At 37.0% G+C, this 72,089-nt stretch overlaps 4 protein-coding genes and 1 non-coding gene across 7 annotated transcripts; 3 read left to right on the forward strand and 2 right to left on the reverse strand.

The window, feature by feature from the left end:
- Positions 1-1,965: 1,965 nt before the first annotated feature.
- Positions 1,966-15,325, reverse strand: LOC105049277 (DExH-box ATP-dependent RNA helicase DExH10). Its single transcript, XM_010928877.4, is given in 18 exon segments — positions 1,966-2,228; positions 2,478-2,570; positions 3,293-3,388; positions 3,476-3,624; positions 3,703-3,856; positions 4,280-4,375; positions 4,474-4,523; positions 4,526-4,562; positions 7,363-7,521; positions 7,660-7,884; positions 8,716-8,832; positions 8,909-8,980; positions 9,073-9,240; positions 10,065-10,133; positions 10,375-10,479; positions 10,760-11,074; positions 13,311-14,440; positions 15,158-15,325. Coding segments are annotated over 17 exon segments (3,006 nt in total). The 5' UTR covers positions 14,301-14,440; positions 15,158-15,325; the 3' UTR covers positions 1,966-2,117.
- A 13,786-nt stretch (positions 15,326-29,111) lies between these two features.
- LOC105049278 (proteasome subunit beta type-6) lies at positions 29,112-38,690 on the forward strand. Its single transcript, XM_073260293.1, has 9 exons — positions 29,112-29,230; positions 29,331-30,323; positions 30,672-30,748; positions 33,015-33,070; positions 33,323-33,395; positions 33,803-33,914; positions 36,797-36,870; positions 37,820-37,894; positions 38,188-38,690. The coding sequence occupies exons 2-9, from the start codon at positions 30,086-30,088 to the stop codon at positions 38,317-38,319; spliced, it is 837 nt and encodes a 278-aa protein (XP_073116394.1). The 5' UTR covers positions 29,112-29,230; positions 29,331-30,085; the 3' UTR covers positions 38,320-38,690.
- LOC114914415 (small nucleolar RNA snoR103) lies at positions 31,166-31,267 on the forward strand. The gene has a single exon (XR_003801464.2). It is a non-coding gene; the product is annotated as a small nucleolar RNA snoR103 (small nucleolar RNA).
- A 2,417-nt stretch (positions 38,691-41,107) lies between the features above and the next one.
- LOC105049279 (AIG2-like protein D) lies at positions 41,108-47,846 on the forward strand. 2 transcript variants are annotated; one of them, XM_073260295.1, is made up of 5 exons: positions 41,119-41,358; positions 42,261-42,333; positions 44,687-44,779; positions 45,718-45,801; positions 47,568-47,846. In XM_073260295.1, the coding sequence occupies exons 1-5, from the start codon at positions 41,195-41,197 to the stop codon at positions 47,688-47,690; spliced, it is 537 nt and encodes a 178-aa protein (XP_073116396.1). In that variant the 5' UTR covers positions 41,119-41,194; the 3' UTR covers positions 47,691-47,846. The 2 variants fall into 2 exon arrangements, with proteins under 2 accessions (XP_073116395.1, XP_073116396.1); XM_073260294.1 differs by lacking the exons at positions 45,718-45,801; positions 47,568-47,846 and adding an exon at positions 45,108-45,683 and having other exon boundaries at positions 41,108-41,358.
- Positions 47,847-48,249: 403 nt separating this feature from the next.
- On the reverse strand, positions 48,250-58,229 carry LOC105049281 (auxin response factor 19). Of its 2 annotated transcripts, XM_010928881.4 has the most exons (14): positions 57,745-58,229; positions 57,528-57,640; positions 55,471-55,569; positions 55,313-55,369; positions 54,876-55,031; positions 54,687-54,771; positions 54,275-54,365; positions 53,571-53,735; positions 53,305-53,427; positions 52,947-53,022; positions 52,696-52,834; positions 50,415-52,264; positions 49,497-49,687; positions 48,250-48,891 (listed from the first exon to the last, which is right to left on the reverse strand). In XM_010928881.4, exons 1-14 carry the CDS (start codon positions 57,788-57,790, stop codon positions 48,693-48,695), a joined length of 3,390 nt encoding a protein of 1,129 aa, XP_010927183.1. In that variant the 5' UTR covers positions 57,791-58,229; the 3' UTR covers positions 48,250-48,692. The 2 variants fall into 2 exon arrangements, with proteins under 2 accessions (XP_010927183.1, XP_073116393.1); XM_073260292.1 differs by lacking the exons at positions 54,275-54,365; positions 55,313-55,369; positions 55,471-55,569; positions 57,528-57,640; positions 57,745-58,229 and having other exon boundaries at positions 54,876-55,029.
- Between the last annotated feature and the right edge of the window lie 13,860 nt (positions 58,230-72,089).

Genomic DNA, 72,089 nt, shown 5'->3' on the forward strand with positions numbered 1-72,089 from the left:
TGAATTCTCTCTCCTCTGATTTTCTCTCTCTACTTGATTTTATGAAATCGATGAAGAAACCTCGGTCCTATCACTTCGAATCCGATTTGATCTGATAGTCAAACTTTGAATCGTTTAGGTCCTAATTAGATTTTGATTAGATGAAATTAGATGATCGGACCCAATCTAAACCGTTGAAATATGATATTCGTATTCTTTCTAATTATTGAAATTGATTCTGTATAGGATTGTGGATGTTTGATCATGGGATATCGCGATATGATTTACGAATAGAATTTTTGGAAGAAAATTTATAGAATTATGTAGATTTATTGGAATGCGTTCGAGGTAAGTAATGTTTTACTTTTTCTAGATTTATCGGCAAATTATAATGTATTCTTCTGACATGATTTGTGAAATGATGCATGAATTGGATGAATGGTATTTTGTTATGAAAATATCTTATTTGAAATGTTATGATGAAGCATGATTGAATATATTGATTTCATGATGCATTATATTGATTGATTTCGATACTACATGATTATATATTTTATTATCGAAATTAGAATATGAAACATGATTTATGAAGAATTATGATATAAGAAACAATAAGAATTGACAACCTGACTATGTAAAGGACCCTGCCAATGGGGACATATACGTTGGTAATTGATTGTCCTGAGGGTTTATGTCGCCAGCGAGACCAGCGACATGTCGCCAGAGAGACCAGCGACAAACCGCCAGCGAGACTAGCGGTTCCAAAGGACATGGCTGCCAGATGATTCGCAGCCTACCGCAAGCAGATACGCGGTATTATGATCTTGCCACAGGAAAAATTGGTCATAGCTCATGATTGACGAAAAGAAATTGAAGAACAAAAGAAATTAAATTTGGAAAGAAACTTGAATTTTCGAAAAAGAAATGAATTTGGCATGAATTATGTTGCATAATTGAAATTGATTTCGAATTGATGAACTTTATATGCTTATTTTTTATAAATGATGATTTACTTAAATACTGATGGAATCTATTGAAAAGTGATCATTGCTTACTGGGCTGTCTAGCTCATTACTTTCTATTTTATTTTTTTACAGATGTTGAGGAATTAAGATGATACAAGATATGAATGGAAGAGTGATTAGAAGCAGAATCTTCATACTTTTATTTTGATTGAAAGGCTTATTGAATTTGATGCAAAGTCTTTGAATTGTTGTTGAATTTATTGAGATATTAAAGAAAAAATTTAGATCGTTATATTTTAGATTTAAATTGTTGACTAATTATTCTGCTGTTGTTTTAAGATAGTATGATAAGATGCCTTGCATGCTTATGGAAAGAATTTTTTATGAGTATGCAGCGATTGCCATGATCCTCGATTCAAAATCTCGGATCGAAGGCGTGACATATCCAATCTCGCAAGTGTCCTTGTTAAATATGTTGATACGTCATACCTTTGTTAATAATATGTTGATATTAAAGGAGAAACGGTGTCCAAGAAACTCCACCGTGCTGGTCCAAAAGATAAAATAAGGCATTCGAGAAACAGCCTAACCCAAATTGATGTTCACCTCTCTCTCGTATACTGCGTCAGTCTCGTGTCCGCGGCAGTTTGCCCTCAACACGAACCCCCTCGCGCTCCGTTATTTCCACCGTATCCCACTTCCTTGCTTTTCCGTTCAATCACACAGCACGGACGGACTGCTGGAACAACCTTATCCAATACACACCCACAGCAACAGCGTGTTCACCCGGCAGCCGGGAGCAGCACGGTAAGCGAAACGCTAGAAGAAACAACCATGAAGAAGTCGTTGGGTAGAAAGTTAAATATGTTAACGACGTAACAAGACGATGCTCTCTAGTCCTTTTGAATGTCGATTTCATAACCATCTGGAACATCAGGCTACATTGCGTGTTCCGCGGTCCATCAAAATATACGCAAAAACAAGTACACAAAAAAAAAAAAAATCTTTAACTCCGTCGATCTGCAAAAATGTTTTTCTTTTTGCAACAGCAAAACCTCTTTCCAGGAATCTCATACACAACATGGATATTAGTAACAACGAATGATCAGCTAAATGGAGCGAGCCTAGCATGAGAAACTAAAGCTATTCGATGACACACACATACATGGTTTCTCACAAGTACAGGGAATTGGCGAACATTATACCTCGTCGAAGGCTCTCACTACCGGCTTCAAACTTCTTCTCCAGATCAACCTCTCCAACAGCATGAGCAGCAGCACGCAACTGGACAATGACATCACGAAATCAATCGGTAGAGTGAGAATTAGGATTGCAGAAAAAATATGGAACATTGACTGCTCCACGAAACCACATGGAACATCAAACTAACCAATAAATCTCTAATGCACCGACACCCTACATCTCATTAAAGAAGACTAAGTCTGAATTTTAAACATTAGGGCTAAAAAGGAAAAACAAAAGATACTAGAAGAAAGATGCAAACTGCATGACTGACACTCAGATGATCATTACCTGATTCAAAAATTCATCCAGCCTCCTTGCAAGGCGTATGATGCTACCTTCAAAAATATCAGTCATTTCGATTACCTCAGCAAATGATGCCCCCTAATTGCAAAATCACATAGCTAGTCAATTGAAATGCCAAAAATATAGCTTAACCACAATGCAGGCATCGTAATGCAGTTTCATCAAAGAAAAGGCATGCACAACATATGCCTCTATTCCAAATGCTTTCTACTAATCAATTATAGACAAGTAAAATTTTCATATAGATTCTGAGCCGAAAGAATGAAGATAAAACAAGTGTAACACAACTATTTAATATTAAACAACATTTTGTAAAAGGTGTACAACAGAAAAGGTACTTTGAAACAAGAAACAGGACAACAAATAAATAATATTGAAGGAAAGGAGCAATGAAACACGCCATCCCCATATCATCTACTGTCCCTCATTGCAAACATAGCTAGTCAATTGAAATAACATGGAATATAGCTACAAATAATGCATATACCTCTATTCCAAAAGCTTTCTATTAATCAATTATAAGTACATATTTTTTTTAAAAAAAGGAGACAAAATAAAAGACATTTTGCAAAAGGCATAAAAAAAGATTATTCGCAAGAAGAAACAAAACAGCAATTTTTTTCTTTTTTGGAGAATGTGGGGTGGGGGGGGGGGGTGATGGGACCCAACAAACATTTAATGACTTTGTTTTTGATTTATTGATTTATGCAGGCATGAATGCAAGCATGTACATTTATTGATTTATTAAATTATGCAGGAATGCATGCATGTACACTCACAAAAAAAAAAAAAAAAACTACCTTTGACCAACAATAAATCACATCCATCAGGTATGGTCTAACAGTTGATTCCACATATTCATCCACATTTATGTCCAATTTGCATTCACGTTGTATCTGCATTTACATCCCAGATTTCATCAGTGCAAAACATGTAGACGACTTTCATCAATGAAAATGGACACAGATGGAAAACTATCAAACCTCGGCAATCCTTCTTGCACTGTCCTGAAGCTGCTGTAAAGGCTTCGCAAGCTCATTTCTCAGATGTATTTGTTCATTTGATTTGTCACAAGGGATAAAGCAGCTCGCAAGAGCAGCAACTTGATGATGATCAAGATCATTAAATGTACCTGATCAACCACTCAATAAGATCTTGTATGCATAACAAGGTATCAGGGGAAAAAAAAACTATCAGCTTGAAGATGCACCATTAAACATCAGCTCAGTGACAAGAAGTTCGTCCCCTGTATCTATTAAACAGGCTGCACGTCCTTTTAATTGCAATACCCCATCAGCATCAATATGACCGAGCATCTTCAGAACACGCGAACGATTTTTCAGTTCATCACGAAATTTTTGCAACTGCACAGAAGAAAAAGGTAAGCAATCTTATAATAAGAATTGATCAGAGATCTCAATAAACTCCAACAACTGCATTTATCATCAACAGATACATACAATACTTTTATAATGCATTATTAATATAAATCCTTACAAATTATGCATGCTTCAGCTTCATAAAGTACAGACTACTCTATCCAGTTGCTGGTTGCTTATAATACAAAACTAGGGAATAATTAAAATCGTAGCATATAAGAACATGAAGACAAAAGAATATCAAGAAGATGCATCAGGTTGATGTAAAACTCAAGAAAGGCAGGAAAAACAAACAACACACTAACCGCACCGTGTGTGCACAAAAGGAAACAAGAGATGTCACTTAGAAAAAAGGAGGGAAAAATTGCATCGAGAAAGATAAACATCAAGAAGAAGTTAGTTTATTACCTGTGACTCCCGCATCTTCGACTTCAACTGTTGGATTTCATGATTCACTTCTGCTTTTCTCTGATACCATTGGAACTGCTGCTCACTTTGACCAGACTGTGGGACACAGTGTGCAACATGCATTATATCGGTCAATAACATCCAAGAGGTCCATCAGTTTTCAGATGTTTAAGAAAGACTCAGTTAACACAAACCTTATGCAATGGATGAGAATATAATTTTTGCTCGACTTCTTCAACTTGACAACCAAGTCAACAAGCTCTGGGTCTTTAATACCCATATCCTAAAGAAATACCAAAATGATCAAAACAAACACTAATACAAAATTTAAAAATATTGAATATCATGATAAATATCCTAAAGGAATAATTGATAATTGAGGAGGGAAAAAAAAAGAAACACTGTAGGTAATGCTGCATTTGAACATCAAATTTACAACACGATGGACAAAAACAGGAAATCGAACACCTAAGAACCATACCCAAAATCCACCCATAAACTGGGCGATATCTACCTATTACCCACTGCCCTAAAACATTGTTTTTGCTGAGATCTAGGCTTCATATCGTTGCTTGCAGATCAAAGCGATACCATTATAAATATATCTTTGCTTCCAATTTGTGATATTTCCATACTTCCACATCAACACAAGATGGAAACAGAAGACCAAGTTCCAAAGTATTCCCATTCTTCAAATCACTCTAAAGGGGCCCACTATTGCCTTCCTAAATTTGAGAACTTTGTAAATTACCCCTCACTCAGTAGAGGGAAAGGGGGAGAGTGACCAAACCACTGGACTCTCCAAAACCTCTCCCTCTGATTGGTTAAACTCGATACCAACCATTAAAGATCCTGTTCTCCAATTGCATACTGTGGGCCATGCATTTTTATGCTTAAGCACTTCAACTCTCCCCCTACCAACATCTGCAAAATTTTGAGTCTCATTGCCTCAATTTCAAAGACTGGCACCTCCAAGTCAACATACCATAACCTCAGTGAGAGAAAAGCTGGTTTTACACTATCTTTCATTTAGAATAAAATTAAATAAGGGTGTGAAAAGATAAAATAAGAAGGAAAAAAGACACGACAGGATGCAGCTTAAGATTCAACCTACCCATCTGCTCTCAAAACTCAGTCATCACGGGAAACATATTTTAGGCACTCCCATGTTAACACAGGCCCTCCCAGTATCCAACTTACAGGCAAAGAACAGTGTAACCGAACTGTATTTGGCTTTGAGGCAGTCATGATTTTGAGCTTATTCTTAATGCAGATTATCCGCAGTATGTCGTATAATTTTCCTATGTATTTTGAATCTAACAAGAACGATGTAACAATATCAAAGTGCATACATGAAGTGAAATCTAATAAATCTAGCATTGGAAACCTCATAATTGGACCACAATATATAAATTTGGAGCCTACTTAACAATATTGTTTCCCATGAGCAGCCTGCAGATTCTAACTTTCAATATTCTTTTTTTCTTCACAGCAAGACCACTAACATAGTTTCATAACCGATTGCAACAAAAATTTTAAGTTTTCAATATCCAAACTCAAACTTGTGAAATTGTAAATTCTAATTGTCAAAAGAAAGATAATAAGACAATCACAGCCTTAAAAAAAATAGATTAACTTAAAGCCCAGCATAAGATCATATGATTTAACTTACAGCAAGGCATATTTATGGCAAGGCATTATTGTGCCATCTGATTTAACTTACAGCTCAGGAATTCAGAGTCATATGACAACCCACATCATGGATCAAAAGTGCTTACCAATTAGAGTCATAAGTGAAGCCTCTCTAGAAGGATCAGGCAATTCTAAAAGTTGAATGTGACTCCTAACAAACATGAATGCAGGGGGGAAAAAAACTTGTTCTAGAGCTACTAAAGTGCAAATTATGATCTTTATCTTTTATAGTATCACCAAAAAAAAAAAGAAAGAGAACAAAATATATAAATAAATAGTGTTATCACTGTTCCTTTACTTCCTACCACAAAAGCAAGCCTGGCTCCTACAGCAAAGATAAAGGCCTTCGAGACTCCACCCAGAAGCACTCTTAGGTCACAATGTGATTCCCTCCATGAATTTGCTATAAGACTCATTTTTAATTTTAAAGTTTGAACCATGTCATCCTATCACAAAATGCTTCCACCATATGCCACTGCAGCTAGGGGCATAAGACACATGGAACTAAAGGAAAGAGAACCTATATTGACTAAACCGTTATATCTTTGACTTTCGAAAAGGGATTGACACCATATAATGAAAAGCTGGAGGATTCTTAAATACTATTCTTGTGCCATTTACACATTATAAAATAGAGATCAATAGATCAAACGATTAAGCTTTGATATGAGTATGAGAAAAAACAGAGCTTTGAAAGCAAAAATTTTGAACTACTAAACTGCAATATATTCAAATCATATCATGCAATATTCTCAATATACATTCTATCATCATTTATACTCTAATTGTTTCGATATTCGCTTAACATTTCTCATCATGTAAGAGTATGCTTTTAGGTTCAATACCTACTGCTGAATAATAGATTTAGCAGCAGATAGCTAACCAGGTGGTAGATATATTGAACCATTTATAACCACCTCCCTAACCAGCTAACCAGTGAATAAAGTAATTCGCTGTTCGGTTGACATTCCCATGGTTAGTGGGACAAGTTGGGGAAAAGTTGAAAAAGTAAAGAGAGAAAAGAAAAAAACCTCTGATGGTTAACTTTGTTTAATCCTCTCCCTTGAAGTAAAGTTATCCAACTACCTTTTCAAGCCTTTGATCAAATAATTTTATCCACCACTTTTTGGGTGGTGTTTGGCTGCTTAGAAAACTGACTTCCTCTCTCTCTCTCTCTCCCCCCCCCCCCAACTCAACCAGCATCCATAAATGGCCTTAGTTAATTTAGGAATTTCATCCAGACCACACATGTAGACTAGAAAACATGCAGAGAAGTGAAGGAGAAATTAAATCAATAAAGTATGTGGTATTAATTTTCATACACCTATTGCACAAATAACAACAAAAGCAATGGACACTTAAAATATAAAAGGAAACAGTTCGAAGAATACTTTAACCGGATGAAGTTTTGGAAGTCCTTGGGGATAACGCTTTCCCAACTCTTGCACTGCAAGGAGTACAGTTTGTCTTGCTTCTGGTGGTCGGAGATCAGAAGGTATTGCAATTCTTATACTGCTGAGACCAGAAATTAGGGGCAATGGTACAGGAACCTGAAAATAATTCATAATATAATCAGTTTGTCCATACATGCGAAACATCTTCAACTTATCTTTTAACTTCAGCTGCCAAGCTAAAAAGTAATATGAACTGACCCTGATAAAATTGTTCTTCCATGAGCTTCAACTCACCACATGCATTTCGCCCTTTTCTCCGGGACGAGGTGGGCACGGCTTGGGACGTGAACCATTTTCACTTAAACCAGGCGAGCAGTGCAGCAGAGTATCCACAATGTAACTGCTACCGCGAGAAGAGGCCAATGAAGAAGGCAATGTACTTGATGCTGCTGGAGGCTTTTTTACCACATTTACCACCACTCCCCAACCCCAATCTGTTCCACCATCTCGCACTTTAACCTGCAGCACTGAACCATATCAGTTGAAGTAAATTGTTTAAAACCAACAGCAAATGGTTCAATGAAAGCAGCACTTCTGCAACATATGAGAAATTCATCAGCAACAAAACAAAGGAAGCCAATACAGACATTTCAAGCATCATTTCTGGAAAAAGGAAACTGAAAAGTCTTCACCAAGGACTCGTCTGGTTCGTGGGAAGAATTTTTCCTCACTAGAATGTTTCTCCTAGGAAGCTAATGCCTGAGAAAATGATTTTTGCACGTTTGGTTGACCATTGTGAAAGTGGCACATTCCAAAGTGGCTTATATTTGGTTAAGCATTCGCTTTCTTAGAAAGATTTTATAAAATACCTATTATGCCCCCACTAAAGAGAAAGATCTTATCCCATTCTATCTAAAAACTTCAGGGCACATTTGGAAAAAAAAAAGAAATATATATATATATATATCCCAATTCCCAGCCAATGGGAATTGGATTTTCTCATGTCCCACATGGGTTTTTCTTACCCATAAAATGTGAGAAATTGATTCCCATAGAAATGCTGCTTTCTCACTCTCACCTTTGAAAATTCCAACCAAACACGAGACCTTTCTCCATTTTCCTGTTGACCATACTTCCCCCTCCTCTTCCCGCAAACCAAATGAGTCCTAAGATCACAATCATTTGTCTGTACAAAGATGACAAGCACAAGAACGTACAAACAATCTAATAAAATAGTGCCCAGCTTGAGGACAGTGTTTGCTGTACGTAGATAACTTAGAATCAACAGGGAGAAAAAGTAAATGCTACTAACAATACATAAAGCAATATGATAGTATGCTGAAAACATACCAGCCTACCAGGGACCAAATATAGCAGAACTCGTTCAGGTCTGGTGATCTCAGACATAATCCTCTTTTCTAATTGAGCTATATCAAGTCCCAGCTTGTGATATTCAGCAAGTTCCGCCTGCAGCGTGAAACAAATTAAGTTCAATCTACATATTATGCAAGAACAAATCATTTTTTACCGATACGAGACATACCTCTCCAGAAGAATCGAGCATAGCAGCCTCTTTCTCCAACTTTGAGATCCTTAGCCCCATATCTGGTAGTGCCTGAATTGAAATGTCAAATTATCTTTTGAACAGTGAAACGAAATGTTTGATAAATTACAAAAGTCACAAAATATGAAGGTTCAAAAGGCAACCTTCTCATACTGAAATTGGTGGAATGAATTTTTGATCACATGTTCAGCAGTAAACTGGCCCTCAGCACGGCTCATCAGATTCAAAATTGAATAATAGCTTAGTCTGAAAGTACTGACCAATGGAGCAGGTTTACCTAAAACCATGTCCTTAAGAACATTCATTTCCATCTGAAGAGAAAAAATAACAAGAATTGTGAACCATTATTTTTGAAATATGAATAGAAACTCAAAAGAATATTTAGATATTTTTTTTAAAAAAAAATCATGGAGCCTTTCCAAGTTTCTGCTTAGATCACTGGCTTTACATATTTACCACTGACACAGGCATTCTAAGCTTAATCTTAACAAACACTAACAGAAAGTAATAATAAAAACAATAATGATGATGATGATGATAAAAGTTTAAAAAAATAATAGTAATAACAAAAGCAACAGCCCTAATGTAAAAAGACTTGACATGCGGTATAATGCTCTCCAATTCCTATTAGACAACTGCATCCTATTACTGTATATTTAAGAATGCTTTTCCATTATTAATTTACTTATAGCAATATTTACAAGAAGTTTTGTCTGCACCAATAGACACTTCTAGGTAATGAGAACCACTGAACCAGTGTTGTTGTGAATTGCCTCAACTTTGACATTTAGGAAGTTAATAGTCTAATCACATGGGGATCAGCCACTCCTGGAAGTACAACAGCACAAGCAGATAGTGCAATACCTATAAGACTGCTCATTTAGATATACATTGCAACCACTTTTTTGTTTGTTGCATGATTTTATGATAACTTAGAAGTCCTTGTCATAAACAAAAATTTTTATACTAACAATCAGGTCTTCATATTTGCTATTCTTCAACAATCTAGCAAGGACATCTTCAAACATTAAGAACAATCATAGTACCTTTCATGATAAAAATATCAAGAAAAGGGAACATGCCAACAAAAAAAACTGTGGAACACTGTAAGGTGGGTAATTATGAGACACCATACCTTCTCATCAATCATTATAATACAGATGCCACGTTCATCTTTGCCACGACGTCCAGCTCTTCCACTCATCTATCCATGAAACAGGTAGCAGAAGATAATGCATGACAGTGAGCATTCACAGTGAAAACACTGTCAAAAATATCCACAAAAAAATGGTGCAATATATGATCTAATTTATTTGTTATTTCATTGCACAACCTCCCGTCCCTCTCTCACATTCCCTTTTCTTCTTGCTCTCTCTCACTTCTGCTACACTTTCCTTTTCTTATTACTTTGATTTCATGTGATGCAGTAACATGGTGCTATTTACCTGGATATATTCTCCAGAGCCAATATACCGATGGCTATCACCATCCCATTTCTTAACAGATGTGAAAACAACTGTTTTTGCTGGCATGTTCAAACCCATCGCAAACTGCATATGCAAAAGAACACAGTTAAAGATTTAAAAGTCATTTCTGAAACTGAGATGTGGACGGATATCATGTTCGTCCAAAGTACAACTATTAATCAGATTAGAAAAAAGAAAGCTTCTTGTGCAAATAAACAATCCAGAAAATGCCAACTAACAACTTTTATTTTGGTTAGCTTTTTCAGATTAGCATACACCAATACCAAGCACCCTGAAGACATGCATTTAGTAGAACAGATTGTTATGGAAACTGACAGGTCAGAAGAAAAGAAAAAAAACATACTGTTTCAGTAGCAAAAAGTGCTTTTACGAGGCCTTCCTGGAACAGAAGCTCCACCAATTCCTTGATCATCGGAAGTAGTCCAGAATGGTGCACTGCAATGCCTCTTTGAAGAAGAGGCAACATCAACTCTATAGCAGGCAATGTTCTATCTTCTTCATTCAAGCACAGCACAGCATTTCGGAAAACCTGTTCAACAGCATCTTTTTCTTCCTGGGAATTGAAGTCAAGCTTTGACATGGACATGGCATGTTGCTCACACTCTCTTCTACTAAAGCTGAAAACAATCACTGGTTGAAATTTTCGTTCCATAATCATCTGTGAAAAATGCTTCCAGATTAAGCACCAAATGGATCAAGAAGTTATAGTGAAACCATGAAGACAAACTACCCAGCTTCAGAGTTGTACATCCAGTAGTTTATGAAAAAAGAAGATTGATAAGAGATAGTGTAAATATCACACATTTACAAAAAATTATGTGTTTTGAAAAACTGTCTGTTTGAATTGGTATGGTGAATTTCTCACAGAATCTTTTATACATTATCTTACTGGTACATGCAGGATTATCACATTTTCTAAACAAGCAATAAAATGTCAAGCCAATAAAATAGGTAGCATTTGCTTATATCTAAGATGATGACTAAAATGTCCTTATTTTGTGGTGATATTCTAAGTCTATATTGTACTGAATACCATTACTTCGTAACTAATTTCAAAGCAACTCATAAGTATAACAGAACTCATTACTGCAATCACTTTCCAGATTCTACGATGGCTGTTATAATAGCTGTACAAATTAAAGACCAATGTAAGGTCACTTGGCTGGTTGCTCAATCCATGTAAATATATCACAACCAATTTATGTGGTGCCATTCCATATTAAGAAGAAAAGGAATATTCACTCCATCGCCCAAAGAAAATAGAGAGAGAGAAGAAAAGGAAGCAGAGAAGAAAAAGAGGAAGATGAACATGGGACTTGCCGCATGGTAGAAGAAGCCTGGTCCAATCCCTAGATATGTGCACCTCTTTCTCTCCTTTGGTCTGTGTCTCTACTCTTTTCTCTCTGTTTTTGCAAAATCTCAACCAAAAGAATATGATGGGCAATTGGGACTAAATATAGCAGAACATTTTTCTTGCACCTGTCTCCTTTGCGAGGGACAGAAGAGATGCACTTTTTAAGTGCCTAAGTCACCTCACCTTGTGATGTGCAAGGTGTGAAGGTGGTGCTTTGCACCTTAGTCACACCTTTGACAACACTGCATAGACAGGCCACTTAAAGCCCACATGAGCTGGAATCTTCCTGTTATGTTGTATAAAAATCTAGTAATTGTATATGCAATCCCTGATTTCCTCTCCTAGCTCATATTCTAATACATGGCCAGCAAATTTCTGTTAACAGATCAGTTTGCCCATCCATCGATATGCAAGCCCCTTGTTGCAACCAGCATAAGTCAAAAAAGTCTGGGGTCGGACTTGGATTTTGGAGAATCAAGCACGCCATTGGCCCAAATGCAACACAAAATGCTTTGCAAAAGCACCTAATCTCAACTATATTTGAACAAAAAGGATCCAAATTTTAACTATACTCAGGGTATCAAGTTCATCAACCTTTCTTTCCAGACTAACCTTCCTCCTCTTTCTTTTCCTCTTAATTGAGGAGAATATTTGAAGAAAATAATATAAGTAACATGCCCTTTTTCTTTAAGAAACACTACTTGGTTTCTCACCCACTGTAGACACATGTCTATCCCTAATCCTCCTTTTTCTGGTATAACCGCAGTATGGCCAATAGTTTTCTTGATGAGACCACAGTGGCAAACATGTTTAAATATAAGTAATAGCATGACTTAGACATCCTTATAGCTTAAATAGTCGCCTCCTTCCTAATTTAATTATCTAAAATATCATATAATCTTGCCCCCTTCCCTCTCCTAATTATCCAATTTCACCAACCTTTGCTATCCTAACTTAATTTCTAAAAACCGTGCCTCTCTTTCTCTCTCTCACTCACTCTCACACACAATCACATTTCTAGTTAAAAAATCATGACATAATCCACATCCCTTCAAAGTCTCACATTTAAGGAAGTAAAAACTTAATCAAAATGTGCCCTATCTCAACTTGTTCCCTCCTCTTTCTCTTTCTACACACCCTCCAAACATCTGTCTCCTCAAAAACCCAATCCCATCCTGCCCTCAGCACGCCCTTTATTATATCAGAAAAACTACCCATGACTATCAACAGCATCGCAATAACAAAAGAACAATGATATGATATCAATTTTCTTAGATGGATAATGTCGTATATGCCTGTGATCATATTGCAATTATATCATCCGATGGTTAGGTACAATAGAAGGTTGTTTAAATTAAAAAATTGTAGATTTTTCAAATGCATCAGGAACTTGAGAATTGCAAAACACATGAAAAATTACCTTAAATTTGGTGGCATCAGAATACAACCTTAAATATGGTTGCATTATGGGTATGAGTTGCCATGAACAAATATTCAAGAAATCTAAGACTTAAAAAATAACATGTTAAAAAAAGTGTACCTTTACAATTTTGTAGATGTCAGAACCTGTGGAAGCAGTCCCACCCTTTGCAATCCTAACACTAGCTTTGGCACCACCACTCCTATTCCCATCTGCCTGACTCTTTTGCTTTGTGAATGTTTCCTGCATCTTCATAAAATTCTCCTCTTTAAACTGTTCGTTCTCATTCACAACAAGGTACAAACCCAACCCACCCATGGGAAACACATAATGTTGCAATGGTGTGGGTCTGTAGTCTGTATACACCACATGACAGGGCTGCTTGTGTAGATTACATATCCACTCAGCAAACTCTGTGGCATTTGACATGGTAGCAGAGAGAAAAACCATCTTAATTGCAGGGGGCAAGAATATTATACTCTCTTCCCATACAACTCCCCTCTCCCGATCCTTCATATAGTGAATTTCATCAAAGATAACCCAAGCCACTTCTTTTATCACCTCAGAACCCCTGTAAAGCATTCCTCTGAGGATTTCTGTCGTCATGACTAAGCAGCTGGCATTTGGTGCAAGTGTGACATCACCAGTCATCAGGCCAACATCAGAGAACTCCTGACTGAGCTCTCTGTACTTCTGATTGCTCAGAGCCTTCAAAGGTGAGGTGTAAATGACTCTCTGCTTGTCTCTAAATGACATTGCAATAGCATACTCAGCAACTGCAGTCTTCCCCGCTGAAGTGTGTGCTGATACTAAGACAGATTCATTCCTTTCCAAGCATGCCACCGATACACGCTGGAAGGGGTCTAATTCAAACGGGTAGGTTTTGGCCATCTTGCCATTATATTCTGGATTGGACAGGGTTCCATGGATTGATTCATCTTTGGAAGAAGCATATCCATTAGGAACAGCAACCTCATGGATGCATGAGCGGGAAAGATTTCTTCTTTTTGGAACAGATTCAGGCTCTGCAGCCTCATTGGTGAATACAGCTTTGTCCTCTGAATCTTGCTCAGGCACTTTCCGCTTGCCAGGAATCAAAGTTTCCTCCATCTTACAAACAGGGCTTACCAGCTAACGTGGAGGAAGCAGAACCAAATCTCTTAAACAGTAAACTTGATCTAGTTGTCCTCTTATGGATACTTATTCTTTTGACATTAACTATAGTAAGCATAGCCCTTTCGCTGGTCTCTCTAAATAAAAAAATTAAAAAAAAATCAAGCATTGCATTGCAATTAATGGAGAATTTCTAATGTTATAAATGGAGATTATAAACATTCAAACCCCCCAATAATTTTGAATATTTATAATCTTCAGATATAATGCATAGATAGATATATTACATATGAACTGCTTCAATCATTATAGCCTTCAAATAAATAAGCAAGACGCTTTCAAAAAAGGTCATGCGAATGAAAACAATACGTCGCACAAACTAGTTTCTTGAATTCAACGGGCAACCGAATACCGGGATCAGCACGCTGATTCAACTAAACTTGCTGCTGTGTAAGAAGAGACTCCAAGAGACCAACAACCACAAGAAAAGAAAAGAAAACTAGGGTTCTCTCGATAGCTTAGACACTCCGAGGAGGATAGAAAACAAAAGAAAACATAAGCCAATAAAAATGATTTTCTCACAGAAATCCTATCTGAAAAAACGGAGGAACTCCGATTGGTTACTAATCTCAGTTAGATTTTCAGAAGTAAGATTCCTTCTCCAAGCTAGAGTTTTCACCAAATCCCCGACCGACATAGTCTCGCAGACGCAGAAATCTGCAGCGAACGAACCGGAATCCGGCGCTGGACCCAAGCTCCGGGCTAGAGTTTTCATTTTCCAATCGATGGAGTCATGGAGGAAAGAAAGGATTAGGGTTCGGGAGGGAGACACGAAAGAGAAAGGGTTGGCTTACCGGGAGACACGAAGGAGGCGCGGCGGACGAGGCGGTGGCGATTCGAAAACCCTAGATCACTGAATCGCCGCGCTTCAATTCGGGGAAGGGATCCGAATGGGAGCCCGCCAAAGGGGTTATAAGGTCGGATACTTCCAAACATAATGACCAGCGTTTCCCTTCTGGGATTCGGTCTGTGCACCGAAGCAGCCATGGGCTGACGGGCACCGACTTGAGTTGGGAGGATGAGGACTCCTCACGAGGGCGTTTTGGTCATTTTCTACGTTGACACATCTAGATCAACTTTTCTTTTCCAACGCTTGCCTAGTTTCAAACAAATTACCTAGTTTTACCCAAAAAAAAAAAAAAAAAATTACTTCATTTTTAAATGCTATCTCCGTTACCAACATCGATAAAGAAAAATGAAAATAAGATTTCAAGTTGCATTATGTTATATGATAAAAATACTACTTAAACAGAAATGATGTTCCAAAAATAACTATTGGTGATGAAATTTGATTTAGGATAAATATTTTTTATTTTAATCTTTTTTAAGGATAAATCTAATATTTTTCTATATTTTTTGTCAATGTTTTAAATTGATTTCACAAATTAGTTATACTATACTATTATTTAGTTTAGAAAAAAAATTATTAGGTTTGACCCAAAAATGCTTCAAAATCTTCCTATATCTATAGTTAAACAGTTAGAATGAAAACAAAATATAAATTATACAGAAAGTAATGATATTTTTGAAATAAACTACATAAATAAAATCAAAAGGAAATATTTTTTAATTTAGAAAATATGGGGGTGTTTGGTTCGTAACCGAAATCAGAATGAAAATGAGAATCGGAATAGCTTGAAATAAATGGACAAATCCTTCGAAGCATTTGCTTCGTGATTGAAATCAGAATCGAAATTGGAATTGGAATGAAAAATTGAATCCATAGAAAAGAGTAGGAATTGAGTTCTATATAGACTGATACATTTCCATTCCACCCATCGAAATCGGAATCGAAATGGGACTCCTCTCAACAAAATGGTTAGAATGGGAGTCATTCATTCAATTCCGATTCCATACCTCCACTCTCCCAATCAAACATCCCCTATATTTCTTTCGTGTATATTTAGGGAGTGTTTAGTTTGCAACCAGTATCAGAATGGGAATGAAAATCGAAATTGCTTGGAATCAGAATCGGAATGGCTAAATCCTCGAATATTTGGTTCGTGATCATAATCGGAATCGAAATCGAAATTAGAATGAAAATTGAATCTATAGAAGAAATTAGGGATTTAGTTCTATACAGATTGAGCCATTCCCATTCCACTCCGGAATCAAATCAAAATCAAAATGAAACTCCTCCCAACCAAATGGTTGGAATGGAATCGCCAATTTTGATTCCGATTCTGATTCCTAACCCTAACTCCTCCCAATCAAACACCCCCTTAATCTCAACTTCGATGTGACACTAGCAAGGCTATAAGCATGGCCATGTCTATCACAACTCCTATCTTAAATAATTTCATCTCGATTAATCTTCCACAAGAAACAAAAGTACAAAAAGAAACAAAGAGAAAAAAATTCATGTCCATAGACTAAATTTATAAGAATGCACGGATAATATTTTTTTAAAAAAAAGTCACAGTGCCATACATCAAAATAACAATAAAACTTATTGTAAATTAATAGACTTTATACTAATGTATTCTTAAGAAGGGATATGTATAAAATTTTTGTCTTATAATTATTTCTAAGATGTAAAACTATAGTAAATTCCTAATATAACTTTGAATCATGTTGTAATTTGCTCTTCTTATCTTTTGTGGTTATTATATGAAAATTATGACTAAAAGTAGTTCGAATTAAATCGGACTAGATCATATTTCATATTTGAATTAGATTTTTTTTTTAAAAAAAAAAGACTCCTATATGACGTATCTCAATATGGAATTTTATAATGGAGTTCCTTTTTTTCGATTTAAAATGAATCCAAATAAATGATATTAAAAAATAAATAAATCTCATATTCATGTTTGCTGCATCAAGGTCTATTGCCATTTCCAATCTTGTCTTCAACTTATTTCTCCCTTTTTCAATCTCATGTCCATATTTGTTTCCCCTTGCACAAACACAATTTCACTCTCATACTACCTTTGCTCCCATCACCGTGGTGCGATAATCTTATTATCCATGCCACGTTGATCCCATTGCAGTGCTACCATACTCTCACCGCTGTCCTACCTTATTCCAATACTCTAACAGCCTAATATTGCATTTATGCAATTCCTATATCACTATAATACAATTTTAGTATTGTGTTAATTTGATCCCACCACACTCCAATGCCACCATCATCAAACCCAATGTCACCATACTACCACCAAAGCCAACCTCCTACTCATCCTTTCTCATTCTTAACTAATCTCACTCGAACACTCTGATGCCCTTTTTGGTTGTTGAATGATCTTATTTAATACAAGATCTCCTGTAACCAAAATACACCCGGCAAAAAACAAAGATGCAAATGGAGAAGTTTAATAATCGGGGGGGTCACAAAATCATTACCTTAAATCCTAGGGATAAGAAAAATTCTAAAAAGCGACATAATTTAATATCCAAACAAGACCTTAATTTTGAGACTTATCAGAGCCATTATTGTTCTCTCAAATGGCTCTCTTTTTGATATATAAGTATATGAATATTGAGAAATTAAGGAGAAGAGGAAGAAATAAGTAAATCTATAGATTATACTATGGTTAGTGTTCTCCTTGATGAAAGGTGAGAAAAATTGATGGTTGGGCTGGATTAGTGCTAAACATGTCGCCCGTGTCCAAACTGCAAAGAATGGATGATATTAGGCCATTTAGCTTGGACTTTCGAGGACCTTCATTGTTGAGTATTGTCTTTTTAGGAAGCAATAATTATGGCACAACACTACTCAGATTAAAAACTGCAAACTAAGAGATAGACAAATATAACAAAAGATAACTTGAAAATAAAACAAGAATATTGATCATTGATCCCTGAATAGTTGTTTTTGTTGGGATATACGGGCTGACCCCTATATGCCGATTTATCCTTGGAACGGTCCGACCGACGTCCGACTCTACCCATCGGACGGACAGACGACTCCGACAACGACTACCGACGATATCCGACTAAAGATATACCGGTCGAACAGACCAATACTGTTTCCAACCAGCCGATCGGCCGAACCCATATCACCGACTCACTGTCGGGGGTGGCGGCCAACGTCCGACTTTCACAAGGCACCAGATCAGCCGACGGTATTTTCGAGTCATCACCCGACGTCCCAGCAGCCGAATACTGACATATAGTCGGCCAGTCCGTCCAAACGCCGTACAACCGCTATGGGCTGTTGTCCTGTCAAAGACATGCTGTGCGACCGCCCTGGGACATTGTCCTGCGAAGGACATGGGTTAATTCTGATGACCTGACAATCCACGCCGATTTGATAGTCCCCGACGATTTGACAACTCTCCAGTTGTCTGTACCATTAATGGCGGGACCATACCGTATTCTATTATAAAACAGGATAAGGCAACAGTTTTGGTAAGCTCTTAAGCTCTCGAAAGGCTCTTAAGCTCTCTCTCTCTCTCCCGCTGAGCCTCTGAGATTTTTCACTGTTGCCTAGTCTCCTTTCTGACTTGACCGTCGGAGGGTCCCGCCGGAGGCATCTCCGGTCAGTGAAGACTTTTTTTGCAGGTGCGCGTCCCCGACGATCAGGCGATGAGGAGATTGGCCGCAACAGTTTTCATCATTAATATATATATATATTTTAATCATTGGATAGCTACCTCCCACTGATATTGTCGTATGTTAGATTTGTTGACCATCATTTCAACCATTTCCTCTTGATGGTTGTTGCAACGAGTTACCATCTCCAAATTGTTAATCTCCACTTTCCATGTCCAAGTTTCTTGGTAACTACCGCCGCTTTCTACATCATGTTCTTGAGTCCTTATCTGACATAAAGCAAATGACTTAGCTTTACCAACGACACAATGTTCTTGATAGGTTATATGCACAATCAACCTATATTCAACTTATCCTTAGGATACCTATTTGGCCTAATTCAATCAATTCTCTTTACATATCATTCGGTATATCTTATGCAGTGCCATATGATGACTTAATTGACCTACATAGGACTCGTTTGGTTCACGAGAAGAACTTTTCTTCTCAGAAAGTAACTTTTTGAGAAATTACTTCCCAAAAAGTTATTTTCTGAGAATAATATTTTGGTATGTTTGGTTGATCATAAAAAGATGACTTATTATAAAGTAGCTTATGTTTGGATGAGCACTTATTTTTCTGAAAAAACTGTGTAAAATATTTATTATACCCTTAGTAGTTATAAAATCATATATTTTTACTCATAAACCTTATATAAATATTAATATTATATTTATATTAATATAAATATAACATTAATACATTATAATATAACATTAGACCATAATAATTTATTATATTAATATAATACTAATATATTAATATTATATTAATATAATATAAATATTTTAATATAATAAATTTATTAATATAGATATAAATATTATATTATATTAATATAAATATTATATTAATATTAATAAAAATATTATATTAATATAAATATTAAAATATAATAAATATTAATATTATATTATATAATATTAATATTATATTATATTACTATTCAGTATTTTATTTTAACCATCTATTGATATTTTACTAAATTTTAGCTATTGATCTTAAAAAGATATTTTAGAAAAAAAAGTACCATCACTTGTCATATCACCGGAAGTACCAAAATTCACCTCCTCCATGGATTTTCACTTCTAATGAAATGTGAAAAGTGACTTTCAATGAAAAGTATTTTTTTCATTCTCTCTCCTCTTAAAACTTCAACCAAATAAAAAACTCTTTCTAGGAAGTGTCTCTTCCCCCCTTCACTTTCCGTCAATCAAACGAGTCCATAGTCTTTTCCTTGTCCATCTTTAACCATCTTTTGATCTTCCTAAAGCTTGATCATGAGGCATCACTTTAGCCGATCTTTATGTCCTTGACGAGGACATGATGTAAGCAGTCATATCTAATACTAAAACTTTAGTTACTAGCCTCCATACTCATGATATTAAATCAGATATGAATGCTCAACCAACTTTCCATTATCGAGATAAGAGCCTTCTATTATCATGTAGTTCCTAGCACCATCATGCAGGCCAGTATCTAATCGATCTTGGACTTTGCTACATATTAGGATGTGGTGTAAATAGTTAGATAAAATATTTCATTATTTTTTTATTAGTGAGATATTAATTTAGAAAAATTATATGGACATCCCTCAATCGTAGCTAATTTTATATATATCTCATATATTTTAAAGTATCAAACTAATCTTTCAAAATTTTGAAATATTCTAAAGTAGTCTTGTCGTTTCTCTCTATTAATGGGATGATGTCATATGACCATTACATAATTTCAATTGCTAGTATTGTTGGGTCTGACAACTATTGTCGCCATCATCCCCTTCTCCCTCTTCAACTATTCTCCTCCTCCCAAATGCCGCCACAGCTACAAATGTTGCCACAGCCTCTCCTCCTCCTACTCCGATGAGAATGGGATGATACAAGTTCCTCTTTTTCTTCTCCTACTCCTGTCCTTACCCCCATCGATCCCCTTCTTCATCCTTTGTTACCTTCTTCTCTATTCTGAACTCAAATCACATCTAGTCTATGGACCTCGCCACCCGTGATGCTTGATGGTGCTCTTTATACGACTTCTCCTACCCTCTCTTTGCGAAGCTCCTCGATGAGCTCCGATCCCTTCCCATCAACCATGCCCTCATCCTCTCCCTTTTCTTATCTCTCATGCCACTCACGTTTTCTTTAGCCTCGTCACCACGTGCATCTACTCAACTTTCATCCAAATCTCTTTTTCCCATTGCCTCCTCTCCACCCTCTGGTCCTTATGCGACCTCTCTTCCCTTTTCAACCTTTGTGGCTCTGTCACCTCCTTACCTATCCACCTCTAGCTCCCCCTTTTTTCTCTACCTCTGATGTCGACCTCTATTCCCTTCACTGCCCCTTCCCTTTTGTCCTCTTTCAGGCCGTCACCTATTGCCACCACATCTTTTGGGATGTCTGCATCACCCCTAGCACCGTTGACCACACCTCCTACCTCCACGATAGCTATCTCATCTCCTTCGATATCCTCTGCAATCCTACCCTCCCCTCTAGATGACTCCCTCCATCTCTACCCCTTCCTCATCAGTGACCCTTTCTTTCTCCTCCTTACCCTCTTCTTCTTCTCATCTTCCTTCTCCTTCAATCCTACTCATGAGACCTTCGATGCTATCCTTACTAAGATAGGATGACAATGAGTTAGGTATGGATCGAGTTAACCAATACCCATATCTGTCCCATAATTAAAAATCCCATATTCACATCCATCCTATACCTGCCTCAATTCAGGTCAGGTTGGGTCAAATAGAGATGCTAGTCGGCTTGGGTCAGATAGATAATAAGGGTTGGATTGAGTCAGGTACATGTAAATATTATAAAATATTATAATTTTGAAAGGAAGAGGTAGATTAAGGTTATATCAGGTCGAGTTCAGGGTGGGGTATACCATTATCCATATCCGATCCGAACTTGCTTCAAGTATTTTTGTTTTAAAATTTATATCCACCTTGGATTCTAGTCGGATCGAGTAAAATTTATCCCATTCGAGTTGGGTACCCAAAAGGTTGGCTAAAATTGCCGTCTTTATAAAGGATCGGGTTGATGCACCGGATCGGCCAGAGTCAGAGGCAGCAGAATTCAAAAAGTTTTCTTTTGATCCAGCAAATGATGCATAGATCTAAATCACATTAATGAGCACAATACATCAACATATTAATTAGAAAGGATGATCACATCACCTTGCATGGATAGACAATCTCCGTAATTTGATGATCGTGATTTTGTTGAGGTCCACTATCGAGCTGCACACTTGTCCGACCTATAAATATCCACTCAGACCTGGTTTGGAATACTTTTTTCGCAATATGATCCGCCTACTCCAAGGTAAGTCTGAGGGCTTTTTGATCAGCTACCAAATCGATCTCTAAGGACTATCGGATCAACTCTTGCTGCAGCCCTTTCTTTCTTCTCTTGGATGGCGCCTGAACTCCTTCAAGCGCTATTAGGATCAACCCAACTTCTTTGGGCATGAAGTATGAGATCAGCCTAATACTTTAGGTATGTAGGGCAGGGGAGAAGTAGAGGTGGAAGAGAGACAAGATTTCGGATGGAAGCTTTTCAATTGAATTTCCGAACCCTTTTATCAATGGGTCTTTTTTATAGACCCAAAACCCTAACCAACTTGGGGTAGCACCCATTTGAAATCAGATTTCAAATGAGATATCCCACTCTCTCTCCCTCCTATCTAATCCACAAAGGGTGGCGCCTCTTGTTTTTCTCCATGCAAAAAGAAGAAGACTGAAGCCTCCCTCCTTCTCTTGAGTTTTCTTCGTGCAACATTTGCACAAGAGAAAAAAGATATGGAGAGATAAAGCCCATTCAAATTTTAAGTAGATCTCATCCTAACAACTTGATTTAAATAGGTAACTCCCTAACCACTCATCCTTATTCACATGGGGTGCACGCTCTTGGATCTTATCCAGAAGTGGTGTGCATCCCTTCTCTCTCAAGAACATATAGAGAAATAAGGGGGTGCACCAACACTTGGCACCCCTCCCTCCTTATCCCATCCAACCTCTCATAAATCATTTTTTGATTCAAATTCAATTGTAGAAGGTTAAGGGCAACAAACCATTAGTGCCAAATTAAGAGCCCAATTAGATTAGACTGAACCCTATCTAATAGGGAATCCAATCCAAGAGAAATCTGAATCTAATCATATGTTAGCATGATTCTCTTAGATCTAATTAGATTGATTGAGTCTAATTAAGCAATCCTAAACCAAAATCTTTTATCGTGTGACCCCATAGGTTCAATTCTATATGGTAATAGGATATATTGTGATCTCTATCATTAACATCATCGAAATTTTTTTCAATAGATCGAAACTCTTTTCAATTCAGCTAATTAGAATTATTGATCATCGAAATAATTCTAATTGATCCCACAATCCATCAGTGACACCTAGCAGTATGTAATGGCAACCCATTAGAACTGAAAAATGAACCTCTAGATGCAGTTACCGTGTGATTTAGTTCTTCTATCGTGGTCCCAATAGAATCGAGGTTAAGAATAACTCATCAAATCTCATTCCTGTCATATGTTAGAATCAACCGATTCGAATCTGATGTGAAATCTAATAAAAAACATTTCTATCTTTCACATTGCCATGGCCATAGGCTTTGGGACTCAATCTCATGATTTATATAGAACTACTCCTTCTCTATCAAGATCGATAAATCTTATCTTGATGTGATCCAATTCCTACAATAAATATACTATAGCCAACATACATCTCAAAACTCCATATGATTATAAAATTGAGATATGGTGCAGTCAAACTACAACACCATCAAGATGAATGGTCGATGCACTTCAGGTCAAAGAACTAAACACACAACTGTAGCTTTAAGCATATCACTGACGAGAAAGTAGGTATCCTTATGATTGCTCATGATTGATCATGCTCAATACCCTTATTCTTAACAAGCACTTATACTTTCGCTCCGATATCTCCACACCATAGATTCAAGATTCATCTATCCGAAGGAAGTGATCATACACCAATATACTGGATCAATCACGATCTCCGTGATGATTCTACGATCAAAAGCAATTTATGAGTTAACTATAATAACACATATCTCAAATTCTCAATTCTTGAGAATATGTGTCATTATACCGATTAACTCAATGGATGATTCACAGACACAAAAAAATATAATGTGAATGAAAATAAGCTAATTTTATTAATATAAAAGTTAATTTTACAAATTATGTCTTAAAAAAAATTTTCAAGTATCGGCTAATTTCTAGGGCATACATACAACACTTTATGCCAAGGCTTGCACCACCTCCATCGAGGCCACCGTTCTCTTCTACAAAGGCTATTGAAAGATCCTCTACAACTAATTTTAAATCTATTTCAAACCATTTATTTGAGTCGGAGATATTTTCATCCACTGAAATAGTCAGTTAATACTGTCTTCTCGTAGAGGCATTTGGTATGGGGTGATCCACCCAAAATCAAGGGTGATACAGATGGAGGAGATAAGATTATCGTATTTGATTGTACCATAATGATCCTACATAACAGTGATTTCAAATCACTTCTACTCTTCAAATCACCATCTAATACGGTGATAGAAAATCTACTCTTGAGGATGGAGATCCAACATTACTTCATCACCGTGATCTTATATTAAAATATTTTAACCAAAATACCTTCATAATCAAAAGAGACTTTCTGGAAGAGATGATTTTTTTTTGTGCGCGTATGCACTGGGGTGGATAGTTGGGGCATCATCTCTATGGAAGAGAAGAAATTTTTTTTTTTCTCACCATAGTGATTAGAAAAAAAAAATCTATTAAATATTTTTATAAAAATTTTTCTACTCCAATCTTCAATCCCAACTCTCAAAGCTTTATTGAGAGAAGTAAAAATCTATTAGATATTTTTTTAAATTTTTTTCTGTCCCAATCCTCAATCCCAACTCCCAAAGCTTTGTTGAGAGGGTGATTCGAAGTGGTGATTTTGTTTTCTCAACCCAACATGGTAATCTGAGGCTTTCTTCTTCTTCCATCTTTCCTCTATCATTTTTTTCCTATCAATTTTCATATTATCTCTTTCTTCTCCAAAATATTAAAATGTAAGATGTTATGGTCAACTTGATCAGTAAATAATATAAAAAAAATTATTTGAGATATGTTAGTACTATTTTTGTTATTATATGACTGGTGATCTTGGATTCTTATAGTATATCAAACAAGTTACTTATATATATCTGGGGATCTTTAATCACTATACTATAACCAACCAAATATAATGATCTTAGATCACTAAGGTTGCATTTGGTGCATCGCTAGTCAATCTTGAAAGGTAATTTAGATTATCTTTAAGATAGATTGTCACTATTAAATTATCAATAATATTGATTACTGTATTTGGCACACGTAGGTAATGTTGCAGTAAAATTATTGAAAATTTTGATTGACATATTTGGTATGACAATTCGATTACTGGTAATATAAAATTAAATTTTCAAAATATCCTAAGTCAAATCTATTAAAAATCTATATACTATGACTTATATCAACACCATTCTAGTTAGACCAGTCAAAATGGGCTGGCCTAGCCCGACCCGGCCCGACCCATAAGGGCCTAAAATTTGATGAGCCGGGCTAGGCCCATCATAAAAATAGGACACCATATGGCTGGCGGCCCATCATAAAAATAGGACACCATATGGCTGGCCCAACCCAACCCAGCTCTTTAAGGACTGTGGGCTGGGCTGGGCGAGCCCATCACTACTGATTAAATTTGGACTATGGAGCCTAGAGAGAGACCGAGAGAGCCTGAGAGGGAGAGAGAGCCTCAAGCCTGGAGAGTGGAGAGAGACCTAGAGAGCCTGAGGGGAGGCAGAGATCAGGCATCGGCACGTTGCCATCGATGTCGCGGTCGGATCGGAGAACCTGGAGCTTGGAGGGGGCATGAGATTGAGATGAGATCAGAGGATATGGTGATCAATGGAGGGAAGAGAGGAGGGGGCATACGACGTATCTCTTGTGATTGGATCTGACTCACCGTGATCAGATCTGACTCAGAGGTGGCGGTGCCGACGATGTGAAGGAGGAGGGGGATCACCCGAAGGTTAGATGGGGGGGCATCCATCTGTGGAAGGGAGGAGGGGGCATATCGTGATCGAATTTGGAGGTTGGAGGCGGCGGCGCCGGCGATGAGGAGGAGGAGGAGGGGGATCTGTAGAGCTGGAAGGCGAAAGCGAGAGAAACCGACAGAGGCACTCATCCTACGGGCCTGCGACAACCACGACGTGGGGCTCTATCTGAAAATGAATATGATTTTTTTAAAGATTTTTTTAGTTTTCTTGGCCCAATCGGACTAATCCGGTCCAACCCATTTTAGCCCTTGGGCTGATGTGGGGCAGGCCAAAAAGTTTGATTGTTATTTAGGCTATTAATAGAGCAACTCAGCCCACCCCACTTATAGGGCTGCTAGATGGCAACATGTCCGGTTGTCGATCGCCGCCCCCAATGTTGCCGTAGATCGCTGCCTCCGTTGCCACCACCATCGATGGATGATCATAATTTTTATCTTTTTTAATTAAAATATATTCATAAAAAATATTAATTAATTTAACTTCATATATTATAAAATATATTTTTTGAAAGGACAACAAGATGCTCGATTTGATTGCTGCTCTCCTTCTTGATGAAAGGATGAAAATACCTCAACTTTTATCTCATCTGCACCTTTTATCTCATCTTCTTCATCACCATCGCAAGCCTACCACTATTTTTATATATTTTATTATTTTTTAAAAAATAATATTTTATTATTATATTTTTTTCTTTCTTCTTTCTTTTTGTCCGTCGCTTCTCCACACCCACCACCACCCTTGGACAATGCCATTTGTGGCTCCTTCGCACCCTATCCCCCTCGGCCCCTCGTCCATCACCCTCTGCACCCCCCTCTCATCCACCCACGACTCCTCCATACTGCCCCTCCACCCCCACCACCTGTGGCTCTCGCTTTTTCTTGGGGCTTGCACCTCCTCTGCTCTCTGTCCCCCATCCCTGCCACCCACGGCTCCCGCTCCCTCCCCATCCGACATCGAGGCTCCTCTACGTACTGCCCCTCCTCCTGGGCGCCACGGCTCCTCTATGCCCCCCCACACCCCCAATAACCCATGGCTTCTCCACGATTCCCCACCTCCCCCTTTGACAGTTTGAGGCTTCTCTGCAGTGATGTGGAGGATGAAGACATTGTTACCGGTATTGTTGGAGCCAGAGGAGGTGGGCGATGCAGTGGGCCTGGATGGTGAGAGAAGAAGGAGCAGGTGGGGTCACGGTGGCAAGGAGGTCGGTGATGGCGGTGGTGCAAACAGAGGATTGGGCGGAGAGGGAGCCGAGGAGTGGCTTCACGGAAAGAAAAAGAGGGGTTTTATTTGATTTTTTGATGGGAATAATTTTGTCCAAAAATTTTATTGTAAGATTATCAAAGATATGGTGATCTGAATAGCCACCCTCCTCAAGGCAATTTGCTATCCAAAAGATATACCGAATATAGTAATCTGGTGGGCCTAATTTAAATTGCCTACAATCTGGATAGATTGTCGGTTATCAAATGCAACCTAAGGATTGAATTACTTCAAGATTTGGATCACCAGTGATCTTAGATCATAGTGGTGATTCTTATTGGGTTACCAAATGCCTCCGTAAGAGAATAGTAATGTTTATTTTTTAATATTGTAAAAATTTGAAGGGCTAATTAAATATTTTTAAAAGCAGAGGAGATGTAAGTGGAATTGGAGTAAAATTGAGGGGGTCTTTATATTTTTTTTATTAATTTATTTAAAAGAAAAAGACCAATGCATGTAGGATTGAAATTATTTTATCTTTTATAAATTTATTCGTACATCTAATTATATGATTAGGTAGGTGAATTGACATTCTGAACATATTTTTTTTCATCCTTTTCTTTTTTTAATTAAATTTGGCTAAATAGAAATAGTGATCTATGCATTAATTTATGAATTTACATCATCTTACATATTTCATTCCAAAACCAAAAGCGACTGCGATGCTCCATTTGGGTATTCTTCTATATATCTATCCCGTCAATTTCCAAGGGTTTCATGCATTTATTAGACTACTTCCGGCTATAAAGTGAGCAAGGTGAATAGTCGTCTAATGTACTTATGTTGTGACGGGATATTTAATACAATGATATAGGATAGACCTCTCATGTTTGCTATTCGATTGTGTTTCAATTGATTATTACATGCAATCAATACATTAATATTTGTATTTTTGGTTGTAAATTGAAAACTACTTTATAATCCCATAAGTTGCATGAAATGTATTTTTTTAATAATATTTAATTTTATTTATATATTTTATTATATCTATTCTATAAATATTTTAAAAATAATTAAAATCTATTTTTAAATTAATTTTTAAATAATTTGTGATTCATAAAATTTTTCGATGGCGATAGTGAGGGATTCTAAATCCACCATGAAAATTTTTTTTTATAGTGATTCTTCATTGAGAGTCATTTATTGAGCAAACATATACCTCCTCACTTCCATTTGCAACTTAAAAAGTTGAAATATAAATTATCTCATTAAGATTAATGGTAATACTTAGAAGAATAATTTTTTTTGTATCCTGATGAGTAATTTATTTTTTCTAACTAAAATATTTTTAATTTACAGCAAGTGCTTGAGACTAATAATGTTATTCTATACGGTAGTATTGAGTTGCTGGAAATAAGATGGAATAAGAGCTTATTCCATCTTATTCCCTCAAACATACTATGAAATAGCAGTGAGATTCGTGGGTTTCACAATTTCGATCAAAGATACATTAATTATATTTTATTCTTTTCTATCCATTTAAACTATTTCATATTTCATCATAAAATAATTTATTTTTAAAAAATAATAAAAATTAATTTTATTTTATTTAATTTAAAAAATAATAATATATAATTTTAATGGATCTCATAAATTTTTAATCACACATGCAACTAGGATAGGGATGATGGACGGATATCTTCAAAAATTAATATTTTTATTTTAGAAATACTAAAATGGCTGCGAAACACTGCCGCATGGGCTCTCTCGTGTTATTCTCTGCGGCGACTCGGACCTTTGCTACCCTTCCGATCGCCTCTTTATAGAAAGAGAAAAAAAAAATCCCCTCCCCTTCTAAAACCCCAAAAGCCGACTGCTCCCCAGCCGCTTCCCCTCAGCAACAGGCAACAACTGTCTCTCTCTCTCTCGTGATACCCCCGTTTGGGCTAAGATCAAAAAATCCTTATTCGTTTCCCCCATTTCTTCTTTGTTTGATTCTCTGTGGTGGTTTCTTTTGGTGAAGGTGTTTATGGTGGTAATTTCGTATAAAGTTCATGTTTTGGGTTGAATCTATGTGTTTGACCTTCTTTTTTTTTTTTTTTTTTGTTTTGTTGGGTTTCCAGGTGACAGGGGATTGAGCTGAGCAAGAAATGCTGGTGCTTTTCAAGACTCCAGCAGGCTTTGCCCTGATCAAAGTTTTGGATGAAGGGAAGCTTTCCAAAGTTGAGGTTTCTACATTTTTACTTCCAGGACTTGTGGAAGGAGTTTGCGACATCTGAGTCAGCGAGACAGGTCACGCATTTTATTCATGCAATTCCTCTTTCCTCTTGCTGCCTGTTTCATTCACGTTTTTTTTTTAGAGGAAGACAGAAATAGGGCTCGGAGGAGGTGCGGCTGCTCGCAGAGGACTGGTGGCTGGCCGGGTGTCCCGGCGTCCCGGCCACCGAGGCCGCCCTTCCCCCAGCCTCTCGAGCTCCCGCGACGCCCGCGTGTAGTCCAGTGCCTTCCCAAGGACCAGTCCGTTTTTTTTTTTTTTAACACGCGGCAGATGGAGGTAAACGTATTTTACACACGTGGCGGACCCACATGCATGTTTTGGCTGTGGGACCCCCACTTATATGTTTTAGCCACCAATACTACTGTTTTCCAGTTGCTGTAAGGCGAAATTCTTATCGCACCGAAGTAATGCGAAATTCTAATTGCACCGCGCGGTGATTGGCGCGGAAACACCCCCTCGCGGTGACCAATCACCGCGGGCGGTGCACAAAGAATCGCTCTACTAGTAATACTTGGGTTACTTGGGTATATGCTGGAGGGGTCACTCACCTAATCGCCTTTGTTTTGAGCCGATCGAGCCGTGGAGGCACGTGATCGACCGATGCATTTTACTTGGAGGAGGGGCTTGCTCCGCTTATCAACCGGTGCTGGCTGGCCATCATCTTTGCGTTTCCCTCACCAGAGTTGTCTAGGGTTTGGGTGTTTCTGCTCTCGCTCTCCTCCGATCGAAGTGGCGATGGATCCCGATCACAACGCGCCCCACTCCATGGGAACAACCATCATTGGGGTGACCTACGACGGCGGCGTCGTCCTTGGAGCCGATTCGAGGACGAGCACAGGTCCGATCTTCGCCTCCTTCGTCTCCCACTTCTTTTCCCCTATCGCTTTATTTAGCTTTGCCTGGCAAGAAATTGTGCTTAGTTTACTCGATCCAACTCAAAATCGAATATACCAGAAAATCTCTCGCTCTCCCCTACTTTATTATATAATTAGCAATTCTCAGCAAAGAAATCCGAACCTTTTTCACCTGTCAAACGTTTCATTCGATTCATGATGGAAGTTGATACACAAGGGGAAATCCTTCGTTTATTAAAAAAATCGATTTCCGTTAGTTTTAAGTATGATTATGCGTGATTCATCTTTTTTTTTTTTTTATAGTTTTTATTGATCGGTTTAAATTTTTGTAGGAATGTATGTTGCCAATCGGACGTCGGACAAAATCACACAGCTGACAGATAACGTTTATATATGTCGTTCTGGATCGGTAATCATGTCCTTCAGTATTCTTGGCAATTTCTGTTCTGTTGGTTCCCCTATTTCAACATTTGACTTCGTATTTGTATGTTTTGTTATCATTTTTATTACATTATATGATCTATTTTTTGGGGTAATCTTGCACTTCTGTTTGTTGGACAGTACGGGCACGACGATTGTCTACATTTGTAAGCCACTAAAAACGAGACGTTAATCGTAGTTTTTCTTGATCAATTTCAAACACCATCATACTTTTTAATCCCAATCACGTCATGAGAATTTTGAGAGCTACGCTCCACATACGACTTCACCAGCCCTTTTTCATTTTTCTTGTCACCATTTTTTCCTCCTTGTATTTATTTTATTTGTATTCTCCTTACAATGGGGCTACAAAATCTAGAGCACATGTCCTAATTCTTGGCAGGGTACATAAGTTGTGCACTCGCTGTAAATATGGACTAAAAACAATTGGTGGCTTTTAGGTTGGCCTTATGAGTACTGAAAGCTGATATAGGACCACCATACAGAAAATTAGCAACATAGAAGCTTAAATGAGGTGTTTTGGTCCATCGATTATTTGTTTTGCTTATAATAATTCAGATTCTTTATGATGCAAAGCTATTGTAATCCTCACAGAAACCAAGTTGATTTTTGGTTGCTGTTGTGTATCATGCTTTGTACTGTTGGTTCCTAAATGATGTCACCTCCTTCTTGTAGATTTTTTGTTTAAATAACTTCCTATCACATTTGATGCCATCTATTCATAATTTCTTTCTCTTCTTTTTCCATAAACTTTATTGAGGTCTACTGCTCATGACTTTTCTGAAATGTCATAACTATCTAGTTATATTCTCTTGTTTGCTACTGGTGCCACTCTTAATTATGCCTGGGCTTGGCATATCTAACTCTTCAAGATTTACCAGACACTCACTTTAACATCATCATCCATGCTATACTCTCGTGCTTATTGTCCTTATTCACTATAGGACATCCTAATCCATACAAAAAATATGGTCTTGTAACTTTCTTGGAATTATCTTCTAAATCTGGCTGGTATCTGATCATCACATGAATCTTTATAGGGGCATCCACACTTCTACTTAGGCCATCCATGTAGGTCTCTCATCGTTCTGTTAGTAGATGTAAGGTGGAGAAGGCAGTTTAACTAAGAAGGTTCTTATCCCTAAATGTGTCTACATTTTGAGGGCGTGCTTGGTGTTGTTTCAAAAGGATCTGTTTTTGTAACATTTAAAGTGAAAAATCTCGTACTAAAGAAATTATGTTCGGTAGCATTATCTAAGAAGTGCTTCCATGGGAAGAAAAATACAATAAAGCCATTTTTGGGAGAAGCTAGAAAACCTAGCTTTTGACTTTTTTGTCAGAACTTTAAAAAACAGAACTGGCACCAAACACACCTTGAACTCATCTTATAATCCCTATAAAGTCGTTGCATGAGATTTCTCATGGTCGTTAACTTTCTAAATTACTATATGAACGTCAAAATTTTGATCAACTTTCACTTTTGCTGGATTTCATCACTAAACACTGCAATATTTGCAGGTAACATGCTTTAATAGACCCTACATGGATTTCATTAGTATGTTGACCTGTCACAAGCACGAAAAGTTAACACTAACTGCACCAAGGAACTTGCTAATCCACATATGATCTGCCTACAATTTTCATGCTCGAGATTCATGCCCTTCTAGTTTGCATTTCTTCATCATTACCAAGATCTGCCTTTGTATCCTTTTATAAACTTAGTTATTGTTCACATTGGATTGATTGGGATCACCACCTATAGTTACCAATTGCTCTCTATATCTCTCTTGTTAATGAAGAATGATGATGTCTTGGGCCTGCATGTATTTACATACAACAGCAGTAGAACATGGTGCAACTGTGCAAGAATGAGGTATCCAGAATACCCTAGTTATTTATATTGTAACGAGGGTGTCATTATATGTTTACCTTCACTAATCAGGTAATCGATGCCAACTATATTCCTTTGTAATGCATAAGGATGAATAAGTATCTCAAATATTTCTTTGTTTATGACATCAAGACAGAATATGGATTGCATATATTTTGTGTGCTAATATATAACTAATGATGATTTCCTTTGTTTTTTTACCCTTTTGCTAACATTGTTCAAGTATGTAGAATCGTAGATCTAAATATCCTAGTGAAATAATTACTTTGCTCCGATATTCATGGTTTCGTAGCTTTTATGGTGCAACCTAGCATTTTTCTACAACTTTGTGGTTCTCTTGCAGGCTGCAGATTCTCAGATTGTCTCTGATTACGTCCGTTACTTCCTTCATCAACACACGTGAGTTAAAATTACTAAATTTATTATAGTTTATCATCTATTAGGAAAATCCAACTATTTCAGATGCGAAGCTTGAGTTTAAGCATGACTCTAATCAATCAGAGTGCATCTTCTTCTTCTTCTTCTTCTTCTTCTTCCTCCTTTAACTCAAGGGAAACCTGAAGAATTGTTTACTTAGCTGGATAGATATGGTTGCTAGGGGGCATCACAAATTTGGTACTGATCTTCATGCAAACTTCTTGTTGGATGCAGAATTCAACTTGGGCAGCCTGCAACTGTCAAAGTGGCAGCTAACTTAGTTAGATTATTGTCATACCAAAACAAGGTAGTTCTCCATGGCATTTGTTTATCTTCAGAACTTTCTGTTCAGAGGCATTATTTGTTTCTCATAATAAACTTTGAGAGAATTGATGGAATACCATTTACTTTTGCATTATCAAAGTTTTTTATAGGATAAAATGGTTTCTTCTTGTTATTTATATATAAAGATTGTCTTTTCCTGGTGATTATGATGAGCTGGCCAGCAACTAAAATAGACAATGGTTTTCGTCGAACAATTTGTACTGCTTCTCATGCATTGTGGATCTTGTTGGACATTGACAATGTGATAATCTGCTGCAAATTCTTTTTCCAGCCATTCTGTTTCTAGAAATCAATATATGGTTCACTTTTTGCCCTTTGTCAATTTTTCTATTTTGTTCCATGATCTTATTTTTATCATGAATTGTTTAGAACATGCTGCAAATGGGCGTGATTGTTGGTGGATGGGATAAGTATGAAGGAGCTCAAATATACTCTGTGCCTCTTGGAGGGACGATATTGAGGCAACCTTTTGCAATTGGAGGTGTGTATCATGCTTAAGTTAAGGACATTTTATTACGATTGAACTGCATCTAATTTCTACGGAAATTGCTTATTCTGATATCCTCATTATAGACATGCAGAAATATGCCCCTTCCTCACATCAATAGGCTTTAATTTTGGATACTACTTTATGACATTTCGTCATGCCCTTGCAGCTTTACATATTTTCCCCTTCTTTCAGATTATCCTCCATCAACTGATCTCCAGGTAGTGATATGGCATTCTTCCTTGGTGGTCAAGGGATTTTGTCCATCTTTTCAGTGAATTTAGGCCCAGTTGCCCTTGTCTAAGGAAATGCTTGAACTGTCTGCAGCCTCTTCCTATATTTGACCACCCCTGAAATGAATGAGTCGTTGAGGAAAAAAATCACTGTTTATCTTGTGCAGGCTTCTTTTTAGATCTAATGTAATTCATACCTATCGTGGTTGTATGTTCTTGAACCAAGACCTCTTATGTCTGATAGAAAACTAGATTTTTAAGTGATTTGTCAGATTAGCCTTTGAACTCCCCCACACCATATCTACCATCAATCAGGATTCCATGGCGATAGCATGTCTTTATAGTGGAGCCCTCATCATTATCCCGTCTCATCTCTTTTCTTGCTCGAAGTTCCAATCTGAAAATTAGTTAATCATAGCCTTTGCTGCAATTGCTTACTTTTGAAACTTTAACAAATGAGCTTTTAAAGGTATATTAATGTTTGAATTTCTAGATATATGAGACAACTATTTTAATTTCCACTCTTGAAGTCTTGCTATTATTGTGTCGTTGGTTAGGTTTTTGGGTAGTTATGCATGGTAATCATAGAAATCTTGAGGATAGGTTTAGTTAGACATAATGCTAATTAGATCTTTCCTCTCTAATTTTTATTTAAGTTCATCATTGCGCTTCCCCATGCCATCATTGTTATGCTTCTTATGCAAAACTTGTCTAGATGTCCTCATAACCTGCTAGCAATTTTCACTCGCTGATTTTTTTTTTTTTGTTCTTTTTTTCTACCATTTTGCTTTCTAGTACAAATTTAAAGCTTCTTGGTGTAGTTTTGCATCAAGGTGTTCCCTTTAAAAAAACAGAACTACCAATAGCTCTTCACTAGTGCAAATTTGAATGTTTTTTTTTTTGCACCTTTGTATACTAGATAACTATTGCTATATATATATATATATATATATATATATATATATATATATCCAAGATTTTTATCTCTCTCTTCCACACACACACACACACATGCACTATGTACGGGTAATTGTTTGTACACAGATTTTGCTGGTTTTCAATCAATTACATATTTTGCTTATTCATTGGATTTTAGGTGATTAACAAATGAAGGTACATCCAAAGTTTTAAATCCTGTGGACAGGGCTGTCCCGATTTTTTCATAGAATGGGGCACGCCGCCATCCCGACACTTGGGACAGAAGATGTCCCAAGATGTCCTGATGAGGATGCAGGGATGCTAGAGAGACGGCCTTGTCCTAACACATAGAATGGTACCTCGTGCCGGTGTTCCTCTGGGACTTGAATCCTTGGGTACATCACATTTCCTGCTTGTTCATATTAGAGCTAAAGACAGACACATTGCATTGTGTCATTTAGACACTTGATATACACCACGATTGGAAGATTGTGTTAGTGTCAGGAGATATGCGAGTAGCTTGTTAACATGGGTGATGAAATATTATCTGTTTAACTTTTTTATTTTTTTAATTGCTTTCTAAGGAAACATTTGTACATTCTTTGATTATCGAATTTCATTTTTGTCTCATCTATGCCACACTTACATTCTGCATCATAATAAATATGCTTGCTAATTGTTAATAAACTTGCCATGTTGGCATAAACACTCACATTTTTATTGAAATCCTAATCAGAAACTAATTTTCATCGTCATTTTGGGGTGTAAACCAACAAAAATAAAGACAATAAACTTAGAATCGTTTAGTGAGGATTTAAAGATGAAAAACAGAAATTGAAACTATAGTGGGATGACAGACTTATTTTTAATTGTATTTATAAGCTGACCATGTGTCCTGAACTGTATTGGCCTATACACCATGTATGGGCCAATATCGGGGCTCTACCGGTACAAACCTGCTAGATGTGCACTCCCTTTATCATGCTGGCAACCATGTTGGGTGATATGTATTAAATGAGATAGAACTATATGGATGAACAAATAAATCAGTGGTGCAAAATGAAAATGGAACAGCAGGAAATTGCTTCCATAACCTAAACTCCAGGTCCATGCCTTAATTATGTGTATGCATAACAGGTTTATGCCCTTGTGTCAGATAATGTCTGTTGACACAACCCTCCTCTCTCCTCAACGAGATCAGGATTATCTATGACAATCTGTACTTCATGCAAGATGACAAACAGCCATTTAATACTTGTTCACATGTTAGAATACATTCACCACTGATCTGCTAACCATTATTTTTTCTCGGATGAGATTCCAACCTTCTACTTTTATTATCACCTCATGCTGAAGTTTGTTATGTGTTTATTCTCCTAGGGGGGACCAAAAATTTGTTTATTAATTGCACAATAGAGAAGAAGCGGGACCTTCGTGCACATGCATGGAAACCCTTGATTCTAAATAAATGACGCATAAGTGATTGCACATGATATTCAGAAACTTTTTGTTGCTTCTTCTTGGAGAATAAGTTCATTGACTAAGAGAAGAAAGGAGAAAAAATTTACTTGCATGGAGTGGATGAAGGTCAACAATTGGAATTTCATAAGACTGTCTTTATGCTCAGTGATATGGCTTCCTTATTAGTTGCTGGCTGGAAATTTTGCTATATTTTCTGCTACTGCTTATAATGGCTGTCGATGATAACAATTTTGCATCTAACAGGATCTGGTTCCAGTTACTTGTATGGATTCTTTGATAAAGAATGGAAGGAAGGCATGAGTAAAGATGAAGCTGAGGTATGTAAAGTGGAAATGACTGACTAATGTTTCACCTTCCTTTTTTCTCCTTAATCAGAATCTCTTCTAAACTAACTAGTATTTTTTGATCAGATCTCGTAAACTAACTTGGTTCCTTGATACTGTGTTTGCTGGGTTCTAGTTGTATGACAGAAGTTATAAAGATGCCATGTTCTAGGCTACACACATTAATAGCGATAACACTAATTTCACACGCTAATAGTTATAACACTAATAGGGGAAAGAATTCTAAGTGTATATTTGTGTGTATAAGGGTGATAATGTGCAAATTTGTCATTTTCATCCTATCATGGAGGTTGAAAAATTTATAATTTCTGAAATTTCTAGCTCCCATTTCTCCTAGAAATGCATTGCAAAACAATTGGCATGAAACTGTGAAACAGAGTTCTTTCTTCATAAAGAAGTGGTCAATGCTAATAGTCAGTATTATCTGATAAAAAGGTCTCATCACCCCCCCCCCCCCAACCCAACACAGACACAAAAACATAATGATTAATTATTTGATGATCTCTCTTCAAAAGAAGTCAGCAGATAAATATATGGTTCTGCGGTGAACTTACATTACATTAATATATCTAGCAATGGGATGCTAAAGTCATGCAGATATCCTGGTCTGACCCAGTTCTGGTTGTCATGCTCAGCGTGGTTATAAATATGTACATTGATTATAGGTCCTTTGAGACAAGGGCATCATGTCTGTTGATATTTTTTATTATTATTATTATTATTTATTATTATTTTATTGTTATTGATTTCTTAGCAGATCAAGTTGATTGACCTTTTAGCTATGTGGTAGATGTTTAACCTTGTTGCCTTGTTTTGTGCTTGTGCTAATATTAATTCTTAAACACATTCAGACAAGATTTTCCTGACTGTTAATGGCAGGAATTTGCCTGACATTTTTTGGCATCTTTCCCATGCAATGCAGAAGTTAGTGGTGGAAGCAGTCTCTCTCGCCATTGCACGCGATGGAGCGAGTGGAGGTGTTGTGCGCACTGTTACTGTGAGTATCTAAACTATATTCACCATACAAATCATGTCATCAGCAGAATTCCCACACAAACTTTTAGTTGAAACGTATGCCTTACGGGAATCAGCTTCTCTTTTTCCATTTTTCATTTTTAAACAATTTATGTGCTATACTATCATAAAGATATGCCATCATTACCTTTCAATTGTTTATATTAAAATGGATGCAATTGATAAGTATTGTTGTTGTTGTTTCTCTCTCTCTTTTTTTTTTTTTTGTGTGTGTGTGTGTCTTCAATTGCATACATTTTTTCCTTGTGGTTGCAGATCAATGCTGATGGTGTTGCGAGGAACTTCTATACTGGTGACTCCCTTCCATTGTGGCATGAAGAGCTGGAGCCCCAAGATTCCCTGCTCGATATCCTCTCCTCCAGCAGTGCTGAGCCAATGAGCACATGAGCACATGGATCGTCAGAACTGCTTTCATGCCCAGCATGACTATTTCACGTTTAATGCCATCTTCTATTACTTTGGAATGACTTTGTGCCGCACTTACTGGAGTTCAATACTGGATTGCCCTTGGCTGAACTGTTGATCAGATTTCACTGCACAAGTGCTTGGAGCTTTAGGTTAATTCTTGGAAAATGCTTTGATCAAGTGTGATGAGTATTCTGGATTTTATTCATCATGCTATAAAGCTATTGCCAGGGAAAGAACGTTCATTGAAGTTATGAACTTACTGTTTTTCTTGTAATGGGATATTCATCACAGCATTGAGATCTTATCTAGAGTACCCCCCTAAAGTAAATACTTCTGGTTTTGATCTAAAATAGTCCCCCGCTCATTTGATCATCGAAAATATTCGAGACTTAAATTTCTTATAAGTTACTGAATTTACACTAATTAGTATGAACGACAAGTTACTTTTGTGTTATTACTTTTATTATATCATCGAATTTTTTTGTGGACTCGTTTGCCTTATAATGAGTAGCTTAAATAATGAGTTATTTACACCATGATATTTTTTTATTATGTAATTAAAACTGATAATCGTAATTTTTCTGAATTCCTATTCATCAAACTGGTTGCTTATCAAGTTAGTTGGGTGTCATTACTTTTATTATGTAGCCTAATTCTTTTATCAACTCGTTTGCCTTATATATTTAATCAAGATATTTTTTATTATATAAATAAAAGTGATAATTATAATTTTTCTGAATTTCTACTCGTCAAGCTGGTTGCTTATTTCTTCTGCATCTCCTTGTAAATGATTCTTTTATCGGATTTTGTATTAAATTTATTTATAAACCTAATAATCATTCTATTAATCTCTGATTTACTTTTATCTTTTTTTTAAAAAAAATATCCTCTTTTTTTTTTTTTTTTTTTTTTTTTTTTTGTTGTTGTTTGTTTTGTTGTGGGGGGGGGGGCGGGGGCTGGTGTTAAGGAAAATATCCATCTATCCAAATGAGAAATAAAGAGGCTCTTCAGCTGTAAAGATAGTTTCCTTTTCTGTCTGCCCTCACGTTCCTCACTTTACTGTTTCTATGTTTGATGTGTGTGCAGCAATCCATATCAGACGAGGATCGTCTGGGTTTAGCTTCAGTTGAGTTTATTGTGGAGGGAGTTTGTCTTCTTTTGGTACTAGAGGCGTACTTGTTCTCGGTGCTCGACTTTTAGAGATTTATGGTTTAGAAATCTGGCTGATCCATGGTTCTTCCGAGCTGTTTAGGCCTGACCTCTTGGGTGGCGCTGTTCATTTTGTTTCTGTTCGTCTATTCTTTTCATTGTCTTTCCTCTCTCTCTTCCCTTGAGATCATCCATTCTTCTTGTAACCACTTCACAGTCTTAATGGACTAGTTGTAATTGTGCACCCCTTTCAGAAAAAAATGTCCTTTCTTACTGGAAATGCAAGAGGTTTGACGGAGCTAGGATGCATATTCAACCCATTTTATACCTTATTTATATCTGTAATTTGAACAATTTGCCAAGCCTTTTTTGTTTCTTGATTAAACAATTGGCCAAGACCACCACCAAGTGCATTATGAAGCCATCGTCATTGCCTCGGCCTCTTATTCCCATGGTAAAATAGCATCTTCTCCCTTTATAAAGTTGCACTTCTGCCTAGCGAACTATGAAGTAGTGAAAGGTATCCACATCTCGATGTCAAATTTGCTAATGAGCAATGCACATTATCTAAAGCTAATAAGCTCATCTCAGGCATAATGTAAAACTTGACTTACAAAAGATGTGAGCTTGAATGTTTGGAATTTGGCTTGGCTCGATAACAAGCTTGTTCATGCTTGGTTCAGTTGATAAAACAAGCCAATATTGAACATACCGTCATACTTGGTTTGCATTCACTTTCCATTTTCACATAAAGGGTCAACTCCTTGGGCTCAATTTGGCTAATTTGGATTCCTAAAGAACATAAGTGTGCCTTGTGAGGGGGCACATTGGACGGCGTTCGCCGAGTCTAAGATTTTAGTGGCTCAAAACACACAACTTAACTCTCGGTATATGCTTAACCTATTTTGGCTCATACTCCAATATCAAGTAGAACATTCATTGGTATATGAACATTACAATTAGATTGAATGTTGACGATTACGAAGCCTCGGCTTCCGAAATTATGTTACTATTGTAAGTTTATAAAGAAATGGTTTGGGGGCTTCCTTAAAACAGAAATATTCGAAGTATTTCTCTTTTCATTTCTAAGAAAATTTGCTACTATATTTATAGGATACAATAAGAACTTTATTTGAAATGAAGCTATGTATGTAACGCAATGTAAATATAACTATTATGATTTGATGGATCATACCGAACTTTACAAGAGTCAATAGATTCACAAACAAAATTTTGATAAATAAACATTTGATTTTATTTTCATCTGAAAATAAAGTGGGCGAACAAATAGATTTAAAAAATTTTATCGAATTTTTTTATAAAATTTTAATTAAAAAATGTAACAAATTTTATTCAGATTTTTGTATTCGTAGTTGAATAATTCTAGTATATTCTTTCATTATCAAGTCCTATTTCTAGTATGATGTTGTACTAGGATTTAGTGTGAGGATTTATACATCAGTAAAAGTGTTTTTGATATATAAATAAAATTTTGGAGAGAACATCTTTTACAGAATAAAAAGGCTTTCAACCCAACGTACCTTCAAATTTAGAGATGATGTTTGAAGTCACGCTTCTCATTCCCCATTCAGAAGGAATAAATCCGCCTTGAAGCTAAGGTACTCATTCTTTTTTTTTTTCCCCCCTGGTGATATTGGAGTCGTCGCGCGTGGCTTGACTATTCTATTGGCTTCTGTTGAGAGAGATGAGCGGCGAGGGTGTGAGCGTGACCGGTGTTGCAGCCGCTGCGGCCGCCTCCACTCTTCCTCTCCGCAACGTGTTCGTGTACGGGAGTCTGCTCGCCGATGAGGTGGTGCAGGTCGTCCTCAAGCGCGTGCCCCCCTCCTCTCCTGCCGTCCTTCATCACCAGTACCTCCTCCTCCTCCTCCTCCTCCTTATTATTATTATTATTATTATTATTATTATTATTATTATTATTATTTTGTTTTTCTCCTCTTCTACGATGGCATCGACTATTTCATATTGACGTCGCCAAAGAATGATCATATAAAGCCCCCACCGCGTAAACCCTTCTTAGGAAAGGAGGAGTCCTCTTTTTTTTTTTTCTTTTCTTCTTCTTCTTCTTCTTATTTTTTTGATTTTGGTTTCGTTTTTCTTCAATAAAGAAGAATATAAAGAGAAGAGAAGTTTGACGATGCAACCGAGAATTAATATCAAGAAAGTTCTGCTATCGCTTGGTTTGAATTCTGATCCTAGGTTTCGTTTTTCTTTTTTATTTAAAAAAATAAAATAAATAAATTTCCACGTTCTTGATGTTGTTGATTTGTATTTTGAGAACTCATTTTTTTCTCCCACTTATTTTCAATTCCTGGATCCTCGTCATTTCTAGTTCGGGATCATGATGACTCGAGAATTGCCGGCAACCGGCCCGATGCTCCAAACTATGAGGGAAAGAAAGAGACTGCACGTTTTTTTTTTCCCCTTTTCCTTTTCAAGATTATAAAGCGACGAATCCATCGGTGGAACCAACAAAGTTCTTGCTTCTCGTGTTGCTTTTGCTCGGATTTGCATGATGTTTGGAAATTGGATGCTCGTTTGCAAGGAGAAGCAGACAAATAAATAGAGGGAAATGGGAGTCAAAACGTTGGAAACCATAACCTGATACACCAATGATACATTGTCCAAATTCAAGTTCTGTTCTAATTTAATCACGTAGTCTCATTGTTGAAGTAACATAAATTCAAATCTCACACGCACACAATGTTTACTTTGAAGGGGCATTATTGTTGACATAAGCTTTATTCTTACAGCCGCAGGTTTAGTATAAAGGGACGTGTTTATCCAGCGATTCTGCCTGTAGAGAATAAAAAAGTTACAGGAAAGGTTGGTTATGACATGCATCTCTGGATTCTTATTTCTCTGTCTGTTGGAAGCTGAGTTCCAAATTTGCCTTCATCGGCCTTGATTTTTCTGTAGTTTTGAAGTTACCTCTGTTGTTCCATGTGAAAATTAGGATTATTTGTCAAAGGGAATCATACAACACCTGAAGCTATTGCTTGGGTCGTAGAAGGTGCAGCCTGGTGAACAATTTCACCATGAATTGAAAAGTTATTTTATACATTGCCTAGGGAGGATACTAACTTTGCATATTCTTTTGCTAGAGAAGGTCATAGAAAACAAGCTTTTTTGGTTGGAGATAAGATGCCTGTAATCTGCCATTTTAAATCTATCTATCTAGATAGAAGTAACGATTTTATTCCTTGAATATGTACACTGCAAGATGGCTTTTGGTATGTTACTTTCACTGTGTGATTTGTTTCATGTTTTTTTTTTTAGGTGTCCATTTTTATGGATTCTTGATTTTTTTGGTAACATTTATAGATTCTTGATTGACATACAACTTACCTCCTCATCAGTTGCTCAGAAGTTTTATCTTTCATGCTATTGTTTCGGTCAGTGTTTGTTTAACTTTGTCATTTGCTTCATTTGTGTTTTAGATTTGCTTCAAATTATGATGGGATCCGTATGTAGCTTTTCTTTAGCATTGTTTGCCTTATGTTATTTTAGTGCCAATGTGGACAGACATATTTGCAATCATACATGTATTTGTTCATATGCTGCATGAGCTTGCTTATGTGCGCGTTTTATGTGGCTGTGCATCTAAATGGGTATGTATCTTTCTACATTAAACTAAACATGCATGTAATCATGGAATTCTGTGGTCGGGGGTGTTGGGTGGCTTGTCTGTGCATGTAGTATGTTTTTGCATGTGTGTACATGTTGTTGTGGGCAAGAGTGCATATGCAGCAATCACATTATGATTCCCTTCATTCATTTTTTCTTTTTTTATGTCTATGCCCTTTAAGTGTTTTGTTGGAAATGCCCCTGGATTCCAGAACTAGTTGGCCATAGGATCTTGTGTGCTCAGGCTGTTCTAGCTGCCAGGGCCTGATAGGGCTATACTTGTCTATAAGGTGCTTTTCAGGGCCTGGCAAGTGGAAATTTGCTATATGTAGGATCACCTTTTTATTGTAGATTTCAAATGGTGTTGCCTGTTTTATCTTTCATACAGGGTGCATGCACATTTTTAATTCTGATTCCACTGCCAAGATCTGAGACATGTCTTGGTCCATACTTTCATTTACTAGGATGCACATAGCATCGTGTGTCGCCCTATGGATGCTTAAAGCAGCTGGTGCTTCTATTGTAACCAATCTATGTCATTGAGGTTTAGTTTTAAGGTGTCAGGTACTGTCACTGCATGGAACCACTTTGTGAACTTATATTGAGAACTTGAGAGCCTAATATTACCCTTGGAAAGTCTGATTTGTGAGTGGAACATCAATGTCATCAGGGATATAGCTTAGAGCAGTGCATAGTTTTAGCTTACTCTTTCTAATGTGAGCCTGCTGCACTCATGGAATACCTAATCTGGATTATTCTGTGCTATGTGAAGGAAATACGTATGTTGATATGAAGAAGAAGGAGAAGGAGAAGGAGGAAAAGGAGAAGGAGAAGGAGAAGGAGAAGGAGGAGTGTGTGTGTGTGTGATCAGCCAAATTACATGGTGATTCAAAACTTAATGATTCAAGATGATACAAGAGAATTAATAGGAACATTTAGAAATTAGAATGTTAAGTCATTTACTGAAAATTATAACTGATACCCTCATGTAATGCCAGACCATGTTTGAAATCTGAATACCACCGCATTAGAGTTTTGAAAGTCTAATTATCCTGGTACGTATTCTTAGACAAAGAATTATTGGGGCTCCAAATGATAATGATTAGGTTAATGTCATGAGAGATGACACCTAAAAAGAGTGTATCAACTGGAAGTTCAAATCCCCACAGAAGTTGGAAGATGCTTATTTCACAGCAAATCACAAACTATCTGAAAAGCTTTCACTGTAATTTCACCATTTCTCACTATTAACTTGATGGTTGACCATCTAATTTACTTTGCTCTGTTGGTCTGGTTGCACTCCACCTGAGGAACAAGGTTCTTATTTATTCTATTTTGATTGATGTTTGGTGTAAAAAAGTGATGATAACTTAGAATCATGCAATATCAGACAAAATAAGATTTGTTTCTTTCTTATTTGATGTTTCACTCTTTCTGCCCCATGGAAGTTAGTTTCTACTCATCAACTTACAAACACAGTGAGATGCATAATTTTTCAGCTTTTGCTTTCCCCTGATATTTGATTATGATCTAATGGATGTCTTGCTTACAGGTTCTTCTGGGAATTACAGATCGTGAGTTAGATGTCCTAGATACATTTGAAGATGTGGAGTATGAGAGAAGAGCTGTTGAAGTCTCATTAGCTGTAAGTTGGTTTGCATAATAACAAAAAAGTATAATTGAGAATTTATACAATGTGGAAATGGTGCTTTTTACATACAAGCTTACTCTTGGTGTCAATGTATCATCAACACAACAAACAAACTTAGATAATTGGAAAAGAAAGTATGTGATGCTTATCCTATAAGTACTTCCAATATGAAGTCTGATGGGCTCTTTCAGATTGGAGAAAGAAATATTGTTAGGATTTGGTAATGAGATGAGCATGTTTGTTGATTTAGCTTCACTGTTAGTTGTATCAGCATATTTAGTTTTTATCTTGCTAATAGGGGTATCTTTCTGTACATATGCAGCAGGTGCAGACTGATGCTGTTAACCTCCAATGTTGCTCCAAGCATTCCTCACAAACTTCATTGTTGATCAAATGTTACATTCCTTTTTCTGGTCCTTTGGCACAAAGTCAAATACATATCCTTGTTATGACCTTTTTAGATCTCTCTCACAATGATCATGCAATCGGACCATTCTGGTCAACTTCCATCTTTGATGTTACTTCTCCATCTCCTCTAATGCATGCACTTCTGATCATATTCTTCTTAGCAGTGTAACACTCCTTTTTTTTTTTCGTCAAAATTCGTATTCTGTCATCTTCATAACATATGCCAAGTCTTTCTTCTGGCACTTCTGATCATATTCTTCTTAATATTATAACTCCTCCTTTTTTTTTTCTTTTTCAAAATTCATATTCCTGTTATCTTCATAATATATGCCAAATGTTTCTTTTGGAGGAAATTTGATGGCTAGCATTTTTCTTCTAGGACATATTTTGCTCTGAGAGAGATGATGGTTGTGTTCATTTGGAAAAAAAAAAAAAAACAATAATAATAACCACTTCAGCAGAAGCTATTTCTTTCTACAGCCTCGTGCTTTTTAATTGCTAGAAGAGATGATTTTGTATTGCAGGATACAGCAGAGAAATTACTTGCTGATACGTATGTTTGGGGTGACAAGAATGACCCTAACTTGCATGGTGACTGGGATTTTGAGGTAAGTGCTACTCTCCATTTGTGTACTTTATATTGTTGAAGGTACGTTAGTCTTGCAGATGAATGTAAACAAAATAAATATATCAAAGTGTCTTATTATCCATACATACAATGTACAGACGTGAATGTGTAGTGTGTTCTTACTTCTCTTATGTCCTCTCTCTAACCTTAATGACAAACCTGGATGTCTTTCACAATTGGAGATAACGACAAAATTGCTGATTTCTTCTAATTTCCTGTGTATGTTGATTCCATATATTTTCCTTCTGCTTGTCGGCAACATTTTATGATATATCAAATTTACACCAAAACTTGTTGTCCATTGAAAGTTATCCATCCTTTAAAACAGGAATAGCTCTCTTTTTCAGGAAGCTATCTTGAGATATGGCTCTCTTTTTCAATTTACTTTTTTATTCTTGGTGCCTGCTAGACAGAGTGGGGAGGGGAAGGTTGGAGTGTCTTTTTTTTCTTTTTTAGGGGGGGGCGGGGCATTGTCGTTGTTGTTGGGGGAAGGGCGAGAGAACCCTTCATAAGCATTATCTGTCACGTTAGGCTGGGCTCTCCCTAGTGCCAGCCAGTGGTCTAGTCTTGTCAATAGAAGAACATGTTATACCATAATATAATATTATATTATGAGATAGATTTTGCTTCTCTTGAGAGGAGTGGCATCTACTCTTCAAGTTCAAAATCAGTAGTCATGCACCTCAATGAAAGATCTATACCATTGATCATGATCTCTATTGCTAAAAATTACGTATTTTGATGGTTTTAACCTATGCATCAAGTAGACACAAAAATGGTTGGTTAAAATAAAATAGATGGTTGTATCCAAACAATAAAATAGATGGTTAAAATGATATAAGACCATGTTTTGCTATGATTTAAGTATTAAAATCTGTTGATTTTCAATCTGTATATGTTTTAATACACGTGGATAGACTAGAGACGACCAAAACACAATTTTTTGTTTATAGATATTTTTAGTGGTTAGCTGATGGTCAACATTGTGGATCTTCGATTTGAGTGCTTGATTATTTGATTTTGGATTGGAGAGGAGTACCCTTTTCTCTCGAGAGGAATGTAGTCCATTCCTTATATTATCGTATAGTTATTTTTTTTATAAATATTATTAAATTATTATATATTGATATTTAGCTCCTTTTTTTTTGGTAAGGGAAATTTAGCTTTTAATAATGCTTTGTGGTATCCAGAAGCTGTTTAACCAATAAAAAAAATTGTTTTATTGCTTCAACTTTGGTGCCAGACCAGTTATGTTTTATTTATAAAAAGTTTATACAGCATGTTCGCACAAGAGGTGGTCCATAAACTGGGATCTTTTTATAAAATAATTAGGATCAGACGCATGGGAGTAAATGGGCCAGGTTGGCCTGGTAAGCCCGAAGACTCACCCATGAGCTGGAGTCGGGATGAGTTGGTCAATGCTCGATGATACAAAACGGAAAAGGTTTATGTGTCATGTTGAAGTATTTTTGGCACTTATTTTAACTGGTTCATAAGAGTGCATGCACAATAAAATTTCAGGGGAAGTGATCTTGTTTTGTCTGGAATATATGTTGGACCCCGGGAGTGTTGTGTGGTGAATGTTAAAAAGCTTGGTTTTATGAGAAGCGTTTTTTTGGCATGACTTGAGATTTGTGCATCTTCCATGTCAGTTTTTTTGATCCTAATAGCTTTTGTGCTCCTGCTTCATTTCCACTCATATCCTCAGATCTTCTAACTTTTATATGGTCCTACCGTGTTGCCAAGGAATGGAAGCGATTGCACATGAAGGATTTTCTTGCAATGACAATGGGTTTTATGGAGGAGCTGGAACAACCTGAATCAAAGACAAGGGTGGCCACATATGAATCCTATTTTCAGCAGGGATGAGATAAATTATTATTTGCTATCAGAAGTATTTGGGTATCAACTATATTCTTTTTATGGAACAACTGATAAGTTTGGAGATAAAGGCAACCGCTTCATAATTTTTAATTTGCTCAGTTATTTCAGTTTTAATCTATTTTTTAATGGAAGATTGTGTTACCGATGCATCAAAATTGTACCATGCTGCTTATTTACTATGAGGCGACTTCAAGAGTTTGGATTTTTTTTTTTTGGTTCTCTTCCTCCCGGTTTCTATGTTATACATGGGAGTTCAGAGAGGGTCGTTTATTCTTTTTAATGCGCGGGGCGCTGTTCCCGGTAAACATGTAAAGTGTGATGATGCCGCCCAGTCCCAGCGTCTTGTATAAACTCTTCGCAAGCATGTGTCGAAGATCCCGAAATCAATTAGGACCGAGTTCCAGAATTATATCAATGCCCTTATCAATATTTTTAAAATAATAATCAAGAGCATAAGGTCCGGTATTCCCATCAAACATCCATAAGTCCACCTATCACAAGTGTAGGAACACCTCAAGAGTAGCCAATGGGTTACACATAAACATTAAACATAAATAACTAGAGGTGTTCCCACTTAATTTTCATGCCAAAATCGCTAATGTTAAGCGAGAAACTACATATATATACACATTAGAAAAATCTTGAAGCTTTCGCTTTCAGAGAAGTCAAACAGAAATCAACTTAATAAAAAGATCACAACATTAAAAGATTGCAATTCTTACACCAGCCCACCACTTACAAGTGTGATGGGCAATTTGGATTACTCATCATCAGAATCACTCTGGCTCATGTATCCTTCCGCGGTTGCTCTTGCCTTGAGACCGCTCGCATGATCGACAGGGCTTTCTGGAGGTCAAGACCCTGAACCTGGCATTGTCTTTTGGAATCAATAATGGTTACAAACTCGGCGGGGAGGCCAAAAGGCATCTCCTCGACCAGGAAGGGCCTAACTGCAATGTATTGCATGACCATCAGATACAATCTGGATCATTCCAGATGGTCATATGATCCAGCCGAAGGGTTGCCAGAGTTTCGGTCACACTGACCCCTCCATGCATTTCCGCCATCTGAACTGCTGCAGGCTTGATTCGGAAGGATGTTGTTCCCCAGATCACCATCCAAGCGCATCTGTTGGACTTCTTGCGGGGACAGGATCTTGATGTACCGCACACAATTCACAAACTCCCTGTACATGAAAAAGCAAGCATCAGATGTCTGTGCTTTCAAGTTCAAAACAAAACTGGCTTTTCCGTTTCAAAGAAAATTTTTGGTTTTCAAATGCCCCAGTAGACCGACAGGTGGAGGTGATAAACTAGAAAACAGTAACACGTGTAGTTTCAAATTGCATTGTTTTGCCCGCTGTTTCCAATTTAAATTTGTATTTTTCCACCCAAATCTCTCCTTCGCCTATTTGCTATGCCCACACACCTTCCCAGCCTCACATGATATCAAATTTGACTGTACTCACTCCATTTTCTCCGTGCATGATTGAATTGCTAATCAAGTGAAGCATTTGCTGACCTTTAGAAGTTGGCTGGCACTATTTTCAACATGACATCTCTTTTCTGCTTGTCTCCAAGCAAGAATCCTTGGTATCCAATCATGCATCACAGTTTAAATGACTACAGTTTTGACTCTCCTTTGCCCTAGTTTACCATGACAAGTTTTTCCTAGATCACTGATGGCTCTTGGTTCCAATAGTTCATTGCTTAAGAAATCCTAGAGTGCATTGGCATTATTTTCAGGAAGTAAATGAAAGAACTTTAACAAGCTGAAGATGTTAAAACTTACTCCCACGGGTCATCTCCCACAAGTAAAACATCGCCCTCATGATCGACATAAACTAGCTTCCAGCCAATTCTTTGCCGATCCTCAAGCTGTCCCTCTATGCTGAACATTCGAGCAAGATCATGTTTCAGCTCGTCATAACCTGAATAACGAGTAATATCTATTGATCTGCCTACAGCTCCGCGCTTGTAGACCTACACACAGATATATTATGTTAGGCTGAGAAAGAAAAAAGAAAAAGAACAAATGGAATACAACTATTCAAAGGTGAGGCAAAAATATTTCAGCAGCAAATTAGTACTTAGCATTGTTGAGTGTGTGACATATAATCCCAACAATATCGGCCTGCCTGGTAAATCAGCTCGTGTTAAAATGGGATGTATACTAAAAGGGAAGATTGTTCGTGCTTATTTACAATATTATCACCACACTAATGATAATAATCATATCAGAACCCATAATCTTGCAGATTCACCCAAGTTTTCCCACAATTATTTCTTCTTTGAAATGCTCTAGTTCTACATTTTTAAACACCATATACAACAAATTCTTCCTTCTTTACATGAATATTTTTGGTGTCAATATATATAGGCCAACTCCCGAGTTCTACATCATATATTTCTGAATGGACTTGCATCAAGAACATATGAATCCACCACCCAATTCTTAGCATATGCTACCAGCAGCATATTGGCCCCAAAATTTATTGTATTAGTCCAAGATTCTTATCTGCCTCTACCATATCATGCATTGCTCATGGTAAGACTGACCTATAATTTTGAAAATTTTAAATATCCATACTATTTTTTAAACTAGTTCTCCAAATCTGTTTGTCGATCCTAGTTCCATATAATCAAGCTAAGAGAAGCAACTTTTTTTAAGAATTAAATTTCTAATTATTATAAAGTTGAAACCACAAACCTTGGTGTAAGTCCTCATTCGCTGAAGTGGTGGTGCTGGTGCCCAAGAACTTCTGTTCAAGAAGCTGCTCTCATTGATTGTGGAATCAATAGAATTGAATGCCATGTCTGGAACCCCAAATGACTGTGAGACCATAGACGATGACAACTCCTGTTGAGTATCTTTTGAGGTGCTGTGATTAGTAATCACATTTCCTGAGATGAGATTCTGGTACTTTCCCGAATTAATGCTGTTTGCCAGCAAAGCATCAGTAGTTAGAGGTATGCCTAATGGGCCATCTATGTTAACTCCAAAAAGGACATTATTTCTTGGATCTGTGCCCTGCACGTCACTGTCTGGAGGTGCATCTCTGAACATGGATGGCTGATTGAGAGAAGAAAGTGGGAAGCTTTGTTGTAAAGGCCCATCAGTCTGTGACAGGCATACTGAAGTTCCTGAAGAGGTCGTGTCCAGATAATCCATCTGCGCTGTGTTGCTTATATATGTTTGAGGGGCAACGACTCCCTGAGTTTGCACCTTGGAAATTGGAGTTGTGGCCTTCACATTGTATATAGGTTTGGGCAACTCCTTAGCTATATTGGGGCTTGCAGCTGCAGCTTCAAAGGAGTTATGACTCAAAATTGTCACAGCTGACTGAGATGTCTTATCTGTTGTGATTGTACTGGGGTGGTGGCTTCTATTTAAGATCAACTGAGGAAGAACAGCGCCGTTATTCGTGGAAGGTGAAGTGGAGCAAGACGGGACATCTTCTGTAAGCCCTGACTGTGCTCCTCCAGCTGCCAACAAAGAGCTGCCAGTCGTTGGGAGGACATTCATCCTTGGTGTTGGAGGAAGCACTGCACCATTCAACTCAGAAAGTACAACTTGCTGCTGCTGAAGCTTTTGCTGGGATTGTTGAGGCAAGGGTTGTGAAAGCCGCACAGCTTGTGAAGTAGTTTTTGCGCATTGTTGAGAGAGCATGTTTTGCTGGGGGAGTGAATGTGAGTTCGCTAATTGATGTGGTCCTTCTGGAAGTGGTTTCTGCTGTTCTTGGATTTGTGGCAGCTCAGGGTGTAGCATGGTGGGCTGTGATTGTGTCTGCTGCTGCTGCTGGGGTTTCTGTAAGAACTGCAACTGAATCTGTTGGTCTGTTAACTGTAGTTGTTGATTCATATGGTTGGGAAGCTGAACAGGCATCCTATTTTGCTGAAACTGCTGCTGCTGCTGTTGCTGTTGCTGATGTTGTTGTTGATGCGATAATTGTTGTTGATGTTGTTGCTGCTGCTGCACGAATAGTTGCTGATGTTGTGGCTGGTTTTGTTGCATACTTGTTTGCAATGGCTGATGGCTCTGGATCACAGGCTGTTGCTGCTGGACTTGAGCCTGGACCAGTACTTGAGGTTGTATGATATTGGTCTGGGTTTGGTTCAAGGGCAATGATTGGTTAATTAGTTGCTGCCTTTGCTGCACACCAACATCTTGCATTTGTTGTTGAGATCTAGTAACAATGCCCAATTGGTTCAGTGGGACAGACACCTTTGGAAATTGATCAAGTTGTTGGTTTTGCTGAGGCAGCCTAGCAGAATTGAATTGTATGTTGTTCTGCTGCAAAAACTGGGCCTGCATACCCAACTGCCTTGAGAGATCAGTTGCTCCAGCATTTTGTATAGCAGGCGCAGTTAAGGACCGCAAGTAATCAGTCTGCATATTCGAATTAGCAAGCGATGGATTCTGTTGCATGCTCATCCACTGAACTAAGCTCAGACCAGGCATTACAGTGTTCTGAGTCTGGGAGTCCTTTCTGCAGATCTCCTCATTAAGCCATGGCATTGCCCTCTTAAAAAGATTTTCCATTTCCGATGATTCATCATCTGCAAGAGTGATCACCTAGTCAGGAATCTAGTTCTTTTACAGTAAAAAGCACCAGATAATTCATCCACCACTCACAAGCCCTACTTCAATGAACAGGACTAGCAAATTGATCATGAAGTCCTGTTCAGAAACTAGAACCATGGGCTATGCACCTCAGCCATAGCTTACTCTTCACAAGCAAGCAGCATAACCATAAAATTTGAGTTTTCTTATGCTATGCGTCTCTTTCCCCTTTTTGTTAAAAAAAAAAAAAATCTGATGCCATAAGCCTAGTTGCACCTTAAAAGTGTCAGTTAAGGTGGCTGCCATGAGGTTTATTTTGTCCATTATCCGGAAAGAAGTTCAAGGACCATTAATCACACGTGTTTCTATCTAAATTGAGTACCACTAAGACTTGCCATCATCGCATATCCGATCATTCAACATGTACCTGGGATTCCTGCTTGTCTAGGGCGTTTTGGTCTGAAAAATGGTGGAGGACAGATGAAGAAAGGAGCTAGCACAGGCTCAATCTCCCAGATGGAGACCCTATTGCGCCTCTCACCAGCTGCAGATTCGTCCCACCCCACCTGTTAAGGAACATAAAACTGTATTAAATGGCAAAACATTAAAGAAATGGTTAGTAAAAATAGACGTATGCAAACTAGGACCACATTAAGGTCTGATAATGCTAATTATTACCTGCAAATTGCGCCACTGTGAATTCTTCCACCTCACAGGATCTAAATCACTAATACCAGTGATTGTACCCATGTACCTGCAGATATAAGACAAAATTATTCTCCATCATTTTTCAACTTGAACAAATATCTAAGAGGTCTGTGTTGTGTGACACACCAAGGTAAAGCAAAATGCAACACTTAGTTTCAATTTGGTAGCAAGTTTACTAGGACACCAGAAAAAGATCATGTTTTAGTTAAAGCATAAACCCAGTACTCAGTAAACTCATATTGACTTTAGATGGTTCATTTTTGTCTCTCTCGCAGTCAACATGATCATTTAAAAAATCTGGTATGAGAAGAAACCAGTATGAACTAACCTTCTTGTTCCTGATTCTTCGGTTTCGAACAACATTCGGAACCGCATGCCTAGGGATATTTGGTTATTATACACTGCCTTCTGGTACTTGGCAAAAGGTATAACAAATTCTGAAGGACTAGCCCTGCAGAAACAGGTTACTTTAAGCCATCAACACATTTGAGAATTGCAACTTACAAAAAGATAACAATTGTCTATTTGCTCCAATTGTCAAATATTCATATATATAACAAATACATAATGGCAAAAGAAATGGAAACCACAAACCTTGGGTTGTAAAATACAGTAAAGGGGCTGTTGTTTGCAGCAGCATGAGCTGCAGCAGCAAGAATCCCAATATGCATGCTATCACTTGACAGGACCGATGATGAAATGTTAGTAGGTTGCCTGTTAGCACGTCTAATGCCCAAGAGAAGCTGTTGTTTTTCATCCCTGAACACAGACGGTGGGGAAAAAAATGATATGACTTTGCTGTCCAAAATCTACTTCTACTAGAATAAACTGCTCATAAAATATATGTAGTGAAGCCAAGTGTCCAGCTTTGTCCAAATTATTCAAGCATTGGCATGATATACATAATGTCCAAAAAGAAAAGGAATAAACAGAACAAGAAAAAACCATGAAGTTTCAATCTAGATTTAAAAGTTTACTGACTTCCATAATTTATAACTATTGGAACAATCTGCTCATACGGCATGCATACCATAATCATAATCATCCCGCTTTCTCTGAATTACTCAAGGTGGCATAATATACATAGCGTCCAAAACATAAAAAGAATAATAAGAAACAAGCAGGGGAAAGGGAATGATGTACAATTAGAGAGAGAGAGAGAGAGAGAGAGAACCATGAATTTCCATTTTTTGGACTAGAAAGTTTACCAACTTCACCACATAAAGCTAGATCATCCTTTACAAATAAACAAAAAGGGCAATGTTGCTTATGCACTCTGTGGAGTTTGGTGAAATTACCTAATAAACAAAACAGAGTCACCAGCAAAAAGCCTCTTTCCGCTCACAAATAGGCTCCAACCAGTTGTCAGTAAGTGTCTTTTAGGCTGGCCTGGTGTCATGCAGAAGATGACAAATTTGTCTTTAAAGAATGTGAAGTAAAAAGAAGTTGCTTATGCACAAAAGTAAAGCATGCATGAGCCAATAAGCACCTATTCAGCAAGTCATAATCTATGATGAGTGTTTAGACTGCATGCTACTAAAACAAATAAATCTGTCAAGTGAGTATTGAGTATAAGAAGAACTCGATTAGTTTTCCTTAAAAATTGTAAGATTTAATATGGATTGGATTATTTAGATATAAACCTTGCAAGAATAGTCGTAACGTGATCATCAATCTGTGCTGAGCTTTGCTTGGGATTTAATGGCTTACCTCGATAGATATGGCGAAACGTCCATACATTATCATGCAAGTCCCGTGCCTGCAGTTCCTGGGCAGGTGGTTGCATCGAAAAGTCCTATGTAGTACAAAAAAGATTATGCAGATAAAAGAATAGTTCAAAAAGCACCAGGAAGCTAATATCATTTACATGTTATATGTTTGACTATCAAATTAACTTACAAGAGGAGGAAAGATCTTCTCTGCTGCACGACGGGGCACAGAGAAACCTCCATGAGTGCTTGTATCACTTGCAGTCAATGTTTTACAGAAGAATTCTGTCTGTGGTCTAGTCTGTTTCAATGCAAGCTCTGATGCCTGTAATGCCTCCTTGTCATACTGGCAGAAATAAATAATTAATTAAAAAAAGAAAAAACTTGACCGAAGGCTTACTTAATTTGGCAGAGTTTGAACAGTAATTAGTACAATGTTGATAGAAACACATTATAACCAAGGATATCAGGCAGTTGAGGTGCACCGCATCTTGCAGTTGAATTAGTAGCTCACCAGTTACATCACTTTCTCCTTTCCTTTAGAGGCAAATGTTCAATAGAAATTTTTGTGTCTTTTGGCCCTCAAAAGCATGACAGAAGCAACAAAATGTGGAGGGGATAACTCACCGTGTTGACTGGCTGGAGTGTCATTTGAGCATATACTTCATCTGTCTCTGGATCCGCCTAGAGATTTGCACAAACATGTAGATCATGTCAAGGGCAAATGGAAAATGGAATATGTTATGCATCTCAATGAAAAGAAATATAGCCGATAAGTAACATACATGCAGAGTAACATTGTGAAGAAGGCATATCAATTTCGATGGAAGATTTGGATAGTTCGGAATGTGAGCATCAATATCCTTCTGCATAGAAGCCGCAACCTGAAAATGCAAACAAGTCGGTCTAAGCAATATATTTAATAATTTATATATGATTAGCAGTTTTTGATACTAATAAATTGCCAAGGAAAAATGACATCATAAGTATTGTTTTTATTAATTTTTTTTTTAAAAAAAACATCCAGTTTGCTCTAAGATTCCGAAAGGCATGATGTAATAAAGCAACATATATCATTATTCTTTTCTATAGACTTATATCATGCAAAAGCTTACAACTCAGCCAGATGCTTCGACAATAGTAAAGCAATTCAATAATCTGCACAGCTATGGATCACTATGCGGTGGATTTTGAATGGTAAACTTCTTGATTCTAGTCTCTATGGATTTTCTTTTCCATGGTATCACTCAGAGCTAGGTTATATTAAACATCCTCCCCATCCATCCCACTCTGATAATGTTATTTTGAATTAATACAATTAGAACTATACAACTTCAAATTCTCGACAAGCCAGAATTGTCTGGCTGACAAAAAGAAGACCAAAATCAAAGGAGCCTTGGTGTTAAATATATCGATCCCATTTGGCATAAGTCATTTAGAACATGTCACAAGCCCAAGCATAAAAAAAAGTAAATAGAGAAGCCAGCCAGCATGATTCAAGCAAAACAAAAAGTAAACAGAGAAGCCAGCCAGCATGATTTTGATATACTGAAAAACAAATTATATCAAACCAAACTCAGATTCATATGTTGTTTGGGTTCATCAATTATGTCATGGTATCAAGTAAAGTCTAGAGGAGAGAAACAAAACCAATTACAAATGCTGAAACTGAAAATAAATGGAAATATTTTGATTTTTATACACGATTAGATCGAGGAGATGGATTTTCCAAAATTAATTTGAAAGAAATCATGTTGTCCTTTGTAATATTGTACAGCTCAGCCAGCAGGCTGTCAGAGATAAATGAACAGGTTGCCTACAGCATTCTACATAGTATATTTTCAGATGCATGCATGTTTGGCACATCTGACACCCAGAAACAGGGCTAGGATGGTTATCCGATCCTGTTTTTGCATAATGTCCAGGCATCACTGTCAGGTTTCTTGAACCATCTTGCGAAAATTGGTCACCAGAATTAAAAAAAAAAAAAAAAACTTACAGTACTAATTTTGTCTAATTTCAGGTACTACCCACCATCAGACTATTAGCCAGCATAAGATAATTCCAAGTTTACTCAGATGGAAGATACAAGGATGCGCAACAATCCATCTTGCTTGTTCTCAACTCTACCCACGTAAAAGTCAAAAGCAAACAAGTAAAGGGGAGAGAAAAAAAAAAAACCGAAGGGAGTAAAAAGCACCATAAGAAGAATGATTATGGGAAAAAAACCTTTTGTAAAGCCTGGCAGATCTAGCAAAAGGGAGAGGGACTTTATTAAGCAGGCAAATATTAATATCCAAAAACGGATGGAACTTTGAAGTGATTCCTATCAAAAAAGAACAAGAAATTTCATTTAATGCCAAATTTCTCAAAATTAATCGCTCGATCAACAAATTCCAAGTACCCCAACTGCATTTTAGTCATATATACAACTCAAATCTCTTTTCAGCTCATAATCACGGACATACTAAAGCTAACGATATTCGCTTGGTTTTAGCTCAGATTCCGTGCCGAAGTGCTCATCAAATCTCGCCCCCTTGAACCTAGAAAAACGCCGAGAAGGAATTCGGGGGGAAAAAATCAAGAGATAAATTTCAAGAAAACTGAATAAAAGCATATGATTAGAGAGGAACAAGAAAAGAAAAGAAAAGAAAGAAAGAAAGCAGAAAGAGGCCAAACAAGATAGGAGAGAAAAAAAGCATGCAAAAAGTGTGTCACAAAAGTCACCGGCTATTGAAAGCAAGAAAATTTCTGGGATTCATTCCCTGGACTGGGCGCACTCTAGCATGCAAAAGTGGAAGGAAGGAAAAGAGTCAGGAGCTGAGACGGGTATATGATATACCTGCTCGCTGTGGCCCTGGGGGAAGTAGACGACGAGGCTCCCCACCGGCGGCAGCATCACCAGCGGCCCCGCGCACGCGTACCATAGCTCCGCGTTTATCGTCTTCCTCTCCCCTGCGCCACCCTCCCCGTCACACGTGTCAGCACCCGATTCGGCCACCATCTCTCCCGCCGTTGACACAACAGGAAAAAAAAAAAAACGGTGGGAGGTTACTTACCATCGCAAGGATTCGCCGCCGGGGCGGCGTTCCCAGACCCCTTCATCGTCCGTCCTTCGGCGGCTCCGCCGCGGTCACTCACTCTCCGGCCACCCTCGAGGACCGCCGCATGGCCGGCGAAGGCTCGGGCACCGAGAAGAGCTGATCGACTCGAGCGGCAACTCCTCGGCCGGCGAGAACGGCGGCCGAATAGGGGAGAGGAGCAGGTCAGAGGGAGGGTGGGGAAACCAGCTCCGTCGGGCTCGGGGCCCGAGGTCCAGGTTTCCGGCGGGCGTGTCCGGGAATCCGGGAGGCAGGAACCCTGGGTGGGGAGCCTATCGGCGAGGGTCTCGGCCGTGGAGGGGTTCTTCGCCCGACAAGAAAGGGACCAGAAGAGGAAGAGAAGACTGAGAGATGAGAGGAGGGAAGGTTAAAAAATAATAAGAAGAAGAGACCGAGAGAGAGAGAGAAGGGACGACAAGGCAACACAAGCGTGCCGGTCTCGGGCCTCTCGCTTTTTTGCACGATCCATAAGCAGCTAAACCCGGGCTATATTTCATATTTCCGTTTTAGCCCCTAATAGGAGTGTCTAACGTCCGTTTATATATACCGTGTTTTTTTTTTTTTTGGATGAGAAATATATAACGTGTTCGAACGTCTCCTCAGTTCGCATCATCGTACACAAATAACGGACTTTCACCCAGCGGTCTTCGTTGCTTTATTACTGATGACATGGTATTTTTCTCATGATGATACGACAATTATTGGATGAATTTTAAATAGATACATTAGAAAAAAATTGGATAGATGACAGCTGTTATTTTTATTCTATATTATTTATGAGTTTAATAACGGAGCACGATGGTTCCGTCAGATATCGTAATCGAATCAGAGGGAGATCGCCGTTATGGGGACGTTGAGCGTGGTTGTTTGCGGTCCCATCAACGGTAAAGAAATGGAATTTATAAAGGAGTGAGCGAAATATTTGGGAAATGGATTTGGCCTTTTGAGAAAGTACAAATACCGATGGGTAACTACCAACGCCCACTACCGCTTGGTCCAATGCTCGGCCCCTCCTGTGAGTTCGACGGGCTCTGGGCTTCCACGTGTCGTCGGCTGGTATCGAAGTGAGGGCGTGGGGTGATGCTGTAAATCGCAGCCTCTGTAACCCAATGGGGACACTTTGTTTTCTACTGGCATTTATATGAGCTCATAATCCAAGCTCTTCCTCGTATTTTGTATGTATTCAAACGCTTTGGGTAGTCTCTATCAAATGTTTGCATGAAGATTTTTATCACATTATTGAAGGATCATTCATTTATGATCATTTGACATATATGAATAAAATTATTTTTAAAATTATCTAAAAATTTTATTTATAAAAATTTTGTACATTGTAGATGATGGATATGTTGGATGACTTTTTTTTGTTAAACTGTGAGGCATAATCTTGTCATGTATTTAGAACATTCAAATTATTTTTATTTTGAATAAAAATAATTCAAGCAAAAAAACTCATTTATGTATCTCCTTTTAACTTGAATTTAGATAGACATTAGATATGGAATGTGTTTATGTGTAATAGCACACCCATCAAGACCACTGCTACATTCAAAAAGATAAACCATCTTAAAAATGCACATTATAATTCATGATTTCCTAAAAGAAGAAATTTATAATTCTTGAAAAACGTGATAGAGGAGAATAAAAAATTCACTTGAATTTCTTTCTACTGCTTCTATGTTTCGAAACCTATCTCTCATGTACCAAAAATATCCTAATAGCACCCAACAATATAATATTGCATGGAAACCATAAAGCACCATAAAAATACTCATCAAGTTTGGAACATCACTTTTCTAGATGCTTTTAGCCCTGGCAATTGAAGTATAATTATCGAGTGGGCTACTAAATTCAAAGTTAGTCTGGCTTTTGTCCCAATCCTTTCCTCACACTTTTTCGCCGAAGCGCTGACGCGGGAACGCATTCCCACCACGGCTCTCTCGCGTCCATAAAAGAAGATGGCATGGATGTGAATTTCCCAACTTCTAAGGGTAATCGTGCAGGGTGGGGGTGGACTCGAAAGCGAGCGAGCCGGAAGCGGCCGCGCGTCACGTGCCGTCCGTACGGACAACCCGGTCTTTAAGGCCTCCCTCGAATGATTTAAGGAGGTGGCCATCCATTGGATTAGCTTCCACCTTCCATCACCTACTTGACTTAAACCCAATTTACCATATTTAATCGTGCTTAATTAATCATAGCCCCACTCCCTAATTATATCATGCTGACGTGGCCCAGAATCCCATGTGACGGTGACTGGACTGTGGGTTTTAAATTCATGTATACTTTTTATCCGGGGGAAGAGAGAGATTAATTTCCTCAACTATTTTTATTATTAAAAAAAGGGCAGAAATTTTGGGTGGAGCACGAGGGTGGGCCCGCGCCGGCTTGTTTTCCGGGAAGGTACGGTGGCGGGGCCCCGCTGGTTTGACCGCGGGCGACGTGGGGTCATCGGCGGCTGGGATGCGTCGCGCATTCTTGTACGGATATAGTTGCCGGCCATCGTGCGGACCGGGTAGGGCTGTGACATCGACCCGGTTCGGGTTTAAGCCGACCCGGGTCTGCTAGATTCGGTTAACCAACATTTCCGTGACACCCTTCATAATTGTTGATTCCTCGGCTGTTTAGTCATCTACAATTTGTCCGAAAATTAAAATAATCATTGTCCTTTTCGGTATGATTCTAAAACAATCAAAGTTTTATAATGATAACCCAAGGTTTTAATTAATCGTGTTACAGCTATTTTATAACAGCCATAATGTTAAGATCTCGACCGCCACCTAACATATGTTAAAAAATGAACAAAATAATTAATATTATTTTTAATTTTGTAGAATAAGATAGTGTTTTCAAATTTTTAGTTTTTTTATTAAATTTTTTTCCAAAAATAATTTTACAAAACAATAATAATAATTTTTCAACAAAAAATGAAGAGAAAAATAATACCTTTATCTTCTATAATTATCCATTATAACCTTTACAATAATTATTATTCAAAATATTCAAAGATTGAAATATTAATTTTTGAGACAAATAATAGTCATTATAGTCGATAACAACACTATATACTTTAAAAAGTGAAAACAAACCAATATAATCTTATAATTATATGATCGTAAATGATCTATATTTAGGATTTTGAATTGGGGAGATTTTTTGATGAAATAAAGTTTGTTTCTATATTACTGCAACATCAACAATATTGCGAGGTTGCAATATTATGTAAACATATTTTTTTAATATAAAATGTATGTGTTATTGTGGCAAATACTTGGATAACTATAATTGCAAAAGCGGATATTTCTATTTTACATATGAACTAAAGAAATTTTCAAATCACTACACTTGAGTCTTGATTGAACCACCACAAATATTTAATTGGCCCATTGTATTATTACTACCACGTTAGATGCTTCAGATTAAGTTATTGAGATCTTTTCCAACCTATATTGCACATTTTAATATTGCTTTTCTTTATTAGATAAAGGATCGAATGCGGCATCACACCATAAAAGGTGCCATGGATTCAGGAATATTTCTATCGATATTTTTAATATTTTATTTATAGATTCTTATGGCAAGAGCCAGCATACCATGCGACATGTCAGGTATAAGAGACAGATATCGTGGAATGAGCATTCGAAAATATAAAGCATGCATAGTTTTTAACAAAATGGAGCTGTTGCTACAATGCTTTAAAAATAAAAACAAGAGTTGTTCGAGATTATAAAAAAAAAAAAAAAAGAGTCGGTTGTTGATGCATACCAAGGAGACATTAGACTGCGACGAAGCTACATGGATGCAACATGTCAAAAAAAACTACATGGATGTTCTTGCCCAAAAAAAAAAAAACCTACATGGATGCAACATGTCCAAGTGTCATCGACCCATAGGGGCCTTCAGCTGTTGTTTCTGGTTATAGTTTGTTTTAAATAAGATTTTACCTTCACTGAATTAGAATCAAGTACATACTTGTGTCTTGCACGAGAGAAAGAGTTGCCAACGTCGAGCATGTACGATACGTTTGAGTGCAGACACATGCAAGTTCCCTCGTCTCTGTTCTTTCCCCCTTGCTCACCACCTACGTACCTTGATAACTTTTACTGTTGCTTCTGGTTGGTGTGCACCTCATCCTCATCTTTAGAAGCATGAACTAGATCAGGATTATTTGCGGAAAAAAAGTGTAACAGAGGAGGAGATACAACTTGAAATATAATAAGAAATTTAATTTTTATTTTTTCAACTAATTATGCGATCATATGTATTGGCTGAGCATTTCAGCAAGCTAGGAGATCTATAAAAAAAAAAATATCTTGCAGAGTACTCATAAGCGCAACGTTTTGCAACTTTTTTGCTACATCTCTGATCTGTGAGCTTATGTTATAATGGATCAAAAATTATTCAAAAATAAATATCATAAAAATAATAAATAATATATGTTATAGATAAAAATTTCATCTGTCATGTAAGATATTTTTTGTTTTGATTCATGTGCCTCATAATTTTATCTTTTAAAAAAATTTCACGTGAGAAAGATTTTTTTCTCTTTATAAACATGGATCTCATGATTTTATTTTTTAAAAAATATTTTATATAATTTTTTTTATAAATATAAATTTTTTTGACTTCCGATCAATATAAAATTATTGATATTTTTTATATTATTAAAATTATAATAATATAAGAATTCGATTGTCATGAAACTGCTTTCCAACAAACATTATTTCTGATGAGGCATAGTAGTTCCCCCCATCAGATAAATTAAAAATTCTTACGGTACTTATGTACTCCTGAATTTATTTATCTAAAAATTTAGATTTTTTTTGATAAAATCTTGATATGGTACCAAAGTCCACGGATATTTCTTGTCTATCAAAATCTCCATGAACAGAAATAAAGCAACCATCTATCAATTCATTCCTCGATAATCTGCCACCGCCGAGCAGATATTGATATCTGTAGAAAATAAAATAAAATAAAATAAAATATATTTTCGAAAGTAAAGCTGATTTAAGAAGACAACACTTCAGCAACTCCAAAACGTATGTGAGATGATTCGCTGTCATGGTTGGTGTCGGACGAGGAAATGCGGACCACCAAAATTTCAACGGGTCCGGCTCCCGATGCATCGGCGTGAGAAAAAGTAAGCGGAAGGCAGGTTTTGGGTTGACAAGTAACGTTGCTTATAAAATTGGCATTCATGTGATTAATCATTAATTAGCTGGGGCTGCGACATCCTATTACGGTCTTTCACAAGTCGGGCTGCATGTATCTAGACAAATAGTGGTTGAGATTTATGATATCTTTGTTGACATGTTGGACTTTTCACCCATCCAGACTTATCCATGAGAATGCTGAAGACAATCGACAAATAGTCCAATTCTAAAAATTTAGCATCCAACCACGGTGGCAGCATCATGTTTCAGACGTATGTCTTGCCAACCACATATATCTAGAATTTCACTTTTAAGAGACATTTGATGCATTACATAAATAATATTATTATGATAATATAATTATAAAAAAATATAATTATTTAATAAAAAATATAAAATTTTATATTATAGTATTTGATATGTAAATTAATATTATTATAAAATAATAAAAAATCTAAAATTATAGTATTTGATATATAATTTAGATTACATAAAATATAAATTATTTTTTTAAAAAATCTTCATCTTTGTTTATTGATTATTATCTATTTTTTAAAAAAATAACTTAATTTCAAAACTAATCATTTTCGATGACATCGTCAGCTGGAATCATCCATTATATATTTTTTTATTAATTGAGACTATTTATAATTTATTTAATATAAATTTTAATTTATTTTGATGAAGATATTTTGATCCTAAAATTATCTTGTTGTAAGATTGCAGGATTGAAAAGTTATATATAATCATATAACCACCTCCTCCTACACAATCAGATTATCTCTTTTTGAACCTATGAAAATAACTAAATAAATAATATAATCTGATTATTTATTATAAAATTACGTACAGTCCTATCTAGATTACATACTATCAAATATCTTTTTATATATATCGAAAAAAATTATGAAAACTGCATTGTATAATAGTAAAATCTAGATCAACGTAATTTTCTGTATACGAGGAGATCATTCTCACTTCCGAGTTTTTATCATAAAAACTCGAGCAATATAACTTTTAGTTGGATGGATGGTGACATGACCGATGAATTGTGACACATGCTGTTGCAAGTTCCTGCTCGATTATAATTGGTTTCTATCTAAAGCAAACTCTCTAAAATATACCATATTTTTTACCCATCGTGTTGAAAAAAATGTGTCAATAAGAATTAATATCGTCCGAGCCATTTTAGAAGCAATAAGAATAATCCTCGTTCCTTGGTATTGAAACATTTTCTTTGGGAAGCAGCGGAGCTCATACCAATTTTTTGGGGGGGTGGGACATGATGCCTGCTGTTTTGGTTAATCACTTTGCTTAGTTCTTTTCTTTCCTTAACAACATTTGTATCGATCTACTCTTTAAAATCAGAACCGGCCCTGAGACAGATCGAATTGGACGACCACCTCAAGTTCTGTATTGATGTTCCAATAGAATGTAAGGATGACTTCCTATAATATTATAATAAAAAAAATAATAAAATAAATTAATGATAGATTTTATATGCTGTTTAACAAATATATCTATAGAAAATTATTACATATAGATTAATTTTTTAATAATAATTAATATTTAAAATATATTAATTTTTAATAAAAAATATCTTATTTTTTCATTAGGCTCCGGTTCTTAAAAAATATCAGGACCCGCTTTGTCTGAAATGATTGATTTTTCTTGGATAAATGCTTTAGTGGATTTTTATATGCATCACTCCGGCCAGGATAACTGAGGAATCTCAATTATAGAGCCACAGAGGAGCTCTACAGCTAGTTTGATGCTGGCATAAGGCGTGCCACCCTACACCACCCACCACCCATGCAAATTTTTTTTATGCAGATGCTCATGCTTAAAAAAATTTATATTGTGCATACGTTTTGGTAAGCTCTTGCAAAATTTTAACGCCGTTAGCTTATCATATATATTTATGTCGTCTTCATCCCAACATATCTTGCGGTTAATTAATTTTGATAGTCTATTCATTTGAAATGCCCACGTAACGAATCTTAGTCCCTTTTTTCCCACCATTAATTTTATGGAAAAGCTTCAATTATAGTAGACATGTCTTTACTTTTATATTCAGATCACAACAGAGATGGGTCTTGGATGACATGGATGTCATGTTAACATGAGAATTACGTTAGGTGCCCCAAAAATATGTGCAGCACATTGCATCATGTGTCCATATTTGGATCACATAGGAGAGAGGCACAAAGAAATATATATATATCTGATGGTTTGCCTCTAGGTCCAAGTTCCCAACGTCTTCTATAAAGCGTTTTGCTTTCGTTGATGGGATGGCGTATATTGGATGAGATGGATCCCTGGCAATGTGAAGTTCCAACTACAAGCTACATCACAATTTAATTGCCACATGCGATCATATGGAGCTCAATCTTCGGCAAGAGTTGCCACAGGTTATAGTGTGTGGCTCAAGTTTAGTTCGGTCCATATGCATACAATTGGTTTGTGGTCTTGAGGCCAATTGTTTGGCTCAACACCTGTCTCTAAATTGGCTCAATTATAGACCATAGTTGTCCTAGAAAGACCATTTTAATTGTCATGAGTAATTAATGCTCGGGACACTGGGGGACCTCTTCATGCCCTGGCCAATAAAAAGAAACCACATGCATGTACGTCTCATTTGCCTCAAAGATAATTTTTTTTTTTTTCCCCCCCTTAGTTTATAGATCATGCGTCTCACAGTGTGACGGAATAACTTATCCCATAGTCTAATTAATACAACCCATGCAAGAGACGAGGGCCCACCATTGCTGAATTCCTGGTAATACTTGCTGCCCCCCAAGCCTCCCACAGATGGTCATATGGGACGCTTCCAATTCCAACCTATCGCTTAAAAATAAAGAATCCCTACTACCGTCATGAACATGGTTTAGGTGCAACGGCTGGAATAAAAATGAAGAAGCCTAACCAGCATTATATGGTACTTTGAAAAATATCGGATATTCCGGGGCATGCATGACAGCTAGAACACCATGATGTCTATTTTTTTCACCATGCAAGTACGCTGGTCCAGGGTGTCGCACAAAATTCCAGTTCTGGTGACATTTCTTGCAGAGATGGGTGGGAATGGGGGGATGCTTTGATTTGTGTATGCAGTCATGGAGAGATGGGGGAGAGGGAGAAATGATTGATTGGATGGCGACGGTGTGGGGAGCCCACCAGAGGCTCGGAGGGCCGACATACTTCTACCAACCGGTTGAGCTTTTGGCGGACAGTTGGCCTCAGTCCTGGAATCAAGCAGCATGGCTTGTGGAGCTGGCCCTTGGAAGATGGACTTGGTCTTTTGTTATGAATAAATTACTAATTATGTGGAGATCTGATGATGCTTGCTGGAATCTACTCCGGGATAAGCTTGGGGTGAAGGATTGGTGATCTAGTTGCATGCAGGGTTTGGGATTTCAGGTTGCATCATTAGCTGAAATGCTGAATAAAAAGATATCATGAAAGTTTTTCTTTTTTTTTTAAAAGCTTCCATCAACTTTAATATAGCAGTGGAGAACTAGTATCTATCTTGGATTAATATACTTCTGCCGAAACTTACTTTAAGGGGGCCGAAAAAATGAAAACCACACAACTGCATGGGCATCAACAAAAATACCAATCACAGCATGCAATGAGGTCATATCTGTAGATTATCGGCTGCATTTTCTTGTATCAGAGGACCTGGTAGTGAATCTTAAAAAGAAAGATGTTAAATACTCCCAGCACCAGTGGTCATGAAATGCCAATTTGATGTTAAAACAAAGATTTTGTGTTAGTTTTGCAGTCTTCATGCTATTTATTCAATTAATCTGGCCTTTAGAGGTTCATTAAGAACTAAAACCTTGGATTGGCCAATTTATGTAGAAAATAGGTTTGATCTTTTTGGCATCTTGATGGCTTGACTCCACAACAACTTGCACTTGTCAGAGTTTCATCTTAACTAGCACCATATGCTGAAGAGTCTTGTTCTAAACTGCATGTTGTGAGGTAGCTAAAGTTTCATGATCTCTATGTCTACATTAGTTATCAAGGACCCATGCAACCTTCTCCCCTCCATGATTACCTTTGAAGAACACATACAAGCTTAAGGCGGGGTCATAACTCACAAGGCACAAGGCATTGGACATACTTCACAGACTGGTCTATAGGAAACTTAATTTGGATATTTATCGTGAGCTCCTTGCATTTCTTTGTTCAATTTAATTAAATAAACTTATCACGATGCAAATAGATAGATAGATAGATAAATCTTTCTCTTGCAGTAGATGTTTATCACATTATTGCAACTTGTTGTTGCTTACACCGATTACATTTAAACAATATGTCCACATACATAAGTATACATCTTGAGCAAGTCGGTGCAATCAACATCCTCGATGGTCCATGACATGATGGTCCCCTAATTCCCTGGTCTCAGGCAAGTTGATGTGGCTACAAAACACTTCAAGGTGGTCCACGACACGATGCATCTTCAAGTCACATTTCTTTAATTGATCAGTCGTTGGTTTTGGTTAGGAATTTTTGCATTTGTTTTCATCTGGTGGACAACACATCATACGAAGTTAATTAGATAGTAAGCCATCTAATTAGAAGGTTGTATTTGATCTTTCCTCGTAGAACCATCACAACTTCAGATGAAAGGAGTACATAGAAACTGACAAGACAGATCCTCCCATGGAAAACATCAAAGTTTCAATGAACAATAGATGCTAAGCTTCGATAACATTAGCTCCCAACTCCCTGCAGAACATTTAAACGGTTTGTACTCTGATCCAAGTAACTCTAATTTGGCCAACATTAATACCAACAAGCATTAATTAGCTCTAGTTACCCGCACTTGACCTGGACTCTGTCCCTCAACATCGGCAAACGAACAATAAAATTAGATCACTACTCAATCACTATGATAGCTCTATGCTTTGCTTATTTTTGGCTCCTTGGAGGAACAAGCTCTTATCCTTTGGGTGCCCTGGAAGGGGACACCAGAATGCAGCATGTCTGCTCAAAGGAGACCTACTGGTTTCTGGTCCATTGCCCTTAAGCTTGGAGGAAGCTGACCAAATGCAGAGAAGCCCTTTCGCCGGACCTAGTCATTGCTGAAGAAAAGGAAAGATATAAGGAAGGAACGCCTCTTCAAATATCGTACCAAGGTGCTGGACCCACCAGTGTCTGCCGACAGGTGTGCTCGGTTGAATTCCAACCTCCGGTTTCCAGATGTAATGTTTAGCGCTCAGGAAAAATTCTTTGCGCACCGTGGGTGGTGCAGAAAATTCAACATAAAATACACTATCTTATTTGATTAAATTATATAATTATAATTTTTTAATATATATTTAATATCTGTAGATCATTTTTTTATTTAAAAAATTTATATGACGAAAATAATTCTGTCCTTTGGTTACGACATCTCTTCACAAAATTTATGACACTCCTTCACAAAATTTATGACATCTCTGTCTTTTGAAAAAAATTATGACACCCATTCTTAAAAATTATGATACTCCTTCATGAAAATTATGACATCTTGGTACTAAACAAAAAATCGAATACATGTGTCATATAATTTTTAAGAAGTATTATAATTTTTTTCAAAAGGCAGAGATGTAATAATTTTTTTAAGAGATGTCATAATTTTTGTGAAGAGATGTCACAACCAAAAAGTAAAGATATTTTTATCATATAAAATTTCTAAACAAAAAAAAATGATCTGCAGATATTAAATATGCGTTAGAAGGTGATGACTATTTCGATCAATCGGACAAGATGGTGCATTTTATGTCAGATTTCCTACATCGCTTGTGGTGCACAAAGAATTTTTGTAGTACTTAGATACTAACCATGAGATATTACTGCCTGGGCCATGCCCAAGTAGACCAACCAAGTGCCACGGTGGATAACACGCCATGTTAACCCTTGTATTTCATGAATTCCCGACCGTGCATTATCCACCATACATGTGCTCCAAGATTTATGCTGATCTATCTGCACGTGGTTCAGACAATAATTTCTTGTTAACCATAGGATCGGTGGAACTATATTGTGAGTAGGTGGACTAATTAGATGGCAGCTAGAAAGTAGAAAATTCAACTAATCAAATATTAACTATATATGTATGCAGGTATATATGTGTGTATCGGGCTAGATTAGGCTATATTTGAATAGATTTTGACTCAAACCTGATAAAATCTAGATAGACAACAGAGGTTCCATATTGATGATCCAAATAATTAGATATTGACTACTATATCTAAATTACTACATACTAAAAATTAAGTGATTTTGAGACTTCTAGTTGATGTATTAAGCCGACAAAAAGTTGGATAACTAAATAAAATTACACACACATACACCATATTAGAAACAGGCCGATTGGATTTAGATTGAGATCTGATTAGATAAAAATTCTATAATAGAGGTCCTACATCAATGATTCAAATCGTTGGATGTGATCTACTACCTTAAAACTGCTTATACACAAAAATTCATATGATTTACAGATTTTTAACATATGCATCAAATAATCAAAAATTAGACAACCTAAATAAATTTAAATTAGATATATTTTTTGATTACTTGATGCATAGACTAAGGATCTTCAAATCATATAATTTTTGATGTACAAATATTTTTAAGATAGTAGATCATATCTAATAATTATATCATTAATATAGGATCCTCATTATCCAATTTGATCTGATAGGATTTGAGCCTAAATCCGATATATATTATCCAAATCTATTCATATATATATATATACACACACACTTGATGCATCTATTAGTTATTTTTAAATTATATGATTTTTAGTATATAAATAATTTACAGATGATAGATTATACTCAATATTTTGGATCATCCCCACCCCACCCCACTTCATCCGTCTCTGAATGATCGTTGCGATCTTCAAACAAATGCAGATCCAAAGAAGGGAGGAGGAAGCAATTATTGTTGCATTCTGGGGGGTCCATGCAACGCCTTAATTATAGGCCCCCCATTAGATGAAGGGGATGATCTGGGTAGATTGGGCATGAACACGTGTCAGTTAGGTGGCCGACATGATTATATTGGCCCCAAGGTGGGGATTCTCCTTCATGATCCATTGACATCAAATGAAATCGGAAAAGGATAGATTGGTGGATGGGAGGTTTACTTTGTGGAAAGATATGGGTCTTTTTTGCCCACCATCTCCAAAAGGAGGCGAAAATAGAACTCAAGAAAAATTCCCAGCATGGAATAATCACTTGGGTGGGTCCAATTTGATATACCTATGTATTTTTAGGGAAAGATATCTATCTAATTCCTACTTACTTTTCTTAATCATCCTCTTATGATCTTTGCTATCTTCATATGATTAAGGGGCTTGCTCGATAAACAGCGTCTGGTGGTTGTGTGGACCTCAATGGTGCACTTTTGCAAGTGGTTTGATCATTCTATAGACATTACTAGTTGTGCTGCAATGAGATGGAAGTGGTGGAGGTTAGCTTAGCCTATCAGAGCATCCTTTCTGAAAGTAGAGATCAAACTTTTCAATAATTACAATATAAGAACAACTGACTCAGCCAGCCGCAAAATCTACGGCAAGAATGGTTTCTATTGTGGGGGAATGGCATCTTTGATCCTATATCAATTGTGTGTCAAAAATGAGTATGGCTGATATGATTGAAATCTTTTCTCCGATATGAGACATTTTTTTAAAAATAAAATAATGAAACTCCAAATGGTCAAGATCCACTGAAGCTTAAAAATGGTTAGAGCTAAAGCGAACAATACATCGCGTATGCGGATACGGAGATAAATCCGATCATGGAAAAAAATGCTCCAATTCATATAAGATTTACAATAACAGCATAATTTTGCCAATCAATTTGCCCATCTTTAACATTTAAAAAAAATAAAAAAACTTACCCACTTTGGCATGGCAAGGTAAGCCAATAATTTTATAATTTAATGATTGAATATTTAATTTTTTATTAAAATTATGTATATTTATAGACAAGCTAATAATATAATTGATTGATAGTTCGTATGTGGCCGATCGTATTGGACCTACATTATGGGATTTCTCAATAAATACTTCGGTTCAATGATTAAATATTTTATTTTTTAATTCTCAAAGATGTATTTGTACTCAAATGGTTTAATTCATCCGATTTACTTGGAAAAAAAAAAAAACAACCATGCATGAATTTTGTTAAGAGAAGGAATGTTACATGAATTTTTCTTTAGATAATTGCTGACCTCAAAGGAACAAAAGCAAAAAAAAAAAAAAAGTGCTTAACTAAAACAATTTAATATGAAATTTAGAATCTCATCCGCTCATATGTGTGGAACAAACCAATGAAAGTGTTTTGCTGAAAGCTTTTCATTCAGTATATCTCTTTCAAGAATATTGGAGACATATATAAATGCCGTCAGCATGTAATTCCAATGGATGACGTACATGACTTCAGCTCGATCTGCCACCTGTGAAGGAGTCTTAAGATCTTCTACTCGTTCAGATAGAAAGTCCATGGTAATGTTTGTTGCAGCCCATGAGACCGACCTTGTAGTCGCAATCGATGCAAATAATTTCACCATCACAGTTCATTAGAATTGCTCCAACGCACCATCAATAATCGAGCAAGAGACTTTTAACTTCAGGTGGTTAAACTTTCTACTACGAAAAGAACAGCAGGACGTTCATGCTCAACTCCATTTTTGGATTGCATCCTCTGCATCCTGGGGCCTCAAATAAATTATCCAACTCTCTACAAAAAAATAAATATATATAATAAATAAATTATCGAACTCCCATCACCTCATCATTCGACATGTCGGCATGACTCCATAAGTTCAGCTCTGGCCTGAGATGGAAGACAAATCCTCTCTCTCCATAGACATAAGTGTACGTCTTAATTGCCCATTTCAATGGACTGAACAATGGCATGGCACCACAAAACAATATGGATCTTCTCTGGTGCCATACTCACAGGAAGATACAAACAAAAGCGCATTAAAATGCAAAATCCAGCACCAATTCTCATGCATCCCCCAAGTATCACAGGAGCCAGCTCACTCGATACGGACCTCAATAGCAGCCATCACTTATTTTGGTTACGTTAGGAAGCCAATCTCTTTCTCACCTGCTGGAGTGGACATCTCATAGGAAAA

The sequence above is a fragment of the Elaeis guineensis genome, chromosome 7 (assembly GCF_000442705.2).
Source record: "Elaeis guineensis isolate ETL-2024a chromosome 7, EG11, whole genome shotgun sequence".
Taxonomy (NCBI): Eukaryota; Viridiplantae; Streptophyta; class Magnoliopsida; order Arecales; family Arecaceae; genus Elaeis; species Elaeis guineensis.

What these genes read in the sequence shown, in the direction of transcription:
- LOC105049278 (XM_073260293.1), top strand. Translation starts at nt 30,086, where the DNA reads ATGCATTTTACTTGGAGGAGGGGCTTGCTCCGCTTATCAACCGGTGCT. An exon ending in TACTTCCTTCATCAACACAC is followed by an intron (nt 33,071 to 33,322) that starts GTGAGTTAAAAT and finishes TGTTGGATGCAG; the next exon opens with AATTCAACTTGGGCAGCCTG. An exon ending in TGAGTAAAGATGAAGCTGAG is followed by an intron (nt 36,871 to 37,819) that starts GTATGTAAAGTG and finishes CATGCAATGCAG; the next exon opens with AAGTTAGTGGTGGAAGCAGT.
- LOC105049279 (XM_073260294.1), top strand. Translation starts at nt 41,195, where the DNA reads ATGAGCGGCGAGGGTGTGAGCGTGACCGGTGTTGCAGCCGCTGCGGCC. An exon ending in CCTGCCGTCCTTCATCACCA is followed by an intron (nt 41,359 to 42,260) that starts GTACCTCCTCCT and finishes TTATTCTTACAG; the next exon opens with CCGCAGGTTTAGTATAAAGG. An exon ending in CTGTTGAAGTCTCATTAGCT is followed by an intron (nt 44,780 to 45,107) that starts GTAAGTTGGTTT and finishes GTACATATGCAG; the next exon opens with CAGGTGCAGACTGATGCTGT.
- LOC105049281 (XM_010928881.4), bottom strand. Translation starts at nt 57,790, where the DNA reads ATGAAGGGGTCTGGGAACGCCGCCCCGGCGGCGAATCCTTGCGATG. An exon ending in TTCACAATGTTACTCTGCAT is followed by an intron (nt 55,370 to 55,470) that starts GTATGTTACTTA and finishes GCAAATCTCTAG; the next exon opens with GCGGATCCAGAGACAGATGA. An exon ending in AGAAGATCTTTCCTCCTCTT is followed by an intron (nt 54,772 to 54,875) that starts GTAAGTTAATTT and finishes TGTACTACATAG; the next exon opens with GACTTTTCGATGCAACCACC.